Source organism: Macaca mulatta, chromosome 20 (genome assembly GCF_049350105.2).
Source record: "Macaca mulatta isolate MMU2019108-1 chromosome 20, T2T-MMU8v2.0, whole genome shotgun sequence".
In the NCBI taxonomy this organism is placed as follows: Eukaryota; Metazoa; Chordata; class Mammalia; order Primates; family Cercopithecidae; genus Macaca; species Macaca mulatta.
The window spans coordinates 26862952-26933771 of NC_133425.1; the positions used below are offsets into that span (position 1 = coordinate 26862952).

The window sequence follows — 70820 nt, forward strand, 5'->3', positions numbered from 1 at the left end:
GAACTCTAGGGTTCAAGTGATCCTCCTGCCTCGGCCTCCCAAAGTGCTGGGATTACAGGCATGAGCCACGTTGCCCAACCCGTTTTGAATTTCTTAAGTACTCTGTGCCTCAGTTTCCCGATTTGTAAAACCGGTGATAGTATCACTTTCTTATAGGGTAGCTGCCAGGACTGAACGAGTTAACATTTGTAGTGCCTTCGCACAGCGCCTGACAAGATTGTACTAGTTACTGATTGAAGGGGCTGTTTTACTATCCAAATGTGGCTAGAGTAGGAGCTGGGTAAACATTTATTGAAGAATGTGCAAACACTGGCACTTGGAAGCTGGGTTGTTAGGAAGGAGAGGAGGATTCCAGTCGCCCAGCCCTCCTACCCCAAACGCAACTGCCCCCAGCGCAGGGGAGGCCGCGGAGGCCAGGCAGGAGTAGGTCCTGGAGGCCTGGTCGGCGTGGGCGTTTTATTCCGAGACCAACGGGATCCATTGCAGAGTTCTCCGCTGAGCGTGACCTCGGGCTGCAGCGTGGGAGGAAGCGCGCCGCAAGACCCCCAGCGGGGTGCTGGGATCGCCCCCAGCAGAGGACGGCGGCTCGGACTGTCCAGCAGTGGCGGGGACAGCAACAGGGGCGCGAGGTAGCCTTGACCCGGGCCGGGCGCGCCGGGCGGGGCTGCGCATGCAAATCTGCTGGGCGCCGGGGCGGAGCGCAGGAAGCCGGGGCGGGCTGGGTCTCCGCGCCTAGGAAAGCCCCGCGCGGTGCCGGCCAGGGCAGGGCCGCCCAGGGGTCCCCCACTTCCCGCTCGGGCTCCCGGACGGCGAATGGAGCAGGGGCGCGCAGGTAGGACCCGGGGCCCGCGCGCCGATCGGGGTGCGAGGGTATCGTCCGGGCACGCAGGCTGAGGGGGTTCGGGAAGGGCTCGGCCGCCGGCGGGGACCCGGGCAGCGGGGACCGCGGGGACTACGGGGACCACCCCGACCCCGCGCGGGGCCCGAGCCCGCGACTCTCGGTGTGCGCTGAGCAGCACCCGGTTCCGTCCTTGCGGCCGAAGGGCAGAGGAGGCGCGAGGCCAGAGGTTCGTGGACACCCAGCGCTCCCCAAAGCGGGTGCTGGCCGTGAGACCTCCGCCGGGACGGCCTGCGGGGGTGGGGGTCTTGGGGTTAGGCTGTCGGAGGCCACGCAGCCCCTCTTCTCCGGGCAGTGGCACCCTGCCCCGCGCTCAGGAAGTCAGTGAGGACTTCGGAGAGACAAAGGGTGGGAAAAGTTCTGAGAACTGTAAATTTGAGTACTAGGTCAGTGAATCTGGGGAAACAAGGCCCTTTGGACCTGCGGTCTCCGCCTCCGAATATCAGAGGGACCCACTAATGGCGATCATTGACTAGGACTTGTTTTACTGAAAGGATGCCGAGTGAAACCTCCCACTAACCTCTCTGTGGCCGGTGCTGTGCGTCATGGCCATTGTACAGATGAGGTCACTGAGATCCTGCCCCTTTAATAACTTGCCCCAAGGTGCCGCCCACCTGGGAGTCCGTGGGGCATCAGGACTGGAACCCAGGCAATCCCACGCCAGAGCCAGCTGCTCTCCATCTCTCAATCACGTTTGAGGAGCCACCACAATAACCAGAATCTCCGGGAGATTTGCTTCAAATGCAGATTCCCAGTTCCTCGCCCTGAGATTCAGATTCAGTAATCTGATCTTTATTTTCTTTTTAAAAATTTATTTTATAGGGATGGGGTCTCACTATGTTGCCCAGGCTGGCCTCAAGTGATCCTCCCATCTTGGCCTCCCAAAATGCTGGGATTACAGGTGTGAGCCACTGAGCCCTGATTTTTTTTTTTTTTTAAACAAAATCTGGATTTCTTAGAATTAAGCAAGATAGGGGATTGCTATTTTGTCTGCTTATGGGGTTCAAGGAATGCCCCCAGGCCAGCGCTAACCCTGCTGCAGTTCTAGTCTCTGCCCTTCCCCAGCCCTCGGGGAGGCATGACCCACTGCACTTCTCTGCCCCCAGTGACCTTTGAGGAGCCCAAAGCATTTGCTGGGACCTCAGTGCCTTTATCAAAATCCCAAAGTCCAGTGGGGAAACAGGCTCTGGTGTATGTTTGGCCAGGGTGTCCTGCACATTAGGGCATTCCAGGGTCCTGCAGGGGTTTCTTAGAACTCAGCTAGCCCGGCCCATGAATGGGAGGTGACCCGCTAAGCCACTCATTCACTCACTAGCACTCATTCAACTCCTGCCGGGCCCTGGGTGGTGTTCTGGACACTGGTGCTTGCCTCAAGGAGGACCCCCTCTGCAGGAAGACACACGTGACAGTGTGGGGGCTGCGAGGGTACAGATGCGCCAGTGGCTGCAGGACCACAAGCCAGAGGGGATCAGCTCTTCACAGGGCACTGGGCCAGGCTTCCCAGCACCGGGGGACCCTGAGCTAGCCTTGTAAGTGGAGCAGGGGAGTCTGGCAGGCGGAGGATGGGAGGTAAAGGCGGGCACAGAGTGGGCGGAGGCTGGGAGGTGTGAAAGGGTACTGTGTATGGAACTTAGGGAGTAAGGAGAAGCCAGAGATGGATGGAAAGGTGGGCTGGGCTGCATTGTGGAAGGCCTTGAATGCTGTGCCGAGGAGCTTCGTTGGGCCAGTGTATTTTACCTTGGTTTGAGTTGTAAAAGCAACAATGCAGATTCCTGGGCCCCACCCTGGGCCTCTGGATCTGAACCTGGAGGAAGGTGTTGGGGAGGTAGTAGGGAGGAAAACCTGCCGTCAGTCACCCCGGCTACAACACATCCAGTTACCGGCAGGTCTGAGATAACCTAAGGGTTTCCAAATGCTGAGAAGTGACTCAGTGACTGATATGTTTAATACGATACAATCCCAGGGTTGCAAAAAGCCCAGGGCAAGGGTGGGGATGTTCAGTTTTCTAATGCTCCCAGTTCAAAAAGGAGCTGAAATGAATTGTCAAAGAAGTGAGAAGAAGCCAGGCGCAGTGACTTACACCTGTAATCCCAGCACTTTGGTAGGCCGAGGAGAGAGGATCGCTTGAACCCAGGAGTTTGAGATCAGCCTGGGCAACATAGCGAGACCCTGTTCCTAAAAAAAAAAAATTTAAAAACTCAGCCAGGCGTGGTAGCAGGTGCCTCTGGCCCCAGCTGTTTGGGAGGCTGAGGTGGGAGGATAGCTTGAGCCCAGGTGGTCAAGGCTGCAGTGAACTGTGATCGTGCCACTGCACTGTAGCCTGGGTGACAGAGCGAGACCCTGTCTCAAAATAAACGAATACATAAATACGTGAGAAGGGAGAACCTCTTCTGCCTCCCCCTTCTCCCTGCCCTTGTCCCCATCTGGGAGGATGGAGGAGAGCGTTTGGGATTAGATGCCCCACTGGTACCTGGGAGTGACTGAGGCCAGGACAGGAGCCCCCTAGGTACTGTGCTTCCTCACGTTTGTAAAAGTGAGCTTTTGTGAGGGTTGATGACATGTTTTATAAGCTACTTCACACAATGTCCAACACCCAATGGGTCCACAATCAATGTATACGTCTGTTGTTACCTGTCAAGACGTATAGCTGGGAAATGATAGTATGGACTCGAACCAGATCACCCACTGCAAATGCTGGCTTTGCTACTTACTGTGTAACTGACTTCCCAGAGCCTCAGTTTCTGCATTTGTGAGATTTTAGTGACTATGCCATTGTATTGATGACTAAATGAGTTAATGTATGTCAAGCATACAAAACAGTACCTGGCATGTAGTAAAAACTATGTATTTGTTAAATGAATACCCCTTTTTTTTTTTTTTTTTTTTTTTTTCAGAGCCGTGGTCTCTCTCTATTGCCCAGGCTGGAGCACAGTGGCACAATCATAGCTCACTGTACATCCAATACCTGGGTTCAAGTAATCCTTCCACCTCAGCCTCCTGAGTAGCCGGGACTACAGGTGTGTGCCACCACGCCTGGCTAATTGTTTTTACAGTTTTGGAGACAGGATCTTGCTATGTTGCCTAGGCTTGTCTTGAACTGTTGGTCTCAAGCAATCCTCCTGCCTCAGCCTCCTAAAATGTTGGGTTTATAGATGCGAGCAAGCGTGCCTGGCCTAAATGAATATATCTTTATTGTTGCCTCCTTTGAGCTTTATTGGTTGGGATTTAGTCCACCCATTTTGCAGGTGAGAACTGAGACCCGGAGATGAATGCGGTAGCCTTGCCTCAGGCGCACATCTGAGGGACAGACTGCATCCGACTTTTCTTCCCATGTATTCTTTCCTGCTTGCACCAGTTCGCTGGAGTGACCAAGAAAGACATTTCTGAGTATTCCTCCTGGCTGGCACAGTGGAATGCCCAGCCACGTTTAGCTAGACTTCCCATGGCTGGGCTAGAACAGAGGCCAGGAGCTTGCCTGGACGTTGCACAGACTTGCCCTTGGTGAGTGTGGATCAGAGCACCCCAGCAGAGGCTCGAGGTCCTACAGAGGCTGGGGAATCCACTGTCAGACCGGGTGCATCTCCATTGTTTTATGACATCCGGCAAATTGCTCTGCTTCTCTGAGCTTGAGGCAGAGAGAAGGGCCTGAGCTTGAAGAGGGGGTCCCGGGTGTAAATCGGAGCTGGCTACTTCCCAGCTCTCCAGTGTGTAACCGGAGGAAGTTGTTTAACCTCTCTGAGCCTCCCTTTGTCTGTCATGGGTATTTGCAGGGAGAGCGTTCATGAGATAGTTTGTGTAGACCTTTTGCTCTTGGAAAGGGTCTCAGTGATTGCTGTTTCTCTCTGCATTTTGGACCGAGTCCCTTCTGCATATCCAGCACCTGGCTTCCTCCTGCATTTCTTCCTCGGGAATTTATTGAGCACCTATATATGCCAGAGCATTGGACAAAGTCCTTTGCTCTCCTAGGGTTTAGATTCTAGTTGAGCAGACAGGCAATGTACAGCCAATACATATGTACAGATCGACAGCTTTATCTGTTATTCCGAAATCCACAACCTCCGAAAATCGAAAGTTTTTCTTAACTCATTTTGAAGCTAAACGTGAGGCTTTTTAGAGTCCGTTATCCTCTTTGGTGTGATGCTCAGATGTCTTTCTGCAGAGATATTAGTGCAATTGATCATTGGGTGCTTTCCCGCCCTGCATGGTGGGCACGTCGGGGGGTATTTTATACAAGGTGACCTTTCTACAGCCTGAGTCATTCTGAATTCTGAACAATGTCTGGCCCCCAGGGTTTTACAGGAGAGAACATGGGCCTGCAATATCCTATCAGGTGGAGACTGTGCTAGGAAGGAAAGCAAAGCTGGGTGGAGGTGGAATCAGGGAGGGCTTCCCTGAGGAGGTGACATTTGAGAGCGATGAGGGATGGAGGTCTGAGGAAGAGAGGGCCAGGTGGAGGGACTCACAGAGGACGGAAGACTCCACTTCCTGACTGGCCTATGCTTACCTCTCATTCTGCATGCACAGTTCTGTCTAAATGCGTCCGTTCTTGCCTTTCCAAGAAATGCTGATGTGTCTCAGGTTTCAGGTCTGTCTCTGACTGACTCATTCTCTCTTTAGAGGCCCCCGCAGGCCTCCTCACCTCCTCTCAGTTGCTTAAGAAATCTGAGGTCTGTGCTAAAGCCAGCCTGGGTGCTGTCTGTAACCTCTCGGCTGAGGATGGTCCCCAGCTGGGCTTGCATCTGGAGATGGAGGAAGTGGGTCCCGGGAGGGGAAGAGTAGCCATGGGGCCTTCCAAGGCTTTGGTGGAATTGAGTTCCTGGTGGGAGGGGCTGTGTTCTGGGTCTTAGAGCCTGTAGCCTGCAAAGCAAAGTTGAACATGACATGCGCTCACATGTCTCGAGTGCCAGCCTGGGGCTAGGCGCTTAATGCTTGCTTAGCCAATGTGCCAGGGGCTGGGGACACGGGAGTGAGTGACCCAGAAGTGAGGGCCCTCGTGGAGCTGAAAGCATTCTGGGCTTGGTGACTTTGAGGAAGTGGCTTTTGAGCTGAGACCTGAAGTACCAAGGCATGGGGCTGTCTGAGAAAGAGGGATCCTGGCAGTGAGAACAGAGAGTGCAAAGGCCTGGAGGCGCGAATGAGCTTGGTGTGTTTGACCCACAGCAAGGAAGCTGGTGTGGTTGGATGGAACCGAGCAAGAAGGAGGTCTAGGAACAGACATCAGGGAGGGAGCTGGGGCCGGATATCTGCATTGTCTCATTTAACTTGTGTAATAACCTTACCAGATAGGAGCTACTCTCGTGCAAATGTTGCAGATGAAGTAACAGAGGCACAGAGAGGTTCAGTAACTTGTCCAGGGTCACACATCACAGCAGAGCAGGGCTGTGAACCCAAAAGCTCCAGAGTCCTCAGTCCTCACCATGGTGTTGAAACACAATAAAATCTATGCCTGAGTGCTGAAGACACACCTGCCATTTAGATCGATCTACTTTTCTACATTGTCAGCGTACTCCCTGCCATCCATCTGCCCAGCAATACTGTGAATGTGGGCAGCGCAGGACTGGTTCCTCCAAGCCCCATTTGCCAGACAGTCCAATCATCTTACATATTGTTTTATGAATGAGCACTTTCCTCAGTGTCTCAGACCAGGGGTCCCCACACAGCAGGGCCACACAGCAGGAGGTGAGTGGCGGGTGAGCTGGTGAGCAAGCGAAGCTTTATCTGTATTTACAGCTGTTCCCCATCGCTCACATTACCACCCAAGCCCGGCCACCTGTCAGATCAGCTGAGGCATTAGATGATTCTCGCAGGGGCGTGAACCCTCTTGTGAACTGTACATGTGAAGGATCTGGGTTGCGTCCTTTTTTTTTTTTTTTTTTTTGAGACGGAGTTTCGCTCTTGTCACTCAGACTGGAGTGCAGTGGCACAATCTCGGCTCACTGCGATCTCTGCCTTCCCATGTTCAAGCGATTCTCCTGCCTCAGCCTAGTAGCTGGGATTACAGGCCTATGCCATCACACCCAGCTAATTTTTGTATTTTTAGTAGAGACAGTGTTTCACCATACTGGCCAGGCTGGTGTCGAACTCCTCCTGGCCTCAGGTGATCCACCTGCCTCAGTCTCCCAAAGTGCTGGGATTACAGGCATGAGCCACCGTGCCAGGCCCCAGATGCGGGCTTCCTATGAGAATCTAATACCTGATGATCTGTCACTGTCTCCCATCGCCCTCGGATGGAACCATTTAATTGCAGGAAAATAAGCTCAGGGCTCCCACTGATTCTGCATTATGGTGATCGTATAATTATTTCATTATATGTTACAATATAATAATAATAGAAATAAAGTACATAATACATGTAACGTGCTTGAATCATCTCGAAGCCACGGCCCCAACCACGGCCTCTGGCAGTGGAGGCTGGAGTCCACATCGCGCTCTGTGCTAGGTGCAGGAATGGAGATGAGTGGGTATCCTGCTCATTTCCTTGAGGAGGAACCTGAGGCTCAGGATAGAGACGTACCTGGGTGACACGGCTCCTAAGTGGCAGAGTCCAGATTCAATCCCAGGGCTGCAGCCCCAGAAGCCTGTGCATTTAACCATGGTTCTGAACTATCCAGCCCAAAGAAGAGAGTTTTAAAGGATTACATTTCGTGGTTGGAAATCAGCGAGCATAGTCACCCAGAACCATTTTTGAAAAACCCAGAGAAGGCCTTATGTTTTCCTGAAGCGGCCAGGGAAGGATTCTGCCTTTTTTCAAAAGAGAAGATAGGGAGGAGAGATACCAGCTTTCTGGGTTGGGCAGGTCTCCAAGCAGGCAGAGCCACAGCCTCCCGACAATCTTGCTTCTAGCGTATTTCTTCCAGAAGCCACATTTCCACAGGTGAGCAGCTCTAACTGGGAGAAAATCTTCCTGAGATTTAGCCAAATTAGCTTTCTTTTTTTTTTTGAGGTGGAGTCTCTGCTGCCTAGGCTGGAGTATAGTGGCGCGGTCTTGACTCACTGCAACCTCTGTCTCCTGGGTTCAAGTGATTCTCCTGCCTCAGCCTCCCGAGTAGCTGGGATTTCAGGCGTGCACCACCACGCCCGGCTAATTTTTGTATTTTTAGTAGCAATGGGGTTTCACCATGCTGGCCAGACTGGTCTCAAACTCCTGACCTAGGGTGATCCGCCCACCTCGGCCTCCCAAAGTGCTGGTTATTACAGGTGTGAGCCACCGTGCCCAGCCCAAATTAGCTTCCTAGGAGCTTCCACTTTCTGGGTCCGTTTCTGCCCCTTGGAGGTAGTGACCATCTCCCTCTAAACTTGGATATTTCTCTTATTCAGACTACACAACTGTAGTTATTTCAGGCATTCTCCCTGACTCAGGAAATTATAAGTTTGGCCTGGCTTTGGACATGATTCAGTTGGTTGGAGTCCCGCACAAAGACTGTTTGTTTGGTCAAAGAGGAAGGACACTATCACCTCCTTAGATCTGGAGCTTATACTTCTGTTGATGCAACCTGGAATCATACTGTGTAGCAGCCATATCCCACTTGGAGTGCATATTGGGCTTGTCAGCTAAAATCTCCATGTTTCTCTTCTGTGTGAGCTGCTGTTAATCCAAGTTTCTTCTATTCTGAGAGTCCTTGTCTGAAGCTAAGAGTTTCCAGTTTTTCATGCTCTCTAGTAAGTCTACTTCAGGCTAAAAGGCTATCATTTTTTCGTTGAGTACTGCTTTGGATTCATTCCACAAGTTGTTACACAATGTTATTCACCGCCCAGTTTAGAATTTTCCTTTTGGTTTGCATTTTAAGACTTACTTAATTATGTGCTTTTTAAATTTTTGAGACAGATGGAATTTTTAAAGTTATCTTTTTATTGTTTTTTTTTTTTTTTTTTTTTTTTGAGACAGAGTCTTGCTCTGTCACCCAGGCTGGAGTGCAGTGGCCCGATCTCGGCTCACTACAAGCTCCGCCTCCCGGGTTCACGCCATTCTCCTGCCTCAGCCTCCCGAGTAGCTGGGACTACAGGCGCCCGCCACCTCGCCCGGCTAGTTTTTTGTATTTTTTAGTAGAGACGGGGTTTCACCGTGTTAGCCAGGATGGTCTCAATCTCCTGACCTCATGATCCACCCGTCTCGGCCTCCCAAAGTGCTGGGATTACAGGCTTGAGCCACCGCGCCCGGCCGTCTTTTTATTGTTGATTTCTAAATTTGGTCATTATGGTTGTTGTGGTCAATATATGTGGTTTCTATAATATCAGTGGTGGAGAATTTGCTGAGATCTTTACAGGATTTTCTGGTCGTTTTTTTCCTCTTGTGTTTGAAAAGGATGTATATTTTCTGTTGGGTATAAGGTTCTAGAAATGTATCTATTTGATCAAGTTAGCTATTATATTATCTGTATTTGTTATGTCATTATGTGTTTTTTTCCACTGTAATACAATTACAATTCACCATAATAGAGGATTTGTTAATTTCTCCTTTTGAGTCTGTCAGTTTTTTGCTTTATTTTTGAAGCTATGTTGTTAAGTGCATAGCCATATGAATAGAATAAGGGTTCAGGACTTTTATACCTTTTTGGTGAATTGTTCCATTTTTTTGAGATAGGGTCTCACTCTGTTGCCCAGGCTGGAGTTTTGTGGTGTGATCATGGCTCACTGCAGCCTCAGCCTCCCCAGGCACAGGTGTTCCTCCCATCTCAGCTTCCCGAGTAGCTGGGACTACAGATGTGCACTACTACGCCCCGCTAAAAGTTTTGTATTTTTGGAAGAGACGGGGTTTTGTTATGTTTCCCGGGCCAATCTCAAACTCCTAGGTTTAAGCAGTCCGCCCGCCTCAGCCTCCCAAAGTGCTGGAATGACAGGCGTGAGCCACCGCGGCTGGCTGAATTGCTCCTTTAATCAGTATAAAAGAGCCAGCTTCCAGCCTGGGCAACATAGTGAGACCCCATCTCTACCAAAAAATAAAAATTAGCTGAGTGTGGTGGCGTGCGCCTGTAGTTCCAGCTACTCGGGAGACTGAGGTGGGAGAATCACTTCAGCCCAGGAATTCAAGGCTGCAGGGAGCTATGATTGCTCCACTGCACTCCAGTCTAGGTGACGCAGTGAGACATTCTCAAAACAACAAAAACAAAGAAGCCATCCACCTTCTCTCTTCTAATACTTACTCAAGACATCATTGTCATGAATTCCATTTTATGCGACGTCAGTACTCCTGTACTCATGAGCCAGATGAGTTTAAAAACAACAGCTGCAGCAAAGCTTGCGGTGGCGTCTCTGCTCTGTAACTATAATCTTGGGCAAGTAATTTTCTTGGTTTGGCTTCAGTTTCTTCATCCATAAAATAGGAATATGACCTGTCCTGCCTTTCCTTCTGTTTTTTTTTTTTTTTTTTTTTCCTTGGGCAGGGAGTGGGTTATAGGCACAGGATGGGGCCATGGCAGGCCGGGGTGGTCCTGGGAAATGCAATATTTGGGCAGGAAATGCCTGTCCTCAAATAGGTCCATGAGGATGGAACCCTAGCCAGGGACCACGCCCTCCTCCTTGCAGCACTTCCCTTCCACCCTTCTGTATTATTTAAAGGGACCACACTCTCCCTTCCCAGCACTACCCCCTTACCAGTCCCAGCAATTCGGGAGGCTGAGGCAGGAGGATCACTTGAGCCCAGGAGGTCGCAGCTGCAGTGAGCTATGATGGTGCCGTTGTACTCCAGCCTGGGCAGCAGAGAAGACTAACCATCTCAAAAAAAAAAAAAAAAAAAAAAAAAAAAAAAAAAATCAGGATAACACACATAAAAATATAAATTTCTAACTTCTTTTGAAAAATCAAAAGATCTAGCAACATGCAAGTCTTCATTTTCATGTGGCAAAAAAGTAGCTGTCCTTTATCACAGGGGGCTGTGTTTTCTACTTGTCCCATCTCTACTCCTTGAGGTCACGTGACTGTGTCCCTGTAGGTATCTGAGTCTACTGCAGAAGAGGTGGCTCAGTGGCCACAGGGGAGGTGGCTGTGGGCTGCGGGCCAGAGACAGAGAAGTAGAGAGTTGGTGGCCTCTGGAGAGGCCTGGGGACTGAGGTATCATCGGGAGTAGATTAAGGAGCCATTGGGATCCCACCTGCCCTGAGGGTTAGTGATTCTGAGATCTTTGCTGTCCACCCAACAGCCTAGATGGCAGCCTCTGCCCTCTCCCTTCCTTCTTGTTCTTGTCTGTTTTCTTTTCTTTTTCTTTTCTTTTTTTTTTTTTTTTTTTTTTTTTGAGATGGAGTCTTGCTCTGTTGCTCAGGCTGGAGTGCAGTGGCGCGATCTCGGCTCACTGCAACTTCTGTTCAAGTGATTCTTCTCCTGCTTCAGCCTCTTGTCTGTTTTCTTTGCCTTTTTTTTTTTTTTTGAGACAGAGTCTCGCTCTGTCATCCAGGCTGGAGTGCAGTGGCACAATCTCAGTTCACTGTAACCTCTGCCTCCTAGGTTCAACCAATTCTCCTGCTTCAGCCTCCTGAGTAGCTGGGATTACAGGCACGCGCCACCACACCTGGCTAATTTTTGTATCTTTAGTAGAGACAAGGTTTCACCATGTTGGTCAGGCTGGTCTCAAACTCCTGACCTCGTGATCCACCCGCCTCAGCCTCCCAAAGTGCTGGGATTACAGGCGTGAGCCACCACGCCTAGCTTTCTTTGCCTTTTTATCACAGCATACGTGCAGATATGCGCACAGACAAGTGTGAACCTTCATCCATTTTCACAAAATTAGCACATGCATATGACCTAATCAAGTAGCAATGCATGACAAGCCTTCCAGAAGGTTTCCTCCTGCCACTGCCAGGTCACAGCCCTGTCCTCCAAGGCCACTGTCCTGACTGCCAACTCCAAGATCAGTTTATCTCCTTTATCTAAACAGAACCAGGCAGTATTGCTGTTTTGAGCCCGGCTTCCTTCGCTCAGCTTGTGCCTGTGACATCCTGCGTGTGCTGTCGTGGCAGCTGTCATTTGCTCAAGGTCTCAAAGAGTTTTCTTGGTGCTCAGAGATGAGCCTTTGCCAACCACTCCACCAACACTATCCCAGGTCTCTCCCATCCAGCCACGGCCTCTTCACCGCCTTGCAACCAGCCATGAAGCAAGTGATCTTATTCTCATTTCACAGATGAGGAGACTGAGGGTCTGAGTAGACCCCAGCCCACCACAGTCTCCCACCCATTCACGTTGGAGCCTGCACTCAGGCCCAGAGTTATGCTTCTGTGTCTTAGATGCTCGGGGGTCCCTGCCCACAAGGGTGGCCCCCATGTCTGTGTGTCCTCACCCATCCAGGAATGGTATGGGGTGAGACAACAGGAAGAGCTCCATGGGGAGAACCCCACCCACTGCCTTCCATACACCAGTCTGCAAACAGAAAATGAACAGGAAGCTCTTACCTGTGCCCATGTGTTGTCCTGGCTTTGGGTTTGCCCAGGGGGCAAAGTCCTGGTCATTGTTGAGACAAGTTCACTGCTGCTGAGGGCCGAGCAAATGGTGACAAAGGCCAGATTCTAAATTCCTCCTGGTTACTTCCTGCTCCGTCACGGTCACCTTGGGCAACTTCTGAACCCCCCTCAGCCTCATTCCTCCCTCTGTGCTTGCAGGGAGGGTGTTGGACTGTGTCTTCCACAGACTGTGCTGTGGACTCCAGAACCAAAGGCCTGGGTTCAAATCCCAGCCCACTCACTAGCTGTGCATCCTTAGGCAGGTTCCTCACCCTCTCTGGGCCTCGGCTTCTCTATCTCTGCAGTGGAGACGATATTAATTGCATCTGCAATGCTCCTTGGATTGGGTTCATGGTTGATGAGTGAGGCTCAAGGGCTTCTTTTTTTTTTAGAGATACGGTCTCACTCTGTTGCCTAGGCTGGCTGGAGTGCAGTAGCATGATCACAGTTCACCGCAGCTGTGACCTCTTGGGCTCAAGCCATCCTCCTACCTCATCTCCCTTAATAGCTGAGACTACAGGCGTGTGCCACCATGCCTGGCATTTTTTTTGTATTTTTGGTAGAGACAGGGGTTTTGCCATGTTACCCAGGCTGGTCTCAAACTCCTGGACTCAAGTGATCTACCTGCCTCAGCCTCCTAAATTGCTCAGATTATAGGTAGGAGCCACCGCGCACAGCATTCAACTGCCTTTTTGTTAGTGAGACTGGTACAACCAACGCCAAGGCTGGTGAGCAAAGTTGCACCCAGTTGGAGAGGGGTGAAACCAAGGGCAGAAGGGCCCAGGGCATGGCCTCTCATGGCTGAAGGAAGTGGGGACACATGGCCAGTCGCAGTGACCTCTGCAGACCTCATGAAGGAGGCCAGCTGGGAGCCATAGCTGTCACTAAGACAGTCGAAATCTCATCAGCACCCTGGCGCCAGAGGCCATCGTCCGCTGCTCAGGACAATGAGTGATAGTCGATAACCAGCTCTCCAGAGGTCAGGGCCCTGAGGTGGCTGAGATCTGTGCCTGCATTAGGACATTTAAGGGGACTCCAAGCCAGGATTTGCCAGCGTTTGCCCAGCAGGGAGAGGTGGAAAATTGGGGATGACCAGCCAGGCCTCCCTGCACATGGCCGGGGGAATTCATCCGGTTGTTCTTCCATTTAGCAAATATTCATGGAATGCCTGTTGTGTGCCAGGCACACTAGGCTCTGGGGAGATGGCTGTGAGTGGGACCAACACTGGCCTTGTGCGAGCTGGCCTTGCAGTGGGGGATATGAACACCAAACACATAACGCCTGAGTGTGCAACATGCCACAGAGAATGCAGAGAAATAAAGCAAGATAACGGGTTGCAGAAAGATGGAGGCCAGGCTGGCTGCTGCTCCTGAGCAGGTGGCTTCTGGACACAGTGTCCTCAGGCCCTGTCTCCTCCCTTGGGCCTCAAGAATCTTCTGAAGACAGGCCTGGGTTCCAGGCTCCCGGATGGAGTTGCCTGTTGACTATGTGGACCCAAAGTGTCCGCAGTGCGCCGGAGCGCGTGGTCTTCCCCAGCAAATCTGCTTCTCTTTTCGGCTCTCCATCGTGGGAAGGGTCCCTGGGGTCCTCCCCACCACCCCAGCCCGAGGCCACTTTCCTTCTCTCCCTGCTCTCTCCACCCTGCTTTCCCCGCCAAGCACCACCAAGTCCCTGCTGCCTGCCCCTCCCAGACAGGCTCAAACCTGCCCCCTCTTTGCCAGCTCTCATCTCAGCCCTCTCCTCTCCTGCTTAATAGCCTTCACTGGCTCCCCACTGCCCTAGAGACAGAGTTTGAGTCTACTGCCATGGCCTGGCAGACGGTGTTGTCCTTGGCCTGCCAACCTTCCAGCTGCCATGCCAGCCACTCCTTCTCCCCCTTGCTCCAGCCAAGAGCCCGGCTCGTAGGGTGGGAAGTGGGCCATGTCCTCCCTCCTGCCTACCTATTCACTGGGTCTTTCCTCATTCCCTCCCATACCCCGCCCTCTCATAAGAACCCTCAGAGTCTGCCAGGCGCAGTGGCTCACACCTGTAATCCCAGCACTTTGGGAGGCTGAGGCAGGTGGATCACCTGAGGTCAGGAGTTCGAGACCAGCCTGGCCAACATGGCAAAACCCTGTCTCTACTAAAAATACAAAAATATTAGCTGGGCGTGGTCGTGGGCACCTGTAGTCCCAGCTACTTGGGAGGCTGAGACAGAAGAACTGCTTGAATCTGGGAGACAGAGGTTGCAGTGAACTGAGATCGCACCATGGCACCCAGCCTGGACTGCAGAGTGAGACTCTGTCTCAAAAAAACCAAACCAAAACAAAAAAAACCCTTCAGAATCTGTAAAATGGGTTTAATAATTATACTTATAGGGAGAGCTTAAAGCACCTAGGCTAGTGTCTGGCACCAAGGAAACACTGTATACCTGTTAAAATAAGAATAAAATAAAATACACATGATCACGTATTGAGTGCCTGCTGTAGGCAGGATGCCGGACCCCCTCCCCGGGAGAACTCTTGGGCATCCCCGCTAAAGAAACCTGACCCCCTAGGACGAGGGAGGGTCTTCCCTGAGGGCCTGCTAACAGCCTCCTCTACTAATCTGAAGTCCTGCAGCTTGCCCAGCAGGCTGGCCTCTCACACGGGCTCCCCCCACAGGCCGCCATCTTGGAAAAGGCCAGTGGCTCTGGAATCATTCTTGACTCCTATTAGCTCTCCTGTTCTCTCTCCCACCCCACAGCATCCATCCTGTCAGCAAATCCTGTGGGCTCTATCTTCAGTACAGCTCTAGAATTCAGCCCCTTCTCAACCTCCCCATCCCCGCAGCCTGGTGTAAGCCCTGGCACCTCTCTCTGGGGCCAGAGTGGCAACCTCCTCATTGGTACCCACTTCTACCCGTGCCCCCACCACCCGGGCAAGAGAGGTCGTTTTTAGTCTCACCATGTCACTTCTTTGCTCAAGACGCTCCAGTAACTTCTTCCTTGCTCAAATATTTGTTAAAAGAAGAAAGGAATGAATGAATGAATGAATGGCCTGTTTGCATCTGTAATAGCCAGCCTATAGGAAGTGCTTGGAAAACACCCACAGCAAGAATAAATGAGACGATGCCTGGACATGGCAGCTCATGCCTGTAGCACGTTGGAAGGCCAAGGCAGGAGGTTTGCTTGAGGCCAGGAGTTTGAGGCTGCAGTGAGCTGTGATTGTGCCACAGCACTCCAGCCTGGGCCATAGAAAGAGATCCCATCTCTACAAAAATTTAAAAATTATCCGAACATGGTGGCATGTGCCTGTAGTCCCAGATTCTTGGGAGGCTAAGGCGGGAGGATCCCTTGAGCCCAGGAGTTCAAGGCTGCAGTGAGCCTTGATGGTGCTACTGTATTCTAGCCACAGAGCAAGACCCTGTCTCTAAAACAAAAAAAGAGAAGGAGAATAAATGAGGTATTTGAGCTAGTGGGTGAGGACGGGTGAACCACAGCAGGCTGGTGGATGCTGTTTTTGGAGGGTGCTGATTTGTGTTCCTGGTGGCTACAGAGCCAGTCTGTTGCCTCCCCCTCCCTCCCACTGGCTGGGCTGGGGATGCAGCAAACCAGGCAGAGCCCAGGCCATTCTGGAGCCCTGGCCTGGCCTGCCTTACCATCCCCGTGGGGCTACTGACGTGGCTGCTGGTTCTGGAAACCTCAGTTCTGGGAAGGTTGCTGTCCCAGGAAGACGTGCATGCCTAGCTTCCTGCCAGCCCAGCCCAGCCCAGCCCAGCCGTCCCAGAAGCCAGAGGAAGCTCTGAGCTGGTTTCTTATAAGTAGCATGACTAACTGATTGCGCCACAGGAGGTGAGGTTTCAGGCCAGTTTCTATCGTGGAGTTTCAGGGGTCAGCGGCTCCAGAGCCCCCAGCCCCCACCTGAAACCCCTGCTGTCCCTGGATTCCTCTCCACATGCCGCCTGTCACAGAGCTGCTTGCATCCTGTCTGCAGAACCAGCCCCTCCTCCAAGCCAGGTTTGCTGCCCAGAGGGAAGAAGAGCAGAAGGCCTGTACCACCCGCTGCACGCCCCCACTCCTCTGCCCGTCCCCCCCTCCACCCGCCATGGGTTTGGAAAGAGCCCTGCTGGGTTGCTTCCAGGCTGCTGCTGGCTTCTGACATTTCAAGGCTTAATCACTTAATCTCCCCCGAGTTTTTTAAAAACGCGAGTTAAGTGTGTTCTCCTGCTGGCGGGCGTGTTTTCCCAGGCGGCTGCTTCTGCTCACTTCCTGGCTGGGGCCTTCACCGACGTTGCTACTTCCTAACTCTGTGACCTTGGCCTTGTCGCTTGCTCTCTCTGGGGCTCAGGCCAATGGGTCTCAGGCCAATGGGGCTCCCTGGACAAAGTTCCAGGGTTTTGGGGACTGCATTTCAAGGGTCAGCAAGCACAGTCCTTAAACACATGGATTCTGGAGTGACAATGCCTGGGTTATGGCTCTGCGACCACCAGCAAGTGCTCTAGCCTTTTTGTGCCTCAGTCTTCTCATCTGTAAAATGGGAATGTTAATGGCACCTACCTCATAGGGTCTTTGGGAGAACCAAATTGATTAATATATTGTAAGTACTTAGAACAGTGTCAGGCACAAAATAAGTACTTCTTATACAATTACTATGGACAAAAGCTTGGGACCTGGTTCATGTTTAAAAATGATTATTGAGGCCAGGCGCGGTGGCTCACACCTGTAATCACAGCACTTTGGGAGGCTGAGGCGGGCAGATCACGAAGTCAAGAGATCAAGACCATCCTGGCCAACATGGTGAAACCTCGTCTCTACTAAAAATACAAAAATTAGCCGGGCGTGGTGGTGTGCTCCTGTCTGTAGTCCCAGCTACTCAGGGGAGCTGAGGCAGGACAATCGCTTGAACCCAGGATGCAGAGGTTGCAGTGAGCTGATACCGCACCACTGCACTCCAGACTGGTGACAGAGTGAGACTCCATCTAAAAAAAAAAAAAAAAAGATTGAATTTATTATTGCTGAATTTGTTTTTTTTTGAGACAGAGCCTCGCTCTGTTGCCCAGGCTGGAGTGCAATGGTATGATCTCGACTCACTGCAACCTCTGCCTCCTGGGTTCAAGTGATTCTCCTGCTTCAGCCTCCCGAGTAGAGGCACCCACCATCATGTCCGGCTAAGTTTTGTATTTTTGTAGAGACGGGATTTCACCATGTTGGTGAACTCCTCACCTCAGGTGATCCACCTGCCTCAGCCTCCCAAAGTGCTGGGATTACAGGCGTGAGCCACCGTGCCCAGCCTATTATTGCTGAATTTTAACCATTCATTCATTTAATATATGTTTATTGAACACATACTATACCTATGTCAGGCACTGTTTTAGGCACTGGGGATAAAGCAGCGAGCAGAGCATGTATGCCTGCCCCCCTTTTGCCTTCCCTGTGAATAAAAGCTCCCTGAGCCCTCCCCAGAAGCCAAGTAGATAGGTGTGCTATGCTTCCTGTACAGCCTGCAGAGCCATAAGCCAATTAAACCTCTTTTCTTTGTAATTGTAAATTACTCAGTCTCAGATATTTCTTTATAGCAATGCAAAAATGGACTAACACACTTGCCGTCTGACTTTTTCTTATGGCATATTTTGATCTAGGCCAGACACAGTGGCTCACGCCTGTAATCCCAGCACTTTGGGAGGCCAAGGCAGGTCAATCACTTGAGGTCAGGAGTTCAAGACTAGCGCAGCCAACATGGGGAAACCCTGTTTATACTAAAAATACAAAAAATTAGCTGGGTGTGGTGGCACACACCTGTAATCCCACCTACTCAAGGGGCTGAGGCACAAGAATTGCTTGAACCTGGGAGGCAGAGGTTGCAGTGAGCCGATATCACGCCACTGCACTCCAGCCTGGGGAACAGAGTGAAACTCCGTCTCAAAAAAAAAAAAAAAAGAAATCTGGGGACGTTGAAAACATTTTTGCAGTCAAAGCTATCTATCTTTGCTATCTGCATCTTGAAATAAAATAAACATTCACACATGTAACCTCACTAATCTGATTAGAGGTAGTGATAAGTACTATGACAGAAATAAACAGGGTGTTGTGATAAGAAGTCACAGGGAGGGCCGGCATTAGATGAGGGGGTTCAGAGAAGGCTTTTGAAGTTTCTGGTACAAACACTTGGAGAGGGGAGAGCTGGGAGTGCATCCCAGGGCTCAGAGGCCAATGGAGGATTGCAGAAGAGGGAGAGGGGATAGGAGGGAAATGTTAGGGGGGTAAGCAGAAGCTAGTTTGTCAGGGGGCTTGGCTCTTTTCTTCATTTTCTTAAGTTAAACTTTTTATTTTCAGATAACTAAAGATTTATACACAGTTGGAAGAAATCATAGAGAGGTTGGGCGTGGTGGCTTACGCCTGTAATTACAGCACTTTGGGAGGCCGAGGCGGGCAGATCACTTGAGGTCAGGAGTCTGATACCAGCCTGGCCAATGTGATGAAATCCCATCTCTACTAAAAATACAAAAATTAGCCGGGCATGGTGGCACACCTGTAGTCCCAGCTACTGGGGAGGCTGAGGCCGGAGAATCACTTGAGCCCGGGAGGCAGAGGTTGCCATGAGCCAAGATCGCGCCACTGCACCCCAGCCTGGGCGACAGAGTGAGACTCCATCTCAAAAAGAAAAAGAAAAAGAAAAAGAAGTCGTAAAGAGACCCCCGCTTCTATGCTGTTCCCCCCAAGGGCAAGATTGTAGAAATCTGTAATACAGTATCACAGCTGGGATGTTGACACTGATACAATCGACCTTGTTCGGATTTCCCGATTTACTTGTACTAATTTTTGTATTTGCATACGCATGTGTGGTTTAGTGCTACACAATTTTATCACGGCATAGGTTTGTGTATGCAGCCAGGATCCCGGCATAGATTTGTGTATGCAGCCAGGATCCAGCACAGTTCTATCATCACAAGGATGGCTCCTGTTCTCCTTTTATAGCCACATCCAACTCCCTTCCTGACCCACCCCCTTAGCCCCTGGCAACCACTGATGTGTTTTCCATTTCCATAGTTCTGTGATTTCAAGTCTTACATAAATGCAGTCAGGGGGTGTGTACTCTGGCAACTGGCTTTTTTCTTGGATTTTATTCTAAGTCAGAGATGCTTCTCTGATGAGCTGTGTACCCCTTGGGGATCTGTGGCCCCTGTGAGGAAGCCCTTTAGGAGCCAGGGGGCGTTGGATGTGTGAGCTGGCCCTGGCCTCATTTCTGATTTTAAAATGGCTCTGGCTGTGATGTGGAGAAGAGGCAGGGTGAGCCTCATCCGCAGTAACTGCTAACTGTGCACATCCCCCCAGACTTCTCAAAAATTTGCCACTCCCCTGCTCAAAGAGCCTCAAAAGCTGCCCACTGCTTAGAGGACAGGCCTTTGACCTGAGGTCCTCCCTTGGGCTTTGGGGATTCTGTGAACCCTTAAAATGGAACGCAGAATGAAGTGTGTGCACATTGCCAGAAACAGGGTTTGGGGTTTGCATTAGATGCTCGGATGGGTCATTGACCCCCAAAACAGTAGGGACTCTGACTGCTAGACAGATAGTGGTTAAGAACCAAAGCTTTGGAACCCGAGTGCTGGATTTAAGACCCATGACTGTCACAGCTGTGCAACCTCAGACAAATCACTTTCTGTGCCTTGGTTTCCTCATCCGAAAATGGAGAAAGTAATATGACCTATTTCATAGAGTATTAAATGCATTCGTACATGTAAAAGGTGTAAAAGGAAACTTGGCATGTGGTAAACTCTGTGTGTTTGTTAAGTGAATGGTGAGGCTGCCCAGTATAGGAGGGCAGAGCTTTTTAGGTAAAGACTTTCTAGGCCTCCTGGGATTCTTAGGCCCTCTCTGTGTTGGTTGTTGTCATACATGACAGCAGTATTCCTTCCAAAGGGATGTCAAGCTGTGGCTGCACACTGCAGTTAGAGCCAGTTGATTGGCAGCACTGTTCAATTCAACTGTGTCCTTACTGATTTCTGCCTGCTGGATCTGTCGATTACCAAGAGAGGTGTTGAAGTCTCCAGCTTCCAATATTATCCAGTAATATTATTATTCAGAATAATCACAGATTTCTCTATTTCTCCTTGCTGCTCTCGGTGTTTGCCTTACATATTTTGACCCTCTGTTGTTAGTTGCGTACACATTAAGGATTGTTATTTACATCTTGGAGAATTAACTCCTGAATCATTATGTGGTGCCATTTTTTTAAATTTAGAAATCTTATTTTTTATTTTTTGAGACAGGGTCTTTCTCTGTTTCCCAGGCTGGAGTGCAGTGGCATGAACACAGCCCACTGCAGCCTTACCCTCCTGGGCTCAAGTGATCCTCCTGCCTCAGCCTTCCCAGTAGCTGGGGCTACAGGCATGTGCCACCTCTAATAACCTTTCTTTAATTTACAATAGTATTAGTTCATTCTCACGCTGCTCTAAGGACATGCCCAAGACTGGGTAATTTATAAAGGAAAGAAGTTTGACTCACAGTTCTGAAGGGCTGGGGAGGCTTCAGGAAACTTGTAATCATGGTGGAAAGGGAAGCAAAGACATCCTTTTTCACTTGACGGCAGGAAGGAGAGACAAGAAAAGTGGGGGAAAGCCCTTTATAAAACCATCAGATCTCATGAGAACTCACTCACTATCACAAAAACAGCGTGGGAGAACTGCCCCCATAATCTAATCACCTCCCATGAGGTCCCTCCACCAACACGTGGGGATTACAATTCATATTATAATTCAAGATGAGATTTGGGTGGGGACACAGAGCTAGACCTTATCACATTATTATTCATTTGTGCCTTCTCTCTTATTTTTTTGATTTGCCTAGGTGTAGGGATTTATCAATTTCATTGATCTTTTCAAAGAACCAATTTTTGATTTCATTGATTTCCTCAATTAATTTTCTATTTTTAATTTCATCAATGTATGCTCTAATTTTGTATTTTTTTGTTTGCTTGTTTTAGACATATATTGCTTTTCTGTTTCTAGTACGCTAGATGGAAACAGATTGTTGATTTTAGAACTTTCTAAGATATACATTCAATAATGTAAATTTCCCTCTAAGCACTTATTTTGCTACATCTCACAGATTTTTATAGGCTATATTTTCATTTTTATTTAGTTAAAAATATTTTTAATTTCTCTTGTGATTTCTTTGTGATTTTCATTTTTATTTAGTTAAAAATATTTTTAATTTCTCTTGTGATTTCTTCTTTGATCCATATGTTATTCAGAAATCTCCAAATACTTGGAAATTTTCTGGCTTTCTTCCTGCTAGTGACTTCTAATTTGAATCCACTGTGGCCTAAGAGCATACTTTGTATGATTTCTAATGTCTTAAATCTCTTAAGGTTGTTTTATGTCCCAGAATGTGGTCTGTCTTGGTGATTATTCCACATGAACTTGAGGAGAATGTGTATCCTGCTGTTGTGAGATGTAACATTCTATAAATGGATATACCTCTGTTAATACGACCTCAGGTGACTCTTTTTTTTGTTTTTTTAAGTTGCTCCTTCACCATTGGCTTTTGGAGATTTTGCAGATGATAAAATCCCCAGGACTTTTCTGCTGCTCAGTCAGATTTTCTTATCCTACACTTGCGGAACTGTTGTTTGAAATTGACAAGCAGGATGGCCAGCTCTGCCCGGCTCATTTTATTTCATCTTACTGGGTTCAGCCTGCAGTTTTAGGAGATGAGGTTGAAGGAACTGGTATACTGGAATCCACGGTGGGCTCAGAAGCAAACAAATGTGGGTTCTGATTCTAGCTCTGAGCTTTTACCAGCTGTGGGTCCTGATGGATGGGTTATTTCACCTCTCTGGCCTCGGTTTCCTTAGCTACACAGTTGGGCTAACAGCCTACCTTTCAGGATTCTTGTGTGGATTCGGTGAGGTAATACTTCTAAAGCAGCTAGCAAAGCGTCAAGTACAAGGTAAGTGCTGGGCAAGCAGGGATTTTGTTTACACAAAGCCTTGACTCAACATAAGGAGGCTGTTTCCAGCCTCTGTTTAACTGAGACCTAAGAGAGAATGTTCCGTCTGTGGCAGGGTATGGGCTGAAACTGCCTGGGGACATGTCAGAGGTGGGGTGTTCGCAGGACATCCTTGTCCAGGTTGGCAGTTGAGCTTGGCAGGTGACCCCTGAGACCCCTCCCAACTCCAGCACTTCAGGAATCTCTTGATTTAGAATGGGAGCTTGTCATCTCCTCTTGCCACGTACTTGACCGCGATAACGTGGCGCTTATCTTTTTAATTCTTTTACTCACCTGCATCTTTATTCTTTTTGCCTCTGATGTGCATGGAAGCCTCTTCTCCCACCACATCTGTGATTTCTCCTGAAATGTAGCACCCACGCATCCCTGAGAAGCTAGCTGCGGCCTGTGTGTGTGCACTTGGGCATGAGTAAGTGTGGGTGTGCCTTCCACAACAGAGTATCAGTCCTGACACCATGCTGGGATGTTTCAGTCAATCCTGACTGGGTTGTCAACTTCCCTGTTTCCCTTTGGAGGACTTTACCGTGAAAGTCTTCTACTGTGCGACCTTGGACAGGCGTCTTGGCTTCTCTGTTTCTCTTTATTCAAAATTGAGGCTAAAGTGACATCTTTGCCATCTCTGCCACAGGATAATGTGGGCATCTGTGTAGTTGTGAGAGTAAAAGTTACTGGGACTTGCAGAGGAAATCAGTGTCGGGAACCCACCACCCCATTTCCACCCCTCCTTTACTTGAGACTTTGCTTTTGTAACTCTCAGCAAGGACGACGAGTTCGGGCTTTGAGCAGATACGGAGCCTCCCCCTAAAGAGAGCTTTGCAGCCTCATGCTGAGCTGGTTAGGGGCCCCACGTCATGTCCTAAATGAATTTAATCAACAAACAGTTACTGAACACGTGCTATGTGCTATGTGCCATGTGCTATGAACACGTGCTATGTGCCAGGCGCCGTTGTAGGTACTGGGGACTCAGCGGTGAAAGGGACAGACCCTGGCTGTCAGGATGACAGACAATTTAAAAAGGGACAGTTGTCCCACACTGGCTTGTCCTTTGCACCCCCGGCACTTCATGAGGAGTAGTGGCCAGTTCCTGTATAGACTGACCCTCGGCGTACATTTGCCTGACGTTTCCAGATGATTTATGCATCCTTGGCAGGAACCCAGGAAAAGAAATGCTGTGCTCTTCTCAGGCATTGTTTCAGGGGGATGATGACGGGAATTTGTCCCATTGCTGATGGTTAGTTTAGATCACCTGGTGAAGGTGGTGTTTGCCAGGTTTCTGTATTGTAGTGTTCATTGATACGTATTTTCACTCATTAGTTAATATACAAGTTTTGCAGGGAGTTACTTTGAGCCTGTCATAGTAAAATAGAGCTTTCCCTTCTTCCCTATTTATTAGAGATGAAGTCTGGCTGTGTTGCCCAGGCTGGAGTGCGGTGGTGCGATCATAGCTCACTGCAGCCTCCAACTCCCAGGCTCAAGCCATCCTCCTGCCTCAGCCTCCCAAGAAGCTGGGATTACAGGCACACACCACTGCACCCGGCCTCCTCCATTTATTGATTTGTGTCAATACAGACTCCTGGACTTTAACTCTAAGGGTTACAAGTGGGTACCATAATATTCATTTTGATGCTCAAATTGTGCCCATTTTGTCCAGGTCAAGCTAGCTGCTGAGTAGTTCCTTACTGTCTGGCACAAGAATTCCAAGCCTATCTGGTACTTTTCCTTCTCCTGGAATCAGCCATTTCTCTAAGGAGCTCTGGTTCCTTTCAGTACAGAATAGTATTGAGAAGCCAAGACCTGGTCACCAGGAAGGCATGATAATCAAATGTGATGAACGATCTTGGATTGGATCCTGGATGTCTAAAGGGCATTATTGAGGCAATTAGCAAAACGTAAATGGGGGCAGTGGATGAGATAGTGGTGATGCATCACTGTAAATTTCCTGGTTTCAATGGTTGTATTGTGGTTATGCAGAGAATGTCCTTGTTTTTCTGACATGCACACTGAGGTATTGGGGTAATTTATTCATTACGGAGATACGTGAGTGTGTGTATGTGTCTCATGCACAGATGTTTCTTAATGATAGGGTTATGTCCCCATAAACTCATCATAAGTTGAAAATATTATTAAGTCAGAAATGCACTTCATACTCCTAACCTACTGAACATCATAGCTTAACCTAGCTTGGATCACTTACATTAGCCTATGGGTGCTCCAAGTACTGCTTCTACTGAACACACATTGATTTTGCACCATCATAAATTAGGGGAAGAGAGGAAAAGCACGAGTGAGGGAGGAAGGGCCGGGCGCAGCGGCTCACGCCTGTAATCCCAGTGCTTTGGGAAACCAAGACGGGCAGATCGCTTGAACTCAGGAGTTCGAGACCAGCCTGGGCAATATAATGAGACCCCATCTGTACCAAAAATAGAAACACTTAGCCGGGCCTCGTGGCGCACATCTGTGGGCCCAGCTACTCAGGAGGCTGAGGTGGGAGGATTGCTTGAGCCCAGGAGACAAATGTTGCAGGGGGTTGAGATTGTGCCACTACACTCCAGCTTGGGTGACACAGTAAGACTCCATCTCAAAAAAAAAAAAAAAAAAAAGAAAGGAAAGAAGAGAAGTTCCCTCCAGGTAGAGGGGACAGAGAAAGGAAGGACGTGGAGGTGGGACTGAGTTTGGTGTGTTTAAGAAGTGTAGGTGGCAGGCGTGGGATGCATGGGCACTGGGCCCAGGTGGAGAGGGAGGTGGACCCCTGCGGGGGAGGGCCCTGAAGTGTGCCCAAGTCACTGGGAGAGCATCCAGCAGGGTCCTAGGGCTCCTGAGGTGGCCTTAAATCCTTATGGTGCCCCAGACACGGCACACAGTACTTCAGAGGCAACGCCTCAGTTCCTGTTTGCTGCAAGCCTGTGAAGTTAGCCTTGGAACCAGTCCTGTGTCACAGAAACAGCCAGAGCGCCAAAAGAGAATGCTTTTGATGGCAAAGAGGTACTCACTACCAAAACAAAGCCTGGGAGCTGCTTTCTTGAACAAGACCCCAGGAGACAGACCCAAGCGGGAAGTGAAGGATGGGCGCTTGAAACGTTGCAGGGAATATAATCCAGTGCATGCTTTTTTTTCCTTTTGCGACAGGGTCTCACTGTGTCGCCCAGCCTAGAGTGCAGTGGTGCGATCTTGGCTCACCACAACCTCAGTCTCCCAGGCTCAAGCGATTCTCCTGCCTCAGCCTCCTGAGTAGCTGGGACTACAGGTGCGCACCACTACCACCCGGCTAATTTTTTTTGTATTTTTGGTAGAGATGGGGTTTCACCATGTTGGCCAGGCTGGTTGTGAACTCCCAAAGTGCTGGGATTACAGATGTGAGCCACCACGCCCAGCCCTAGTACACACTTTTTGGAGGGGATTTGACGTTATGTACCAGGAGTGCTGGGGAAAAGTACACACTTGACTCCGTGAGATTCTGCTTCTTTTTTCTTTTCCCTCCCCTCCCCTCCCCTCCCCTCCCTTTCCTTTCCTTTCCTTTTTTTTTTTTTTTTGAGACGGAGTCTCACTCTGTCACCCAGGCTGGAGTGCAATGGCATGGTCTCAGCTCACTGCAACCTCTGCCTCCTGGGTTCAAGCGATTCTTCCGCCTCAGCCTACCGAGTAGCTGGGACTACAGGTGTGTGCCACCACACCTGGCTAATTTTTGCATTTTTAGTAGAGACAGGACTTCACTATGTTCACCAGGCTGGTCTCGAACTCTTGACCTCGTGATCTGCCTGCCTCGGCCTCCCAAACTTTCTTTTTTTCTTTTTTTTTAATGACAGAATCTTGCTGGAGTGCAGTGGTACAATCGGCTTACTGCAGCCTTGACATCCCAGGCTCAAACGATCTTCCCACCTTAACCCCCCAAGTAACTGGGATTACAGGCATGCACCACCATGCCTGGCTGAGTTTGTTTAATTTTTATAGAGATGAGGTCTCACTCTGTTGCCCAGGCTGGTCTTGAATTCCTGGGCTCAAGCCATCCTCCCTCCTTGGCCTCCCAAAGTGCTGGGATTACAATTGTGAGCCATCACACCCGGCCTCTGAACACTTTTTCCAATGATAATAGCTGGTGCTATGGTCTGACTGTGTTCCCCCAAATTCATATGTTGAAACTTCATTGCCATTGTAGTCATATTAAGAGATGGGGCCTTTGGAGAAGTGATTAAGTCATGAGGGCTCTGCGGTTGGTCATGAATGGGGTTAGTGCCCTTATGAAAGGCCTGAAGGAAGTGTGTTTACCCCTTCTGTCATATGAGGACACAGCAGCATGGCATTGTCTGTGAGGAATGGGCTGTCACCAGATCCGGATCTCCTAGTGTCGTGATCTTGGACTTCCCAGCCTCCAGAACTATGAATTAGAAAATTTATTTATTTATTATTTGTCTATTTTGAGACTGAGTCTCACTCTTGTCGCCCAGACTGGAGTACGATGACGTGATCTTGGCTCACTGCAACCTCTGCCTACCCCAGTTCAAGCGATTCTCCTGCCTCAGCCTCCAGAGTAGCTGGAATTACAGGTGGCTGCCACCATACTCGGGTAGTTTTTGTATTTTTAGTAGAGATGGGGTTTCACCATGTTGGCCAGGCTGGTCTTGAACTCCTGACCTCAGGTGATCCTCCCACCTCGGCCCCCGAAAGTGCTGGAAATACAGGTGTGAGCCACTGTGTCTGTCCTGAATAATAACATTTTTAAAACAATTTTTCAAAAATTCACCATGAGGTCTCACTATGTTCCCTAGGCTGCTCTCAAACCCCTGGACTCAAGTGATCCACCCCACCTTCCCGAGTAGCTGGGACTAGAGATACACACCATTGTACCCAATAGAGCAATACATTTCTGTTCTTTGTAAATTACCTGCTTTAAGGTATTTTTGTTACACAGCCTGTATGGACTAAGCTGACTGGTAACGTTACTTGAGACTTTACTGTGTTCCTGTCACTGTTGGAGGGCTCTGTCTGTGTTAGCTCATTTAATCTCCACGACACTTCAATCAGATGGGGCTATTCTTAGTCCCACTTTATAGATAAGGAAACTGAGGCACTGAAGCACAACTTGCTCAAGGTTCACATCTAGTCAGTGACAGAGCAGGTATTTAAACCTCAGGAAATAATCAGAGAAACATGTGTAGAGGGTTCTCCAAGGAAGGCCACATCCAGAAGCATCTCCCGGGACAGTTGTTGTGTGGCTCACCCTCTGGACTTTGTGGGTCTGGGTGTTGTTTCATGATTATAGAGATTATCTGTGAACGTGGAGGACCTGTTGTCCGCAGAGACACAAATGGCCAGGGCATGGCTGGGCGTGGTGGCTCAGGCCTGTAATCCCAGCATTTTGGAAGCCCAGGGGGGCAGATCATGAGGTCAGAAGTTCGAGATCAGCCTGGCCAACATGGTGAAACCTTGTCTCTACAAAAAATACAAAAATTAGCCAAGTGTGGTGGCGGGCACATGTAATCCCAGCTACTCGGGAGGTTGAGGCAGGAGGATCACTTGAACCCGGGAGGTGGAGGTTGCAGTGAGCTGAGATCGCACCACTGCACTCCAGCCTTGGAGACAGAGGGAGACTCTGTCTCGGAAAAACAAACAAACAAATGGCCAGGGCAGGGGAGGGTTGCGTGTTGAGTAAGATGAGCTCTGCTGGAAGTACAGGTCAGCACTAACCTGCTTGCTCTCTCTCTGCAGGTGCCTTGGCATCTCCCAATGGGGTGGCTTTGCTCTGGGCTCCTGTTCCCTGTGAGCTGCCTGGTCCTGCTGCAGGTGGCAAGCTCTGGTAAGTCACCACCTCTCAATCATTCATTTGTTGACTATTAATGGTGTGCTAGGGTCCTGCGGTATATCACCTGGCCTTATGGAGATTACACTGCAGTGGGAGGGGACAGTCAATGACAGGTGGCCCTGATTATCAGTAAATTCTAAAGATTGTTAGAAAGTGATGGTGGCCGGGTGTAGTGGCTCACACCTGTAATCCCAACACTTTGGGAGGCCAAGGCGGGAGGATCGCTTGAGCCCAGGAGTTCAAGGTCAGCCTGGGCAACATAGGGAGACCTTGTCTCTACAAATAATAAAAATATTAGCCAGATGTGGAGGTGCACGCCTGTAGCCCCAGCTACTCAGGAGGCTGAGGTGGGAGGATCCCTTGAACTCAGGAGGTCAAGGCTGCAGTGTACTGTGATCGTGCCACTGCACTCCGGCCTGGGTGAGTGAGATCCTGTCTTAAAAAAAAAAAAAAAAAGAAACGGTGATGGGAAAAAAACACAACAGCATAAGAGGGGGTTGGGGAAGCTGGGTGGGGTGGGGAGATTGCAGTTTAAAGTAGGGAAGTCAGGGAAGGTGTCATCGAGCTGACTTGGAGGAAGCGGGAACCGTGCGGATATCTGGGGAAGGCTCATTCTTGGCAGAGAGGCCCTGCACTAAGCCTGGTGGGAGGCTTGAGCACAGAGTGAATGTGGTGGAGGAGAGTGAGCAGCAGGAGGAAGGAGTGAAGGTCAGCAAAGTGACAGGGTGGCTGAATCAAAAAGGACCTTGCAGTGTTTGAGCAGAGGATCCACATCATCCATTGTGTTCCAAAGGACCCCTCAGGATGCCGTGTGGAGAAAGGACGAGGGTGGAAGCCGGGAGGTCTCGAGGGAGGTCTGGAGTGGAGATGAGAGGCTCCAGATCCCTCTGGGAGGCAGATTTGAGGACAGATTGGAATTGGGGTGAGAGAGAGAGAGAGAAAGAGAAGTGGCCAGGATGTCTCCAAGATTTCTGACCCAAGCTACTGGGAAGGACGCGGTGGTTGTCATTTCTGAAATGCAGAAGGATGCCAGAAGAGAAGGTACTTTGGGGAGGGGTGGGAATCAGGAGTTAGTTCTGGACATGAGATAAGCTTGGAGTATTTATTTGCTATCTAAGACGGCTCCTTAACATGGTCAGCCCTTATGCAAGTTGTTGTCAGCTGAGATGGGCGTGGCACTGAGCATGGGAGCATGGAGGCACCTGAGGGTCAGGGGCTGGGTGGCCTCATGTTCAGGTGATTTAGCAAACTCAGCGTCCATCCTGCCGATTCCAGTCCTGCCGCAGCCACTGACAAGCTAGGAGGGCGCCAATGTTTCCTCCAGCCCATCCATCTCCTCTCTCCCATTGGCCAAACCCAACTGGAAACCAAAGACCAAGGGTACCTGGTGATGAAGACTGTGGTATCAGCCTCCTGAGCACAGAGAGGGCAGAAAGGGGTGGGAACTAAGAGGGGCACAGATAGTGGGCAAATGGGGAAGTGGCACTTCCCCTAGCTCGAGGGCACAGGCTTGGTGTGATGGATTGGCACTCCTTAAACTGCTACATATTTTCTCTTTAATTTGGCCAAGAACAAGTTGTCAAATTTGTGTAAGATAAAGGTGCACTTGGTTCATTCTTCTCTAATGGCCCCCGCACCCATGGGTATTTCTTCGGCTTCCACAGTCATCCAGACACTAGCTGGGAAGCTCCAGCAGCTCTGGTCCTGGCCCCAGCTCTGTGGGCGCTGGCCCTCAACTTTGCCTGCACTGTGGTTTTGTTCTGTTCCCCTTGATCCTGTTTGGGTGCAAGTCCCCCTCATGCGTTGCATTCCTGGCCGCTCAGGCTGCTCCTGTGTCTCCCCAGGGAGCATGAAGGTCCTGCAGGAGCCCACCTGCGTCTCCGACTACATGAGCATCTCTACCTGTGAGTGGAAGATGGGCGGTCCCACCAATTGCAGCGCCGAGCTCCGTCTGTTGTACCAGCTGGTTTTTCAGTCCTCTGAGTAAGCCTGTGCTGGAGCTGGAGGTTTGGGGAGGTTGTGCCCAAAGGGTTTGGCCCAAGAGTGAGCTGGGTCCAGGTGGTCCGGGAGTGCAGGATGCTGAGTATGGTTTGCTGCTGTTTATTGGGGATGGTGTTAGAGGGGAGGTCCCATCTCCGGGGACATGTTATGTAAGATACAGCGGAGCGCGTGCTGGGAGTGTTGGTCCAAGTGGCACATGGATACGGCTGGAATATTGGACTAGACCAGCAGTTCTCACACTCTTTGGTCTGAGGACCCTTTTTCACACTTAAAAATAAGTGAGGACCCAAAGGGCTTTGATCTAGGTAACACATCGTTCTATGTTTACCTAATTAGAACTTACAATGGAGAAATTTTGTAATTTTTTAAAAATTAAAACAATTAAAAATTTTTTTCTTATCAAGATGGAGGTCTCACCGTGTTACCCAGGCTGGTCTCAAACTCCTGGGCTCCAGTGATCCTCCTGCCTCAGCCTCCCAAAGTACTGGGATTATAGGCGTGAGCCACTGTACCTGGCCCAAAATGGAGAAATGTTAAGTCACAACAACATGCAAACCCCCATTCAACAAATCATCAGATCAATGACACGATCACAGGTCATGTAGCCTCTAGAAAATTCCACTGTACGCCAGTGAGAGAGAGTGACAAGGCAAATAATGTCCCTGTATTATGATGAAAAGAGTTTGACCTGGTGGATCCAGACCACACTTTGAGAACCACTGGACTAGACCCTTGATTGAGGAATAGTGTTGCGAGTGGAGTTCAGTGTGATGGTGGATGGACCAGGGGACCTGACATAGGAGTCAGGTGGTTCCCTGGGCTACTCCATGGTGCACAGGATGCTTTGTTACACTGGTGCCCAGGACATAATCACGTACACAAGACACACAGTTACGGGGCAGACTAGGGATATACGGCACACCAGCACGCAAGGTACACTGGTAGAGGTGGTATTCCATGATTATTCTAAGGTAGATGGGCTGTGCTTTGTGTCCATTGGTATAGTCCAGGAACTGGCAAACTATGGCCTGTGAGCCAAATCTGGCCCACTGCTTGTTTTTGTAAATAAAGTTTTATTGAAACACTTTTGCAGTACATCAGCAGAATTGAGTAGTTGTAACAGAAACTGCATGGCCCTCCTTTATCTTTTTTTTTGAGATGGAGTTTCGCTCTTGTTGCCCAGGCTGGAGTACAATGGCACAATCTTGGCTCACTGCAACCTCTGCCTCCTGGGTTCAAGCGATTCTCCTGTCTCAGCCTTCTGAGTAGCTGGGATTACTGGTGCCTGCCACCACACCCGGCTAATTTTTTGTATTTTTAGTAGAGACCGGCTTTCACCACGTTGGTGAAGCTGGTCTCGAACTCCTGAACTCAGGTGATCCACCTGCCTTGGCCTCCCAAAGTGCCGGGATTATAGGCATGAGCCACTGAGCCCAGTCTACTCCTTTATCTTAATTGAAATAATTCAGAAATGGAAAGTCAAATACTGCATGTTCTCACTTATAAGTAAGAGTTAAATAATGTGTACACATGGGCATTATTCCAGGTACAATGGAATAATAGACATTGAAGACTTAGGAGGGTGGGAGAGGGGGTGAGGGAAAAGAAATTACTTAGTGGGCATAGTGTAAACTATTTGGGTGACGGACCCACCAAAACCCCAGACTTCACCACTAGGCAGCATATCCAGTGAGAACAGATCTGGGGGTTGCCATCAAAATTGCACTTGTAAGGCCAGGCACCCCAGTGATTCACAGCTGTAATCCCAGCACTTTGGGAGGCCGACCTGGGCAGATCACTTGAGGCCAGGAGTTCGAGACCAGCCTGGCCAACATGGTGAAGCCGCGTCTCTACTAAAAATACAACAGTTAGCTGGGTGTGGTGGCGCACACCTGTAATCCCAGCTACTAGGGAGGCTGAGGCAGGAGAATTGCTTGAGCCCAGGAGGTGGAGGTTGCAGTGAGCTGAGATCACACCACCGCACTCTAGTCTGGGTGTCAAAGCGAGACTCTGTCTCGGAAAAAAAAGAAAAAGAAAAACAGCTCTTGTACCCCCTAAATTTATACAAATAACCAAAAACAAACAAACAAACAAAAAACAACAACAAGAAATTGTATGGTTTTTGAAGTCCAAAATATTAACTATCTGGCCTCTTACAGAAAACGTTTGCAGACCCCTGGCTTAGCCCATGAGATGTGGGTTGGCTGTTAAGGTGGAACACTGGAATTACCCTACGATGGCCAAATTTTGCGATGCACAGCTTATGTTGTTCTAAGTTAATTAGTGCCACCGGTTCTTCCCTTTCATGGGCTTTCCAGGACAAGCTAAGTCCCAGGACCAGGGCCAGCAGCTAGTCGGGTGTGGGAGCATCCCTGGTGCATGTGACCAGCAAGAGCGGCAACGCTGGTCAGCCGCCCCCAGCACACCCTGGCCGCTCCCAAGCCCCCAGATCTGTCCTCACATCAGTGATCGGGAAGCTGGAAGAGTATGATGCGGTTCCCGGAGGCGTGTCCCAGGCACAGCCGTGGGGCCCAACCAGCCTACAGGTGAGCAGCCTAACCGAGCCCCTGTATCTGCAGAACCCACACGTGTGTCCCCGAGAACAACGGCGGTGTGGGGTGCGTGTGCCACCTGCTCATGGATGATGTGGTCAGTATGGACAACTATACGCTGGACCTGTGGGCTGGACAGCAGCTGCTGTGGAAGGGCTCCTTCAAGCCCAGCGAGCATGGTGAGCAGGGCAGAGTGTGGCGGGCGTGGGTGGGTGTGTTCCCACAACCGCCTGGGCTGAGGGTGTGGTGGGCAGGGGAGGTGGGGGGGGTCACAGCAATAGCAGGAGGAAGCCACCTGTATTTTCCCAAATCTGATAGGATTCCTGCCCCTGCCTGGGCCTCAGTCCTCCCATTTTTTAAACAGAGCTGGGCACAGTAGACCACTAAGCCCCCTTCAGCTCAGCTGTTTCCAGCCCTGAACTTATGTGCCCAGGAAGGTGTATTGAGATGAGGCATGCTTGCTTGAAGGCATGCCTGCTGCTGATTGAAAACTGAACTGGGAACAGTCCTTCTGTTCTGTGTCCACTGGTCAGCTGCTGCGGCTTCAGATGGTCTAGACCATGGAAGGCTGACCTTCTCCTGGTACCTGGGGTCCCTGCAGGAGCCTCCCGTGAGCTTGCTGGGGTGTGGTGACAGGAGTTTAAAACATTGGTCATTGCTGTGTGACCTTGGGCAAGTCATGTTTCCTCTCTGAGCCCCAGTTTCCAGAAGACAGTTATTGTCCCCATTTTGCAGTTGAATGAACTGTAGTTCTGAGAAGGCAAGTAACCTGCCTCGGGTCACACAGCTTCTCAGCAGCAGAGGCAGTACTCAAGGCCACGGCCCTGCAGGGCTCAGTTCACCGCGCCATCAGCCGTTCCAGAAGGTCTGCTCAGGGCTGGTAGCTGGGAGGTTATTTAAACTGACCCATGAATGAACTTTAAGATAATTTTTACGTTTTTATTTTATTTTTATTTTTACGTGTTTCCTGTTTTTTCAGAGACAGGGTCTCTGTCAGCCAGGCTGCAGTGCAGTGATACGATCATAGCTCACTGCAGCTTCCAATTCCTGGGCTCAAGTGATCCTCCCGCCTCAGCGTCCCGAGTAGCTAGGACTAAAGTGTGAATCACCATACCCAGCTAACTTAAAAAAATTTGTTTTTTGTGGAGATGAGAGTCTCACTGTGTTGCTCAGGCTGGCTGGTCGCAAACTCCTGGCCTCAACTGATCCTCTTGCCTCAGCCTCCTAAAGTGCTGGGGTTACAGATGTGAGCCTACATACCCAGCCTACATTTGGGTTTTAATACAAATGAAATATATTTTTAGTATATTGATTTTAATGCATATTAAAATGCATTATATTCTATTCCCGTGATGCATAGTATAACCCGAGGTCTCAGGGATATGATTGCTTCAAAGGAGACCAAGTTTTAAAACAGATCAATCAAAATAAAGAAAAATACTCAGAAAATCATCATAAAGTACGGAGATGTGGCCAAAGGAGTGAAGGATGCAGCTGTAAAAGCTGAAGTTTGAGACTGGGCATGGTGGTTCCCTATAATCCCAGCAGTTTGGGAGGCCGAGGTGGGCGGATCACCTGAGGTCAGGAGTTTGAGACCAGCCTGGCCAACATGGTAAAACCCCGTCTCTACTAAAAATACAAAAAATTAGTCTGGCATGGTGGCAGGCGCCTGTAATCCCAGCTACTCGGGAGGGGAGGCTGAGGTAGGAGAATAGCTTGAACTCAGGAGGCGGAGGTTGCAGTGAGCCTAAATCACACTACTACACTCCAGCCTGGGTGACAGAGCGACATTACGTCCCAAGAAAAAAAAAAAAGGCTGAAGTTTGGGTTACTTTGGCTCATACATTTTGCCTTCACTGTAGAAAGGTGGTTAATAAAGACCAGGCGCGGTGGCTCATGCCTGGAATCCCAGCACTTTTGGAGCCCGAGGCAGACAGATCACTTGAGCCCTGAGCAACTGAGGCTGCAGTGAGCTGTGACTGTGCCACTGCACTCCAGCCTGGGCAACACAGTGGGACCCTGTCTCAAAAAGAAAAAAGGGTAATTAATAAACACTAAAATTCTATGTAGAATTTTAGCAACATTAAATTGTGGCTCTGAATCTGTGGTGCTCCAGAAGTATGCTACAGAGGTTTTTGTCCACCAAAAATCTGGGTGGTGGCTGTGGTTTGCAGTCTGGGGCTGGACTGGGTGATGGGGGTGTCACTGCATAGATCCTCACACAGATGCTGTTTCTCCTGCAGTGAAACCCAGGGCCCCAGGAAACCTCACGGTTCACACCAATGTCTCCGACACTGTGCTGCTGACCTGGAGCAACCCGTATCCCCCTGACAATTACCTGTATAATGATCTCACCTATGCAGTCAACATTTGGAGTGAAAACAACCCGGCAGATGTGAGTGGGCATGCTTTGACATTTTTCTGTGACCTCTGGGGAACAGGGTGGGTGACCAGCAGGGGCCCAGTCCCTGGAGCCAGGAGCCTAGGCGGCAAGCCCTGGGACTGGATAGCAAATCCCAGGAGCTAGAGACCTGGCTTCTCACCCGGCTCTGCCCTAGGCAAGTCCCTTCGCTTCCTGGCCCCCCACCCCGAACATGAGAGAAGGGGAGTTATTTCTGCTCCCCGCTCCTCATCTGTAAAGGTTAGGGCTATGGGCTGCGTCTGTGTTTCCCAGTTTGGGGGACACAAGCGATCGTAGGTGGCACATCCACAGCTCACTTGATTAACCCTATTATTGAAGAGAAGAATACTGATTCAAGAGACAGTGACCCATGTCAGTTCCCCTTTGAGGCCATCCGGGTAAGGAGGAAGTCTTTGTGAGCTAACTCCTCTTAATGACGTGAGCAGAGGCCACACCCCAGGCTTAGACTTTCCCAAGAAAACAAGGTCAGTTTGTTGCTTGGTCCACATGGCAGCTAGTCCTGACATTCCCTTCACGGTAGTGGTAGTGGAGTTTTTGTTGTTTGTTTGTTTGTTTGTTTTGAGACAGTGTCTCGCTCTGTCACCCAGGCTGGAGTGCAGTGGTGCCATCTCGGCTCACTGCAACCTCCACCTCCTGGGTTCTAGCGATTCTCCTGCCTCAGCCTCCTGAGCAGCCGGGACTACAGGCGGCTGTCACCATGCCCGGCTGATGTTTGTATTTTTAGTAGAGATGGGGTTTCACCGTGTTGGCCAGGCTAGTCTCGAACTCCTGACCTCAGGTGATCCACCCGCCTCAGCCTCCCAAAGTGCTGGGATTACAGGTGTGAGCCACCGCACCTGGCCAGTGGAGTTCCTCCTTAAATACATGTATTGACATCTTTAAAAAGAGCGAGAGGATTTACAGGAAACTGTCAGGTCAATAATGGCAGGGACCGTCCACAGGGGGTGGCTGAGTTCCCCTATTTTTGCTGCCGGTGTGCGGGGAGGTCATTTCCTGCCACCCATGTTTCCCTACCCTGAATCCACCTTCCTCACATTCCCATTGAAGGGATAATCTCTGGGTCTCGCCATGTTGTCTAGACTGGTCTGGATCTCCTGGCTTCATGTGATCCCCCTGGCTCGGCCTTCCAGGCTGCTGGGATTACAGGCTTGAGCCACTGCATCCAGCCCAGATCTGAGATTTGTGCCCAGTATTTGAACTCCCAAGCCTGTGAGCTCTTTTTCCTCCCATGGACATTTGTCTCAGAGATGGTCTCCTGAACACCTGACCTTCTTGTTAAGAAAACAGACAAACCACAAGTAGTTCCTTGGAAGCTCAGATTTCTCTTTTGTTTCTTAACAAAACATTTCGCAGTTCCCAGCTCCCTTCCAGGGTGTACAGTTTCTTCGGTAATCTAGCTATTGCTTCTTGTTTACTCTTGTTTAGAAAGAAAGATGAAAGGGAGTGAGAATTTTCCCTCCCTTCTCTAGTCTCCCCTCAACTCACACCCCACCCTCAGCTCCTCTGTAATAGGAAAATCTCTGAACTCTCTGCAATTGCTCCAGCAATCTGTTGGGACTTTGCTTCTTTCTTGTGAAAAACTCCCTTTGGCTCACTTTGCACCAGATTTCCCCAAATGTGCTTCCAACCACAAGCAGAAATGGAGCTGCCAGGAACCAGTAAGAAACTGCCGGGGGCTGAGGAGGAGGAGAGGGAGGTGCATAGCCCTGGATCTCGCAGGGAGAGGGGTGACAGGATGAGAACTCAGGTTGCTCACTTGCCATCGTGGTCAGCGTTCATTTATCACTTTTTAAAGCTTTTTTGGAGGGTAAGAGTAATAGTTACATGAAATAAAAATACAAATGGTACAAAAGGACTTAGAATGGAAATACGTTTCTCTCCCGACTGCAGCCTCCTGTTTTTCTTCCCAGGGACTGACGACTGCTATCTGTCTCTTGCCAGGAGGGAAAAGGAGGCAAGGTTAGGGCAGGCAGAGGGCATGTGCATCCTCTAGAGAGAGCTTATGTCTATACAAGCAAATTGTCTTAATTTTCTATTGCTGCATAATAATGGTACCACCAGCTTCAGAGCTTTAAACAACACCCATTTATTATCTCACAGTTTCTGTGGGTTGGGAGTCTGAACATAGCTTAGCCAGGTTCTCTGCTTTAGAGTCTCGGGAGGCTATAATCAAGTTGTGGGCTGGGGCTGCAGTTTCATCTGAGGCTCAACTGGGGAAGGGTCACTTCTAAGCTCATATAATATTGGTGACATTCAGGTCCTGGCAGGCTGTTGAACTGAGAGCCTCAGTTTCATGCTGGCTTTTGGTTGTAGTTAACCCCACATTCCTTCCCGTGTGCCCTTTGCAAAGCCATCAAGGCAGAGAGACTTGCAGTCTTCTGTAATATAATCACATCCATGAAATCCTCTATATATCTCATCACCTTTACCATATTCTATGGGTTAGAAACAAGTAGCAGGTCCTGCCTACACTTGAGAAGACCAGATGACACAAAGACATGATTCAAAGTGGGGATCCTGGGGGCCATCTTAGGTTTGTCTGCAATGATCCTTGTGCCATCTCTCTCTGTTTTTTTGAGACAGTCTCACTCTGTCACCCAGGCTGGAGTGCAGTGGCGTGATCTCAGCTCACTGCAATCTCCGCCTCCTGGGTTCAGATGATTCTTCTGCCTCAGCCTCCTGAGTAGCTGGGATTACAGGCACCTGCCACCACACTCAGCTAATTTTTGTATTTTTAGTAGAGACAAGGTTTCACCATGTTGGCCAGGCTGGTCTTGAACTCCTCACTCAAGTGATCCACCCACTTTGGCCTCCCAAAGTGCTGGGATTACAGGCGTGAACCATGCCTGGCCCTATCTCTCTTTAAAAAAACAAAACAAAACAAAACAAACAAACAAAAACATAAAAGGAAGCAGAGAACACATACACATCTGCATCTTACCTTGTTTACTTAACAACACATCTTGGAGGTCACTTCTCAGTGAAGGCTAGGTTGGGCAGAGCATTAGATTCTAGGCCAATGAGTTTGGACTTGACCATGGAGACACTAGGAAGCCCATGAAGGGACAGAGAGAGATGCTTTGACCCTGCCAGTCCTTCAGAAAGATCACCCTGTGCTTTTTGTATACCAAACCCTACTCAATATACTTACCTATGTTAACCCATTTCCTTATCACCACAACCCTGGGGGGAGGGAGATAGGCACTTTATTACCCTCATTTTGCAGATGAGGACATTGAGGTCCAGAGAGGTTATGTCACTTACATAAGGTCACACAGCCAGGAAGTGGTAGTGGGGACTCTTACCCTTGTTTTACAGATGATATTGAATTATCTCACGAAAACTCAGAAAGGTTAAACAACTTGCCTAAGTAACATAATACAGCTAATGAGTCGGGGAGCCTAACCTGTGTTGCTTTGGCCTGGTCACAGTTACAGAGGTGGCAAGCAAGGACCTAAACAGGATGAACAACCACATACCTAGGCTGATGGCTCTAAACATGGTGGGGTCAGCTAAGGACAGCAACCAGGGTGGGCACTGGTCGCCCTCATTCCCGGCTGGTGCACTAACATCTCCCTTTTCTCTACCAGTCCAGAATCCATAACGTGACCTACCTAAAACCCACCCTCCGCATCCCAGCCAGCACCCTGAAGTCTGGAATTTCCTACAAGGCACGGGTGAGGGCCTGGGCTCAGCACTATAACACCACCTGGAGTGAGTGGAGCCCCAGCACCAAGTGGTACAACTGTGAGTATCAAGAGGCCTTAGCAATGCTAATCTCCACTCTCCATTCTTCCCCTGTGGCTAGACGCATCCCCTGGCTGAGTCTCTGGGTTTTTATATCATAGGATGCCTCTAATGGCAAATAATGAAATTACCACCTGCCATGGTGTATCGGTCAGGTAGGCAGGCTAGGCTGCAGTAACAAGCAAGCCCGCAATTTCCATGGCTTAACACTATCGGAATATATTTCTTGCTCATGTAACAAGCTAATGTGAATGTTGCTGGTTTGTGGGTGGTTTCCCTACCTATAGAAATCTGGGGAGTGAGGTTCTGTCCATCTTGTGGTGCCATCATTCTCCAGGACAAAGATTCTTAACTGTTTTTGTGTCCTGTTTCCATTTGGCAGCCTGGTGAAGCCTATGGACCTCATCTCAGAATATTTTTAAATACATAAAATCCAAGCCTGGGCAACATAGTGAGACCCCCATCTGTACAAAAAATTAGTCAGGCATGGTGGCATGGACCTGCAGTCCCAGGTACTGGGAAGGCTGAGGTGGGAGGTTCACCTGAGCCCAGGAGTTTGAGGCTTCAGTGAGCCGTGATCGTACCACTGTACTCCCACCTGGGTGACAAAGCAAGAGCCCATCTTTAAAAATAAATAAATACAATGAAATAAAATAAAATAAATAGAATTACAGAGGAAAGTAATTGTATTGAAATGCAGTTATAAAATATTTAAACAAATTTTTAATCTAGGGATATATGTGCTTCTTTATTAAGATATAAATAAGTTCTAGGGGTAGATCTCATAACTACTGTAATTTCAAAGTAGATAAGCATAAATAATACCTTATGATACTGAAATTGTGATGTGATATGAGAGTAGCTGTGAGTTTTCCTGGGGACAGGATCACTGATGCTATCATTATTGGGGTCTCTTCCCTCCATTCTTTTTTTAAAATTTAATTTTAATTTTATTTTAAAAATTTTAAAATAAATAGAGAGAGGGTCTCACTATGTTGCCCAGGCTGCTCTTGACCTGGGCTCCAGTGATCCTCCCATCTTGGCTTCCCAAAGTGCTGGGATTGCAGGTGGGAGCCAGTGTTCCTGGCCCCTTCCTCCATCCTTAATGGAAGATGCCAGGTGTCAGAGGTTAGGGAAAACAAAGATGTAATTTCATTCCCATCCAAGTTCTCAGAGCCTTGAATTCTACCTGTAGCCATGTTGGTCCACCAACCCCAAGTGAAGAATCCCTGCTCTAGGGCCCCACCATTCTGCATCCAGCCAGCAGAAGAGGCGTGATGGTGTGGAGAGCACATCTGCTTCTTGAAAGCAGGCAGCCCGGAAGTGGGCCACATCACTTCCTCTCAAATTCTATTGGTGAAAATGGTCACATGACTACACATAGCCACAAAGGAGGCTGGGAACTTGCTCACTTGAAACCTACATCCCAGAAACAACTCTTTTCAGTGAGGTATCCCACAGGTCTTTTGCAGTAGAAATATTGATTGTCTCACATAAAATGAAATCTTACAAATGGACCTACTGGGTTTTGTACAGCAACCGAGTGATATCTCTTCCCTTCTGCCATCCTTCACACAGTGGCATTTTATCCTTAGACTTGCCACCCATGCCCTCAGGTTGGCCGTTGCACACTGCCTTACATAAAGCAGGAAGGAAAGGAAAGGCTGCTACGAGAGAGTGTACCTTGTGCATCTCTCTTTTTTCATCGGGAAGCAAACATCTTTCTAGAAGCTTCCCTAGCACAATTCCCCTTACTTCTCATTGGCCAGGACTGTTACATGTTACATGGTTACTGTTACTTGCTCATTGCAAGGAAGACTGGGAACTCCAATGCCTGGAAAAGGGAACAGGATAATCGTGATTGGCCCAAGCCTTAGGGTGGTCATGGCTCCCTGACGAGGGAGAGAGGAAAAAGCTGTGGAGTGAAGAAGACTGCTTCAGTTTCCCCATCTGTATAATGGGAGGAGTAAGGGCTGTTGTGAAAACTCGAGGAAAGAAGATTCTTCAACGTGGTGGGTGCAGTGGCGGCTGGCAGTACCCCGACCCTGCCACCGCACAGCCCTCTCAGCATTGCTCATCCTGCACTGTGGATATCAGTTGAGCCACGTGTCTCCCGCCCTGAGCTGTGAGCTCCGTAGGCAGGATCTCCATGGCTGTATCTCCAGAGCCCAGCACAGAACCAGGTGCTTGGGAAGGTTTTGAATTGATTCTTCTCTGCCATTGACCTGGGGAAGGGAATTAGCTTACATGAAACAGATACGATGTGTAGGACCCTCATTAATTATTTCAGCAAATAGTTAATGAGTTCATCCTACATGGCTAGCCCTGTGCTAGACACTGGGGAATCAGCGATGAACAAAGCAGACAGAAATCCCCACTCTTGTGGAGCTGACATTCTGGAGGGGAGAGACAAAAAGCAGACATATAAAGAAAGAAAGAAATCACACGGATCCGGATGACAGTGAGTGTTGGGAAGAAAATAAAAGCAGAGGAAGGTGATGGAGCGATGGGAGGGCAACCATAGGGAGGGTGTCAGGGAAGACTTTTCAGAGAATGTGACGATGAAAGTGAACAAGGAGGAGTCAACCATGTTGAGATGAAGGCAGCTAATGGTGTGGACAGGCCACTCTGTTTTGAGTGCATTATCTATTGATTCATCATGCAATCCTCGCAACAGCCCTGCATGATAAGTTCTGTCATTAGCCTCATAGTACAGATGAGGATGCTGAGGCACAGAGAAGGTAAGGGACTTGTCCTGCGTCACACAGCACGGAGCCATCTGGCTTCTAGGTCAGTGCATTTGACTTCTGTGCTTCCGGAAAGAAAGAGCAGCAAGTTCAAGATCTGGAGGTGGCACTGAGCTTTGGAGGAGCAGGGGACAATGAGGTGGCCGGTGTGACGAGGACTCAATGTGCAAGAGGGAGAGTGGGGGGAGATGAGGTGGAGGGTTGGTCGGCGGCCAGATCGTGGAGGGTCTCGGAGGAGGGTCTTGACCCTGGGTCTCCAGTTCTGAGAAGTGGAGCCCGGGCTGTACCATGGCTGACTCCAGCTCATGGCTTCCCTCCCAATTCCAGCCTACAGGGAGCCCTTCGAGCAGCGCCTCCTGTGGGGTGTCAGCGCCGCCTGCGTTTTCATCCTGTTCTTCTGCCTGTCGTGCTATTTCAGCGTCACCAAGTGAGTCCTGGGCCCAGTGCTGCCGAGCGGTCCCTCTGGAGTGCAGGGTGGCAGGGACTTGCCCCTCCAATCTGCCCCTTTGCAGTCCTCTCATTCAATAATACATATTTATTGAGCAGCTACTACACACCTTGAGAGTAGAGCTGAGAACGAGATCAACAAGGACCCTAGTTTTGTTTTGTTTTTTTTTTTTTTTGAGATGGGGTCTCGCTCTATTGCCCAGGCTGGTGCAGTGGTGCGATCTCAGCTAACAGCAACCTCCGCCTCCCGGGTTCAAGCGATTCTTCTGCCTCAGCCTCCTGAGTAGCTGGGATTACAGGTGCACGCCACCATGCCTGGCTAATTTTTTGTATTTTTAGTAGAGACTGGATTTCACCATGTTGGTCAGGCTGGTCTTGAACTCTTGACCTCATGATCTGCCCACCTCAGCCTCCCAAAGTGCTGGGATTACAGACCTGAGCCACTGCGCCCGGCCAGGACACCACATTTGTAAAACCGGCATCTTAGCGGGGAGACAGAATACATATCAATGATGAACAGATGGTTTTCCATAGTGACCCACGCTCTGAATGCACTAGACCAGGGTGCAGGTCAGAGATCTTCTGGGGTGCTCTTTGCAAGGGGGGACCAGGATAAGGCTCTCCAAGGAGGGAAAATCTGAGGGGGGCCCTGACTGGGGAGAATGAGCTGCCCAGGGACAAGCAAGATAGAGTCATCCCACGTCCCCTTATGACACTGGCTGCCTGGGCAATTGGGGGCATTTGGGGGTATGTGGTAGGAGCCAGAGGAATTTGCGACGATTGCCCTGATGGAGTCAGGAGACCTGGGTTTGAATCCTGGCCTTGGAGCTCAGTAGCTGGTGGCTGACAAGTTGCTGAAACCCCTGAGCCTGGGGTTCCTGCTTTGCAGATTGAGAGTGACGGTGAGAACGTATTTCATCAGCCAGAGGAGGCCGAATCACAGTAAAGGCTGAGGGATGAGATGAGGGGCGAGTGACTGGTAGGTGGTGGTGGAAGGAGCATTGTTTCCAGAGAGCTCTTGCCAGCCCTTGGAATCGTGGTGTTTCAGAGCCTCAGTCCTCCCATCTCTGAAATGGGACTAGCAAGCTCAACCTCACCAAGTCAGGATTAGAGGTGGCTGAGGATTATTCACATGATTGATGAAAGTGCCCGCTCTTGGCCCGGCACACACTAGGTAGGCAGGGAATGCAAATTCTCCTCCATATCTTGTCACTGATGCCTCCAGGCAACCTTGGGCTGATTGCCTTGCTCTGAGCCTCAGTTTCCCTATCACCTGTACCTCTTCCTACTCCCCATCACCATATCCCAACATGCCTGCCTCTTTGCTGTTCTTTGTCTTTGGTTTCTTGTTTTGTTCTGTTTTTTAGACAGGGTCTCACTCTGTTACCCAGGCTGGAGTGCAGTGGCATGGTTATGGCTCGCTGCAGCCTCCAATTCCTGGGCTAAAGTGATCCTCCCATTTCAACTTCCAGAGTAGCTGGGACAACAGGCGTGTGCCACCAGGCCTGGCTAATTTTCTTTTTTATTTTATTTTATTTTATTTTTTATTTATTTTATTTTATTATTTTATTTTATTTTTTGAGATGGAGTCTCAAAGACCAAGCTGGAGTGCAGCGGTGTGATCTCGACTCACCGCAACCTCCGCCTCCTGGGTTCAAGCAATTATCCTGCCTTAGCCTTCCGAGTAGGTGGGATTACAGGCGTGCGCTACCACACTACTATTTTTAGTAGAGATGGGGTTTTACCATGTTGGCCAGGATGGTCTTGAATTCCTGACCTCAAGTGATCCACCTGCCTCAGCCTCCCAAGGTGCTGGGATTACAGGCATGAGCCATTGTGCCTGGCCAATTTTCTTACGTTTTGTAGAGACTGGCTGTCACTTACGTAGCCCAGGCTGGTCTTGAACTTCTACCCCTTTATCTTTATTCATGGCACTTATTGCCATTAATCATTGACCTCATATAAGCATTTCTTTCTTTCTTTCTCTTTTTTTTGAGATGGAGTCTCACTCTGTCACCCAGGCTGTAGTGCAGTGGCGTGATCTCGGCTCACTGCAACCTCTGCCTCCTGGGTTCAAGGGATTCTCCTCCCTCAGCCTCCTGAGTAGCTGAGATTACAAGTGCGTGCCACCATGCCTGGCTAAGTTTTGTATTTTTAGTAGAGACGGGGTTTCACCATGTTGGCCAGGCTGGTGTCGAACTTCAGGTGATCCACCTGCCTCGGCCTCCCAAAATGCTGGGATTACAGGTGTGAGCCACCATGCCTGGCCTCATATAAGCATTTCTGCCTCCATTTATCATCCATCTGTCCCTCTTGAAGGTCAGTTTCACCAAGGCAGGCATCTTTGTTTCGTTCACTGTTGTGGCCTCAGGGCCGGGCACAGTGAGTCAAACATAGAAGGTGCTCAATAAATACGTGTTGACTGAAACCATGGGCAGAGGCTAATTCAGAAGCGGTCTGAGGATCTTACCTCGCAGTGATGATGCACCATGGCCCCAGGCAGGCCAGGAAAGAGAAGGGGGGGTGTTTCTGCGTAGATCCCCCAGCTTCCCAGCCCATCCCAGGCCACTCCCTGGTCATTTGCCCTCAGCTGTTCTGAAAAAGGGATTGTTGCCTAGAATCCTCTCTCTGCAGTTTGAGTCTTTCCTAATCCCCTGGGGTCTCATTCCCACTGAGGACACAGGTAGCCTCATCAGGAACTCTGCTCTGGGTAACAGAATGCGGGAGTGTGAACCTGGCTCTGCCACCTACCAGCTGTCACTCCACCTTCTTGGGCCTCACTCTCCTCATCTGTAGAACAAGGTTAGCAATAGAATCCATGTCACCAGGTTAGAGTAAGGAGTCAGTGGTTTGACCTCCAGAAACTAACCAGCCGAGATGTCTGATGCCAAATAAGTATTGGTGATAACGACCATTTTTATGGGAGGAGCATTCACCTATCAGTAATTCAGAGATCAACACTTTTTCCTTTTGTTTTTCAGGATTAAGAAAGAATGGTGGGACCAGATTCCCAACCCAGCCCGCAGCCACCTCGTGGCTATAATAATCCAGGATGCTCAGGTAGGAGCGGGCGTGGGTGAGGATATGTGGGACTGCGTGCAGGAAGAAGTGTGGTTCAGAACACCTGGGCTGTTAAGGACATTCATTGGCTTCTGGAATGGCAAATGGACAGTCAGGAGGGTTGCAGGGCAGACAGAGGCAGAAGCCGAAGGAGGTCATCAGGAGACCAGAGGCTTTCCCGCCCTTCCCCTTGGCAATCCCAGCCTGGGGTGGGCTCCTCTGGGGTTGGTTTTTTTCCCTCCCCTTGGGAGAATGACCCTTGGGTCATCATCACTGTGTCATTCCCTGGGGAGGTGCCAGTACCAGGGCTAGAGGCCAGAAGGAGAGGAGGACGGAGAGGGTGACAGGCTTTCTGTGTCTTCCTCTTAAGCATAGGAAACTGCCCCCGCAGCACCAGCAAATCCCTTCCGGGTTCTCATTGGCCTGAAATGTATCCCACCCCTGAGCCAGGGGTGGAGTCAGCTTCCCCAAGGCCATGGTCCTGTGGGTGAGTGGGTGGGGTTTGCCTGAGCAAGATTGGAGTTCTTTAGGAAGGAGAAACGGGGGATACAGGTCCTGTCTAGAAGAGAAGGTCTGAGGGTCCTTGCTTTCCCAGGGACTCTGGAATCTGGTGGTGTTGGCTTTGATTTCTGACTCTGCCACTCACTGGCAGTGTGGACTTGAGCAAGTTGCTTAATTCTCTGAGCCTCAGTTTCCTCTTGTGGGTTATAACAGTGTTTACCCGGTAGGGCAGATATTGGAATTTATTGAGGCAATACATATAAAGTGCATATTCCAGCCTCTTGCAAATACCAAGTGCCATTTATGTATTCATTAATGTTTGCTGTGTAACAAATGACCCTGAAATGTAGAGAGTTACAACACCAACTTTATTTAGCTCATGCTTCTGCAGGCTGGCATTTGGGGCTGGGCTCAGCAGTGAGGGTGGCGAGGGAGGCTGGGCTGGGCAGATCTGGATTAAGCTGGCCTCCCTCCGTGGCCTCCCTCCGTGTCTGACAGTTGGCTTTTTTTTTTTTTTTCTGTTTCTGAGACGGAGTTTTGCACTTATTGCCCAGGCAGGAGTGCAATGGCATGATCTTGGCTCACTGCAACCTCCGCCTCCCTGGTTCAAGCGATTCTCTTGCTTCGGCCTCCCGAGTAGCTGGGATTACAGGCATGCACCACCATGCCAGGCTAATTTTGTATTTTTAATAGAGACGGGATTTCTCCATGTTGGTCAGGCTGGTCTCGAACTCCTGATATCAGGTGATCCATCCGCCTCGGCCTCCCAAAGTGCTGGGATTACAGGCGTGAGCCACCGCACCCAGCCTAGTTGGCTGACTTTTACCTGGGACAGTGTAGGTGCGTGAGCCATGTGCCTCCCACCCTCCAGCAGGCCGGCCCAGGCTTGTTCACAGAGTGGCTCGGTTTTCAAGGGTGGGAAATCCCTTGGCTTCTTGAGGCCCAGGCGCAGAACTGGCACGATGTCACTTCCATCACATTCTATGGGTCCAAGCAAGTCCCAGGGCCAGGGTAGATTCAAGGGATGGGAGGAGATTCAGAGCACTCCTCTGTGGCCACTTTTGCCATCGACCACAGTCCCTGTGAATATTAGGACAATGTCATTAATTCCCAGGAATCTGAGGCTCAGAAAGCGTAAGTGACCTGTTGGACTTCCGACCTGTGTGATGTTGAGTCTTGCGCCCCTTCCTGAGCATTGCCGTCCTGCAGGCCGGGCTGCAAGGCCACTCTGCTCTTTCATTGGCTGTCTCTGTATTTTAGGAGTCACAGTGGGAGAAGCGATCCCGAGGCCAGGAAGCAGCCAAATGCCCGTATGTATCTGAACTTAGGTCACAGCCTGCATGCATTGGGAAGGTGATAGAATTGGCGAGGCAAGCCCCTAGCTCTATGTCTGCCTTCTCTCCCCCGGCATTCGGTAATTGCCCTGTGACATTAGGCTTCAGGGGATGGCAGGAGGAGGGGTGTTTTGGAAACGTGGAGTGCTGGCCAAGCCCCCTGAGTTTCACTGGTGTGTCAGGTACATGGTGAAGCCCCTTGGGAGTGCTGTTATAGTTAACAATCAGAGCAGACGTGCCTGTTGTTAAAATCCTGACCTAATTGTATACTTGTTGGCAAATAGCCACTATCCTGAACACTCCCCCACTTTTTATTTTTAAATATACAGGATCTCACTCTGTTGCCCAGGCTGGTGTGCAGTGGTGCAGTCATGGCTCACTGCAGCTTCAAACTCCTGGGCTCAAGTGATCCTCCCTCCTTAGCCTCCCGAGTAGCTGATACTACAGACGTACATTACCACGCCTGGCTATTTTAAAAGGTTTTTGCCTGTAATTGCAGCTACTCGGGAGGCTGAGGCATGAGAATCACTTGAATCTGGGAGGTGGAGGTTGCAGTGAGCGGAGATTGTGCCATTGCACTCCAGCCTGGGTGATAGAATGAGACTCTAGTCTCAAAAAAAATAATAATAATAAAAAAAGTTTTTGTAAAGACAAGCTCTCGCTGTGTTGCCCCGCCACTGTGGCCTCCTTAGCTTCCTCCCTGGGGCCTGCTGGACCTTTCCACACTCCAGACACTAAAGGGGGTCCAGGATGCTTCTTCAACCCTAGGACCCTGCATCTTTTTTTTTTTTTTTTTTTTTTTTTTTTTGTGACACAGGGTCTTGCTCTGTCCCTCAGGCTGGATGCAGTGATTCACTGCAGCCTCAAACTCCTGGGCTCAAGTAATTCTCTGGCCTCAGTCTCCTGAGTAGCTGGGACTAAAGTAATATACCAACATGCCCGGCTAATTTTTCTTTTTTTTTTTTTATTTTTGTAGAGATGTTTGAGACAGCCTGGGCTCTGTTGCCCAGGCTGTTCTCAAGCTCCTGAGCTCAAGTGATCCTCCCGCCTCAGCCTCCTAAAGTGCTGGGATTACAGGCGTGAGCCCCTGCATCCAGCTTCCATATCCATTCTAATTGGTCATGGCTTGGGATATGGTGTTGCTTTTAATTATAATCATCCATAAAGACTTTATCTTATTCAACAGATCTGAGCTTGTGTTTGGTGCCAGGACATGTGCTGGGTTCCTGAAATCCCAAAGACACAGGCCCTACCCTCATTTCCCATTCTAGCAATATAGACTGATCAATTACTGATTATAACATTAAAAGGCATGTCTGCAGTAGACGGCCATCGGGACATGGTGATTTCAGGCTGGGCTTTGAAGAATGAATAGGAGTTTTTCAAGTATCGAAACTGAACCCTGACCAAACTTTGCTTTTGCAGATACTGGAAGAATTGTCTTACCAAGCTCTTGCCCTGTTTTCTGGAGCACAACATGAAAAGGGATGAGGATCCCCACAAGGCTGTCAAAGATCTGCCATTCCGGGGCTCTGGAAAATCAGCATGGTGCCCGGTGGAGATCAGCAAGACAGTCCTCTGGCCAGAGAGCATCAGCGTGGTGCGATGCGTGGAGTTGTTTGAGGCTCCAGTGGAGTGTAAGGAGGAGGAGGAGGTAGAGGAAGAAAAAGGGAGCTTCTGTACATCATCTGAGAGCAATAGGGATGACTTCCAGGAGGGAAGGGAGGGTATTGTGGCCCGGCTAACAGAGAGCCTGTTCCTGGACCTGCTCGGAGGGGAGAATGGGGGCTTTTTCCAGCAGGACATGGGGGAGTCGTGCCTTCTTCCACCTTTGGGAAGCACGAGTGCTCACGTGCCCTGGGATGAGTTCCCAAGTGCAGGGCCCAAGGAGGTGCCTCCCTGGGGCAAGGAGCAGCCTCTCCACCAGGAGCCGAGTCCTCCTGCCAGCCCAACGCAGAGCCCAGACAACCCGACTTGCACAGAGATGCCCCTCGTCATCTCAAGCAACCCTGCTTACCGTAGCTTCAGCAACTCCCTGAGCCAGTCCCCATGTCCCAGAGAGCTGGGTCCAGACCCGCTGCTGGCCAGACATCTGGAGGAAGTGGACCCTGAGATGCCCTGTGCCCCCCAGCTCTCTGAGCCAACCACTGTGGCCCCAGCTGAGCCAGAAACCTGGGAGCAGATCCTCCGTCGGAATGTCCTCCAGCACGGGGCGGCTGCAGCCCCCGCCTCGGCCCCCACCAGTGGCTATCGCGAGTTTGTACATGCGGTGCAGCAGGGTGGCATCCAGGCCAGTGCGGTGGCGGGCTTGGGCCCCCCGGGAGAGGCTGGGTACAAGGCCTTCTCGAGCCTGCTTGCCAGCAGTGCCGTGTCCCTGGGGGAATGTGGATTTGGGGCTAGCAGTGGGGAAGAGGGGTATAAGCCTTTCCAAGACCTCACTCCTGGCTGCCCCGGGGACCCTGCCCCAGTCCCTGTCCCCTTGTTCACCTTTGGACTGGACAGGGAGCCACCTCACAGCCCGCAGAGCTCACACCTCCCAAGCAACTCCCCAGAGCACCTGGCTCTGGAACCAGGGGAAAAAGTAGAGGACATGCAAAAGCCCCCACTCCCCCCGGAGCAGGCCACAGACCCCCTTGGGGACAACCTGGGCAGTGGCATCGTCTACTCAGCCCTCACCTGCCACCTGTGCGGCCACCTGAAGCAGTGTCATGGCCAGGAGGATGGTGGCCAGGCCCCTGTCGTGGCCAGTCCCTGCTGTGGCTGCTGCTGTGGAGACAGGTCCTCGCCCCCTACAACCCCCCTGAGGGCCCCAGACCCCTCTCTAGGTGGGGTTCCACTGGAGGCCAGCCTCTGTCCGGCCTCCCTGGCACCCTCGGGCATCTCAGAGAAGAGTAAATCCTCACTGTCCTTCCATCCTGCCCCTGGCAGTGCTCAGAGCTCAAGCCAGACTCCCCAGATCGTGAACTTTGTCTCCGTGGGTCCCACATGCATGAGGGTCTCTTAGGTGCGTGCCCTCTTGTTGCTGAGGTCTGCAGATAAGGACTAGGGCTTATCCATGCCTGGGAAATGCCACCTCTTGGAAGGCAGCCAGGCTGGCAGATTTCCAAAAGACTTGAAGAAATGTGGTATGAAGGTGTTAGGTTCCACTGACATTGGCCTAACGCTGGGTTGCAGAGACTGGACTCTGCCCAGCATTGGGCTGGGCTCGCCACATCCAATGAGAGGAGAGGGCACTGGGTCGCTGTGCCCCACGGCAGGCCCCTGCAGGAAAACTGACATCCTTGGGCACCTCGACTTGTGAACAAGTTGTTGGCTGCTCCATCCACAACTTCTGTAGCAGACTGTCCCTGTTGTACCTGCCCAGGGCATGTTTTGCCCGCCAAATCACCATGGCCCACATAGAGGCCCACCTGCCTCTGTCTCACTGAACTAGAAGCTGAGCCTAGAAACTAACACAGCCATCAAGGGAATTACTTGGGCGGCCTTGGGAAATCGATGAGAAATTGCAGTTCAGGGAAGGTGGTCATTGCCTAGAGGTGCTCTTTCATTGAACAGAGCTTCCTTAGGTTGATGCTGGAGGCAGGATCCCGGCTGTCAAGGGGTGTTCAGTTAAGGGGAGCAGCAGAGGACATGAAAAATTGCGATGACTAGAGCAGGGACAATTTGCTGCCAAATACCCATGCACAGCTGTATGGCTGGGGGCTCCTCGCATGCTTGGGACCCCCAGAATGAATATGCTCAGCTACCCTGTGGGCCGAGCAATCCAGGCAGCAGGCATAAGGCACCGGTTACCCTGCACGTTGGCCCAGACCTCAGGTGCTAGGGAAGGCGGGGACCTTGGCTTGAGTAATGCTCATCTGTGTGTTTTAAAGAGTTTCATCACCTGTTGTCTGTGTTTGCTGAGGAGAGTGGAACAGAAGGGGTGGAGTTTTGTATAAATAAAGTTTCTTTGTCTCTTTATTTTGTATGTATTAACCAGACATACTGCCAGACACTGCTGTGGGTGTCGTGTCTCTAATAACTCCTGGAATTCACCCATGCAGAGGAACCAGGATGCAGGGGGTTAAAAAACTTGCCGTCTGTGTTTGGGTTCCCCAGACAAGGATTCAAATAGTTGATTTAGGAAGTAATCCCAGGAAACCCTGCAAAGGTAGTGGGAAACTGAGGCAGGGAAGGGCACGAACCAAGAAAGTGTTACCTGAAAGGAGTCCAGATGCAGACCCCAAAAGAGGGTTCTTGGGTCTCACGCAAGAAAGATTTCAGGGCGAGTCCATGGAGTCAGTGAAAGCAAGTTTATGAGAAAAGTAAAGGAATAAAAGAATGGCTACTCCATAGACAGAGCAGCCCCGAGGGTTACTGGCTGCCTATTTTTATGGTTATCTCTTAATTATATTCCAAACAAGGGGTGGATTATTCATGCCTCCCCTTTTTAGACCATGTAAGGTAAATTCCTGATGTTGCCATGGCATTTGTAAACTGTCATGGCGCTGGTGGGAGTGTAGCAGTGAGGATGACCAGAGGTCACTCTTGTTGCCATCTTGGTTTTGGTGGGTTAGAGCTGACTTCTTTACTGCAACCTGTTTTATCAGCAAGGTCTTTATGATCTGTATCTGTGATGACCTCCTGTCTCATTCTATGACTAAGAATGCCTTAACCTCCCAGGAATGCAGCCTAGTAGGTCTCAGCCTCATTTTACCCAGCCCCTATTCAAGATGGAGTTGCTCCGGTTTAAATAAACCTCTGACGAAAGGGTGAGTTATCCAACAGATTACCAGCATGGGCAACTGACACCTGCCGGGGATCTCTGGAAGACCATGCACGGCACATGCCCAGTTATGCCTGCAAAGGGGTGGGAGCTGGGGTATTTGTCCACCAGCTCCCATCTGTGTTTGGCTGAGAGCTGCTTCTAGGAGTGTTAATTCTCCAGCACTTCCAGCTACTCCAGAAAAAAAAAAAAATTATTGAACTGAGAGTTGGAGGTGTTGAGAGATTCTGGCACAGCAAGGAGACGTGGACAGGACACCGACAGTGGCTGATACACTTTGCCAAGGTCACACAGCTAGTTAGCAACAGACCTATAGGGGAATCCAGACAGTGTCTCCATCACCCAGGCTCTCTCAAGTGATCTGCACTTCACATACCAGGCAGGCAGAGTGATGGTGTGGGCCTTAGATGGGCAGACTGGGAACCTGAAGCTCCTATGTCTGTATCACTTTGTGTCTCTGAGTAGGTGCCCTGATTTCACACTTGAGAGGCTTGGCCATTTTAGATTCCTTCCTGCTCTAGGAGCCTACATAATACACTGGAAATGATGGGGAGCTCTCTACCTCACATGCAGCCTGATATTTGTTAGAAACACCCTGCACCAAGTATGATGGCTCACAACTGTAATCCCAGCACTTTGGGAGACTGAGGCGGGTGGATCACTTGAGGTCAGGAGTTCAAGACCAGCCTGGCCAACATGGTGAAACCTCATCTCTACCAAAAAATAAAAAAATTAGCCAGGTGTGGCAGGGCGCCTGTAATCTCAGCTACTTAGGAGGTTGAGTTGGTAGAATTGCTTCAACCCGGGACACGGAGGTTGCAGTGAGCTGAGATCGTGCCATTGCACTCCAGCTTGGATGACAGAGGGAGACCCTGTCTCAGAAGAAAAAAAAAAAAAAAAACACTTCCTTGTTCTAAGCCCAAATCTATCCCTTTAGCTGCCCAAATCACACAGTTTACAGATAGAGAAACCGTTTTAGAGAGGAAAAGGGATTTGCCCAAAGTCACCCAGAGAATAGCAGAGCCTGAATTAGCCTTCTAGACTTCTTGCCTCTGAAAGCTCTTTATAATAAAATATAATAATTTAAAATAAAAATAGGTATCTATTTAGGGCCAAGCAATATGCTAAGCACCGTCCAGCCACTGTCATTTACATCTCCAAACAGCTCTAGTTGGCAGGCTCAACGATTATCCCAATTTTACAGATAAGGAAACAAGTCCAGAGAGGTTGAGGATTAGTTTAGGAAATCCTGGAGCCAGGATTTGAACCCAGGTCTGACCTAAGAGCTCCCGGCCGCCATGATATGTCAGCTCATGTCATCCTGACACCTACTCAGATGTCGGCTCAAATCCACTTTGCCTGAGCATTGTCTCAGAAACATCTAATTTAAAAATTAGGCAGAAAATAGAAAATAGGCCGGGCGCGGTGGCTCACGCCTGTAATCCCAGCACTTTGGGAGGCTGAGGCGGGCAGATCACGAGGTCAGGAGATCAGGACCATCCTGGCTAACTAACACGGTGAAACCTCGTCTCTACTAAAAATACAAAAAATTAGCCGGGCGTGGTGGTGGACGCCTGTAGTCCCAGCTACTTGGGAGGCTGAGGCAGGAGACTGGCGTAAACCCGGGAGGCAGAGCTTGCAGGGAGCCGAGATCGCGCCACTGCACTCCAGCCTGGGCGACAGAGCGAGACTCCGTCTCAAAAAAAAAAAAAAAAGAAAAAAGAAAAAAGAAAAAGAAAATAGAAAATATATTTGAGTGCTAGAGATGCAATTGGACTGGGAGCCCAACACAGAAGAGAGGCCGGACTCATGGTTCCCTCCCCAGGATCTTACGCAAAAGAAATCCAAGTTGTTGGCCTTAGCTCCTATTACTGAACTGGCTGGGCTTTGGGAAGCCACAGAGGGGCGGGAAGACCTGGTGGATCAGGTGGGCCCAACTCAGGCCAGCCCCCGCCCTGCAGGAAGTAGGCAGGGTCCAGGGTCGTGGGCCCAAACTGCGGGAGTTTCCCCGGCAGCCCCCGGGGCTGGATCAGAGGGCAGGAGGGGCCCCCAGGGTAGCAGCACCAGAGTGGGCTGAGTGGCCTGGGCCCTTGAGGGGGGCGCTTCCAGAGATGTTGATTTTGGGATACTCCCTCAGCCCTGCCTTTACACAGAATTTGTGGGGAGGAGGAAGGAGTGGGGAGGAAGGCAGTGAGTGCGTCTGCATTAATTTTTTTTTTTTTTATTTTACAAAAAGCGGCTTATTGCATTTTTCTGATTACTCTATCAGCACGTGCAGACCTTTTCCTATTCAGAGAAAGCCTGAAGGTACAAAGAGGAAAGTGAAGAAAAACCACCGGAAATCCCATCCCCGCCCCAGCATCTGGCACTGTGTGGGCGATCACAAAATGAGTACTTGTTTTTGAAGGCGTAGTATCTCCATGAACATCCGGTTGAACAACCTTTCTGACTTTATTTTTCCCACGAAAGTTATTAATTATAAAACAAAAAGCAAAACACCAAAAAAACAAAAAACAAAAAACCCAGCAAGTGTTTGAGCTCCCACCACGAAGGAGGTCTGACGTCACTGGATCCTCCGAGGCAGCCGATGAGGCTGCGTGGGACTTGCCCAGGATGTGATGTGCCCTTACCCTGTGACATAGCCGGGCTTCGAACCTGAGTCCTAACTAACCGCCCTGTATAAAGCATGGGCTCATCGTTTTCCCTGGTTCCACTCAGAACAGAGACTCAGAGGAACAAGGGCTCTGCGCTCACCCTGCCTGGTTAGGTCCAGCCTTTGCCGATTCCAAGCTGTGTCACCATGGGAAGTGTTTGCCCACTCTTGGCCTAAATTTCCTCCTTGGTAAAAGGCACACAAGAGCAGTATTCTGCATGCCACAGTGGTGGGGTGAGCAGCAGATGACATGGTGAGTGGAGGCCAGATGACACCCGGCTGCTCTCAAGCTTAACTTGCCTGTGGTGATGGGAGGACCGTGTCATTTCTTCCGCCATATCCCACCTGTTTCCACCGGGACGCACAGGCCAAGGTGGAAGGGGTGCGAAGAGGAGATCATCTCGCTGGTCCCTGCTGCCCTCTGGTGACCACATCAGCATCCGCGCCTGCTCCATCCCAGCAGCTCCAGGTCCAGGCCGTGCCCAGAAAACTTGGCCTGGGAGATCCCCACCCACCCGCCATCCCACCTCTCTTCCATCTCTGCATTTTCCAGAAATTCCCCCAGCACCAAAGAGCCTAATGTCCGTTAGATATGCTGTGTGGCACCAGACCAGCGTGTAACCTCTCTGTGCTTGATTCATCCTCTGTAAAATGGGAATCATTATCGTATCTGCCTCATGTAGCTATTGTGAGAATTAAATATGTCAGTATCTGTGAGGCCCTTAGAACTATGCCTGCAGCTGGGAAGAACTATGCTTGCAGCTGGGCGCAGTGGCTCACGCCTGTAATCCCAGCACTGTGGGAGGCCAAGGCGGGCAGATCGCCTGAGGTAGGCATTCGAGACCAGCCGGGCCAACATGGTGAAACCCTGTCTCTATTAAAAATACAAAAATTAGCAGGGCATGATGGTGGGTGCCTGTAAATCCCAGCTACTCAGGAGGATGAGGCAGGAGAATCGTTTGAACCTGGGAGGTGGAGGTTGCAGCGAGCAGAGATCGTGCCACTGCACTCCAGCCTGGGCAACAAGTGGGACTTGTTAATGCCTTAAAAGTATTTGCTAACATTCTTCTTCTTCTTCCTCTTCCTCTTCTTCTTCTTTTTTTTTTTTGAGACAGAATCTTTCTCTGTCACCCAGGCTGGAGTACAGTGGCTCAATCCTGGCTCACTGTAGCCTTGAACACCTGGGCTCATGTGATTCTCCCACCTCAGGCTCTCAAGTAGCTGCGACCACAGGGGCACACACCATCATCAATCCTGTCTAATTTAAAAATTTTTTTTTTTGTAGAAACAGGGAATCACTATGTTGCCTAGGCTAGTCTCAAACCCCTAGGGTTCAAGTGATCCATCCACCTCAGCCTCCCAAAGTGCTAGGATTACAGATAAGGGCCACTGTGCCTGGTCTGCTAATATTATCCTTAATATTACACTGAATAGGTCTGTGGATTTTGTGGGAGGTGAGGGTATAAAACATAATTAGAGGAAAAATGACATTCTAAATTTAATTTGACTTTATTACAAAAAGGGCAGAATGGAGCAACTGTAATCTAGGACAAAAAATTGTCCCAGTCCCATCATTCAACCCACTTGTGTTTGTATCTGTTTGTGCCACTTCTGTATGTTGTTTACATGCAGAGTCGGTGTTTGCATAATTGTGGTTTTATATCATTCATTTCTCATCATATATATATCTATATCTATATGTATATATTTATATTTATATTCCTGACATTTTTCTAGAGACTTTTTCTCTTTTTCCCTTATGTTCTTCCATACCAGGACTTATAGGACCTTGCCCAGACTCAATTTCTCTCTTCTCCATGGACCCAAGTTGCTGAGCTTCCAACAGATCTTTACAGCAAAGGAGAATGAGACAGAGAGAAGCAGAGATGCAGAGAGAAAGACAGAGAGAGAAGACTAAACTGATTGATCCCAACTCCATTATGATATCTGACTCCAACCACAGAATGACCCCTGACCCAGCCACAGACTGACTTCTGATCCTGGCCACAGTCCACCTCCTGTCCTCCACCACAGAATAGCTCTGATTCAAGCCAGGAACTGAGTTCCGACCCATGTTACTGACTTACTCATGATCCTGGTTGCAGGCTGGCCCCAGCCACATGTTGATCCCTGACTCTCACCACAGACGGATCTTTGATCCCAGCCATAGACTGACCTCTGATTCTGGCCACCCTGACCCATCACTCCTATATACTGATGACCCACCTTAGCGTGATCCCACCCAGGAACTGGCATTTACTAGGACAGGATCTTGGCCACCTGCCGCTCTGCCCTGGGCACACGAGGCCCTACTCATCCTCCCCCTTCCACCATCATCCATGATTTCCTGATTTCTAGCAGCAAATTTAGCTTGAGTTGGTCAACATAGCTGGGCTGCCTGACCTTCCTCTCTGCCATGGAACCACAGAGCAAGCCAGCAATTCTCCTTCCTAATCAAAAAGAGCAGCATGGAGGAGAAGGCCCCTTTTCCACCTTCCTTTCTGCTTTGGATGGTGCTTTGGCAGCCACCTTGCAATCATGAGGAGACAAGCCTGGAGATGAGAGGAGGCATTTTGAATATGGCACAGTGGAAGAAGAAAAAGGCCTGCCTGGATCTTTGATTACATCACCAAGTGATCAAACCAACCTTAAATTCTTAAATAAACTGTAAGTGTGCTTTTCTTTAAACTACTGTGAGTTTTCTTTTGCAGTTGTAAAGCAACCTTAAAAATTGTAGTAGGTACAATAATGAACCCCTCAAGATGTCCATGTCCCAATCCCCACAACCTGTGAACATGTTACATTACATGGCAAGGGGGGATTAAGGTTGCAGATGGAAGCAAGATTGCTAATCAACTGATCCTGAGATGTAGAGGGAGATTATCCTAAATTATCCAGACAGACCCAAAATAATCTCAGGGATCTTCATAAGTGAGAGATGCAGGAGAAACCAAGTCAGAGGGAGATTTCAAGATATTATGCTTCTGGCCTTGAAGATGGAGGAAAGGGCCATGGGCCAAGGAATGCAGGTGGCCACTTGAAACTGGAAAAGTCAAGGAACAGACTTCCCTAGAGTTTCCTGAATGAACACGGCCTTGCTGAGACCCTGATTTTGAGCTCAGTGAGACCAGTTTCAGACTTCTGACCTCTGGAATTGCAAGATCATAAATTTCAGTTTTAGGCCACTAAACTTGTGGAAATTTGTCAGAGAAGCAATGGGAAATGAACGCGCAGGTGCATTCATGCATCCAACTTTAGGCTCTAGACTCTTCCTCAAGCTCCTTCCCCAATCCCCATCCTCTCCCTCTGTATTGACACTCAATCTTCACTTCCAGAGGATCCTGCCAAATTCCTGCCCATTCCGTATTGGCATCCACCCTCTCTTGTTACAGTGGACGCAGGGCAGGCCGGCTCCACAGCTGTGGACCAGACAGCAGCCCATACCCCCATGCTCAGAGGACCCCTACTCTTCAGTGTCATGCTCTGAAGTCCCCATTTTGAAATTCTTGGCCAGGCGCAGTGGCCCACACCTGTAATCCTAGTACTTTTGGAGGCCAAGGTGGGCAGATCACTCAAAGTCAAGAGTTTGAGTCTGGCCTGGCCAATATGGTGAAATCCCATGTCTACTGAAAATAACAAAAATTAGCCAAGCATGGTGGTACATGCCTGTAATCCCAGCTACTCAGGGAGGCTGAGGCAGGAGAATCACTTGAACCAGGGAGGTGGAGGTTGCAGTGAGCTGAGATTGTGCCACTGCACTCCAGCCTGGGCAACAGAGCGAGACTCTGTCTCAACAAAAAAAAAAAAAAAAAGAGAAAAGAAAGTCTTAAAAATTTTATCTCTGAAGTTGTATTTTGTAGGGGGGTTCGGTAGGACCAAGGACCACCCATTGAGGGCTTGGAGCCTTAGCTCACACATGGTCCCACCACCTGCCTGCTTCCCTGGGACAGGCTCCTGGCCACCTGCTGCTCTGTCCCCAGCACACCAGGCCCTACTCATCCTCTCCCTTCCACCACCATCCACGGCCACTGCTGCCTTCTGCCCCTGGAGGAGGCCTGGGCACAGGTGCAAAGGATGATCAAGGTCAGTAGCTCACCTCATGGGACCTTGGGTTGGAGCATGGTGACAGTCATTCCTACCCCAGGGATATCTGCTGGGCAGCCAGAGGGCACAACTCGGCCCACTCCTAATCCAGGAACCAAGAGTGACCATCTTGAATTCTCAGCCCTTTTGTTTTGTTTTGTTTTGTTTTTGAGACGGAGTCTCGCTCTTGTCCCCCAGCCTGGAGTGCAGTGGCTCAATCTCAGCTCACTGCAACCTCTGCCTCCCGGGTTCAAGTGATTCTCCTGTCTCAGTTGGGATTACAGGCACGAGCCACCAGGCCCGACTAATTTTTTATTTTTAGTAGAGACAGGATTTCGCCATGTTGGCCAGGCTGGTCTCAAACTCCTGGACTCAAGTGATCCGCACGCTTCGGCCTCCCAAAGTGCTGGGATTACAGGCGTGAGCTACCGTGCCCAGCCAAATTATCAGCCCTTTTTGAATAAGAAGATCTGCATTTTTATTTTGCACAGTGCCCCTCTAATGATGTAGCCATTCCTGATCCTGATGTGGGGTCATTCCCTCTCTCCCAGGCTGAGCTCTCTTCTCCCTCTGGACCCTAAAACACCATCACTCCCCTGTCTTCACCTGCCTCCCTCTGTGGCCTTTCCTCATCGCCATGCACATCTACTCAAGTCTTTCCATCTTCAAACAGCCCAAGCTTCCCTCCGCCCCCGCCTACTATTTCTCTCTCTCGCCTTCTCTCCCCCAGCCACAGTGCTTGTGTTCAAAAGCTGTCTCCTCTCTTGGGCTCCACTTCCTTCCTCTGCACCCACTCCTCAACCCTCTCTGTGCAGAGTCGGCCCGACTCTGCTATGAAACTACTTGTACTGAAGCCAGCTCCACCATCCAAGCCAAGTCTCAGTTTCAATCCGTACCGCTCTGTGGCACTAGCCTCTCCCTCACTCCTGAAACTCGGCCCCTCTTGGTTCTCTGACACTGGCTGTTTGCTCCTGTCCAGTCTCTTTTTCTTTTTCTTTTTCTTTCTTTCTTTTTTTTTTTTGAGGCAGAGTCTTGCCCTGTCACCCAGGCTGGAGTGCAGTGGCGCGATCTCAGCTCACTGCAACCTCCGCCTCCCAGGTTCAAGCGATTCACCTGCCTCAGCCTCCCGAGTGGGTGGGATTACAGGCACCTGGCACCAGGCCTGGGTAATTTTTTTTGTATTTTTAGTAGAGACAGGGTTTCACCACGTTGGTCACGCTGGTCTTGAGCTCCTGATCTTGTGATTCACCTGCCTCGGCCTCCCAAAGTGCTGGGATTACAAACATGAGCCACCGCACCTGGCCCCGGTCTCTTTTTCCAAGGTCTTCTCCTCTGCCCTCTCTTACACATTAGGGGTCAGCAGGGCCCATTTTGGGCCCTCCCCATCTCCTCTCCTCTTTCCATGGAGCTAATTACAACCTTTGCTAAATCTGAACTGGAGTTGCATGGAGCAGAAACTGTGTAGTCTACAGCCCAGCACAGTGCTTGGCACATAGAGCATGCTCAATAAACATTTACTAAGTGAATGAATGAATGAATGAATGAATGAATGAATGAATGAACGAGTGAATGAGTGAACGAATGAGTGAATGATGTCTTCTAAACATATCTCCCCAGCCGAGATCTTTTGCCTGAACTCCAGAGTCATACATTCAACTGCAATTGGGTTATGTCTCAGTTTCCACATTCCCCACCTAAACATTTCACATGTCCTAGCCAGTAGCCATTCCTATCTCATGTAACATATGTTATTATATATTGTATATATTATTAAGTCTTTTATTTCTTATTTCTTGCCAGGTCTCCCACATCTCCCCTGTAGAAAGTAGACTCATGGTGAACAGAGATTTCAGTTTGGTTGGCTCACTGCTTTATTCCAGGGCCTACAACAGTGTCTGGCACATAGCAGGTGCTCAATAAATACTTCTTGGTTGGTGTACCGTGGCTCACACCTGTCATCCCAGCACTTTGGGAGGCCAAGGCAGGTGGACTGCTTGAGCCCAGGAGTTTGAGACCAGCCTGGGCAACATGGCAAAACCTCATCTCTACAAAAAATACAAAAACTAGCCATGCATGGCGGTGCATAATTGTAGTCTCAGCTACTGGGGAGTCTAAGGCGAGAGGATCGTTTGAGCCCAGGAGGTCAAGGTTGCAGTGAGCGATGATCACGCCACTGCACTCCAGCCTGGGCAACAGAGACCCTGTCTCTAAATAAATATATAAAAATAAGTAAATAAATAAATACTTCTTGAACAGATGAATGGATCTCCACAGAGACATTCCCACATCTCAGATTCAGTATATCCAAACAAGCTCTTTATCATCCTCGCCAAACCTCCTCCTTCTGGTTCCTGGTTTTGATTGCTAAAGCAAGAGAGCGGGTGCCCCCCAATTGCCTACCTCCTTCCTCCCTGCAGAACTTCCGGTGCTGTGAGTCTGTCCCTGGGACCCTGCTCTCTTCTCCTCTCTGTTCAGCCATGTCAGCCTCCCTATTGTATCCCCTGGGTTTACGCCAGTAGTGTCTTTCTCAAACACTCCCCCGCGCCAGGACCAGGACCATCTTTGTGACTGCGTCCCTTCCTTGCTCCCTGGGGTCCCTAAGATGATTTTAGGTGACATGTGGGCATGGTGAGCTGAGAAAACAAACAATTCCTTTTTCAGTTCTCTTTCTCTTCTCCTCATCAGCCTGCCACAGGCTGCAGCATCTAGCTGGAAGTTAATAACTCGGTTTTGGTTTCATTGGGCTTGTTTTTACAGTTCCCTTCTATTTACAGTAAAGGATCCTGATCTTTCATGTGTGATGGTGACAATGTTTCATTTGACAATAAAGTGATTTAAACAAAACGAGGAAGCCCATATGAAGAAAATGTGATGATGGAGAAAAAATATAAATACGGCAGAAATCACTTGTGTGCATAGGGATGAGAGTTTGGGCAACACTGGCGTACAGGCCCTGTCCAAACCTCTTTGCAAGTTGGCCCTGGTTCCCTCAGTTCTCATGTCTTCAGACACATGACCTGACCCCTCTAGACACCATTATCTGACTACACGCCACCACCCAGCCACAGTTCCCAGCCTACACCACGCAATTTCAACCTCCGAGCCTTTACTCAAGCCTTTCCCTCTGGCAGGCACGCCCCTCCCTACCACTCTTCGGGAGGAACCCTGCCGTCCTGCCTGCCCTGTATCTACTCTCCCTTCTTCTGACATCACCACCTGGTGGTCCTTGCCGGGACAGCGTCTTCCCACTCTCAGTTCACACAGCTTCCAGAGAACTGATCTAACTCCTAGCTTTCCAACAGGGCACATGACTCAGGCTTGGCCAATCAGAGCATTCCTTTCCCAGTCTAAAGACTGGGTCAGGGACAGGCATATGATTCAAACTGACCAATGAGAGCGTTTCCTCGTAGCATCATTGGAACCATTAGGAAAACATGCCTTCTTTCCTTTGGGCTTTGAAAGCTATAAGTCTTGGCTTCTGAGAGTCCTGCTTTTCTTTGGCCACCATCGAGGCTTACTCAGCTTGCTTGGGAATGAGACTAAAGCCAATACAAAAGAAAGCAGATCCCAGAGTACAGCCTTCCAACCTGAAGAAATTATTTGAGAACCTTGATCCATCCATGCCTGAAACTATATTCCTAAATGTCATTTTTTACTTTTAAAATGTATTACTATTATTTTAGACACAAGGTCTTGCTCTGTTGCCGAGGCTGGAGTGCAGTGGCACGATTATGGCTTACTGCAGCCTCAAACTCCTGGGCTTAAGGGATCCTCCTGCCTCCTGAGTAGCTGAGACTACAGGCACAAGTGACCATGTCTGGCTAATATTTGTATTTTTTTGTAGAAACGGTGTCTCGCTATGTTGCCCAGGCTGAACGTTGCCTAGGCTGATTTTAAACTCCTAGTCTCAAGTGATTCTCCTGCCTCAGTCTTCCAAAGCTCTGGGATTACAGGCATGAGCCAACATGCCCCACCTAAACTTCCTTTTTAAACAGCCATTTCTGTCACTTACAACCAAAAAACTCCCTGTGGTTGAAACATAAGCTTGCTTATTTATTTATTTATTTAAGATGGAGTTTCACTCTTGTCAACCAGGCTGGAGTGCAATGGCACAATCTTGGCTCACTGCAACCTCTGCCTCCCAGGTTCAAGGAATTCTCCTGCCACAGCTTCCCAAGTAGCTGGGATTACTGGCACCCACCAACACGCTCAGCTAAGTTTTGTGTGTTTTAGTAGAGATGAGGTTTCGCCATGTTGTCCAGGCTGATCTCAAACTCCTGGCCTCAGGTGACCCACGCACCTTGGCCTCCCAAAGTGCTGGGATTATAGGCGTGAACCACTGCGCCCAGTCATAAGCTTATTTTTTATTGAGATAACATTTATATGACTTAAAATTCACTATTTCAACCACTTAAAAATATATAACTCAGTGGGTTTTAGTGTATTCATGATGTTGTAGTACACACATCCTCACTATGTAATTCTAGAACATTTTCACCATTGCCTCTTCTCTTAAAAAAAAAAAAAAAAATCCTTATCCGTATCTGTCAGTCCAAATCGCCTTCCCCTGATTCCCTGGCAACCACTGTAAAACATCATCTTCTCAGTTACAGTGGCAGCAGGCCTTTCCCTGTGAGGCCTCCCCCCGAGGGAAGGCAGCATTGTTTTCTCCTTTGTCCTCAGGCCTCTTTGATCACGAATTGTAATCGTCACTTACTGCAATCGACTACTTGCACCTGTAGTCCCAGCTACTTAGGAGGATGAGGCAGGAGGATCGTTTAAGCCCAGGAGTTTGTGGCTGCAGTGAGCCATCATCGTGCCACTGCACTCCAGCCTGGGCAACTGAGCAAGACCTTGTGTCTAAAATTTAATATAAATAAATTTTTTTAATATTAAATCATGGAATATTTCAAACACACAGAAAATCATGTCTCTTGTATGTCTCCTATCATGCTCCCTGATAACAGGGATACAGATTCATTACTTCTTCTGTGCCCCAATCCTCAGCCTAGAGCCCAGTCCAGATTAAGTGTTCAGTAGAAAAACGAAACAAGGCCAGACACGGTGGCTCACGCCTGTAATCCCAGCACTTTGGAAGGCTGAGGTGGGCGGATCACAAGGTCAGGAGTTCAAGACCAGCCTGGTTAACATGGTGAAACCCCGTGTCTACTAAAGATACAAAAAATTAGCCGAGCGTGGTGGCATGCACCTATAATCCCAGCTACATAGGAGGCTGAGGCAGGAGAATCACTTGAACCTAGGAGGCGGAGGTTGCAGTTAACAAATATCGTGCCATTGCACTCCAGCCTGGGTGACAGGGCAAGACTCCGTCTCAAAAAAAGAAAAAAAGAAAAGAAAAGAAAGAAAAACAAAACAAAATGTGAGCAGAGGCTCACTGTAAACATCCCAGTCCTAGACCAGATGAAGACATAAAGATTCGGACAAATCTCTGTTGACTGGCTGACCGACAGCCTTGGTCAACGTGTCCAAGATGGACAATACTCTGTCTTTGTGTGTAAAGGGCTGGCAGGGAGCAGGGGAGGCACTGAACCATCACTTCCCACACTCTGACATTTCATTAAACCCAGAACTAAATTTACAGTTGTTTCCCATATCTGGGTACCCCCTAAAATTTCCCCAAGCCGCACCTACTTCAGATGCTTCAAGGTAGCATCGCGGGGAGGAAGGGCAGACCAGTGATCTTGGGCATATTGACTTATTAATAACTTCCGTCTGTCTCAGTGATCTCATCTGTGCAGTGGAGCTAAGAATATTAAATACCCCATAGGATCATCTGAGGATTAAATGAGTGAATACTTGTAAAGCACTCAGGATGGTGCTGGTTCATTTACGAAATCTGCTCAACAGGATGCTTTTGCTAGGGGAACCCAGTGAGATCGCTAAGCTGTTGCAGATCCTATTTCCTCTGCTTGCAAATAACTCTTTCTACCCCTCACTTGCTGCTTTACTCCCTTCCATTTCAGCTTAGATACTACCTCCTCCAGGAAGTCCTCCAGCTCCCCAGGCACTTGATTAGTGCCTCTCTTCTGGGCTCCTTATCACCAATACTTCCCCATCAGCATAGGCAGCAATGGTCTCAGCACCTTCAGGTGCACAGTACCTGGCACAGGGTAAGTGCTGAGGGAATGAAAGAACAGATCAGAATATGCCTCAAAAGATGAACAAGAGGTTTGGTTCTTGTCCCTGGCGCTTCTAACTGAGACTCCTTACTCTGTTCCAGGTACCAAAGCTCTGGCCGTGTCCTCCTTGTGTCTATGGGAAGAAAAAGTGTGCTGAGTCCAGCTTGCACCAGCTCCCAGGAGCCACCTGTGGCCATCTTTGCTTCTGCAACCCCTGACATCACCTTGGTAGTCTGAAATGGGCCACAGTGAGAATATCTACACCATGCAAAGCAGCAAACACCGTGTTTCAGGATTTTGCAGCAATCACCACATATTGGGTTTTTGGTTTGTTTTCTGTTGTTTTTGTTGGCTTACCAGCACACTACTGGTTGTGATTTGAGGGGCCATGAAAAATGGTTGTTTTGGTCTCACCAGGGCACACTCTCTTGATGCCAGGTTTTAGACAAACAGTTCCCTCTTCCTGGCCACTGTGTCCCTTGCTGGGCCAGTGACAGCTCCCTCATGGCCCCTGAGCTTTTATGTAGGACAAGGCCTGTGCTTATTCATCCCCGCGCTCTCCCCAGCGTGTGAGCAGCAGCTGTCCGTAAATGCTTGTTGACTGACTGACAGACAGTTCTTGGTAAATATTTTTGTGAGAGTTTGACCTTTCCCCCATGTGAATGCGGGGAAACCACGGCAGCCTGAACTTTCAGTAAAGCAGAGCCTCTTTGAGGAAGGGAGTCTTTGCAGAAACTCACCACAGCTGCCTGGAAGCCGAGTCATTGCAACCCATCCTCCGCCTGTGTGTGCAGCCTCTTGGAAGATCCAAATGTCTCTGTCCCACAGGTCCCTACGGGGCAAGATGAGGGTAGGGGAGGAGGTTGGTGACTTAGGGACAGGGGCTCTTGATAGGGCGGGAGGCCCTGAGGAGAGTGGGGGACTGCTGAGGGACTTGCACACCTACAAGCACGTGGAGAGGTGTACACATGTCTGCAAATTGCATGTGCATTTAGTCCCACAGGCCATGGTCTCATCTCAGGGAAGTTGCTGGAGGCTTGAGGTCCTTGGGCCACAAGGGGGGCTGAAAATAATGCTGATCCCTGTCCCCTGCACGCCATCCACTCCTGTCAAGGGCCCAGGTTGTGCCACGTGGCTTCTGCAGGGAGGGAGGTTTAATATTCATACGTGTACATGTAAGCATGGGGGCTGTGGTGTTTACGGACCCCTAATGCATGAGGCAGATTCAGCTCTGCAACTGTATGCATAATAAGCACTCCATAACTATGAGCTTTCCATTTCTTTTTGAGATGGAGTCCTGCTCCGTCGCCCAGGCTTGAGTGCGATGGTGCGATCTCGGCTCACTGCAACCTCTTCTGCCTCCCGGGCTTAGACAGCTCTCCTGCCTCAGCCTCCCAAGTAGCTGAGATTACAACATGCGCCACCATGCCCAGCTAATTTTTGTACTTTTAGTAGAGACGGGGTTTCACCATGTTGGCCAGGCTGGTCTTGAACTCCTGACCTCAGGTGATTCGCCCGCCTCAGCCTCCCAAAGTGCTGGGATTACAGGCTGCACTTTCTATCTGATTTGGTCACGCATGCCTCCCCTTGCCCTGGATTATACACTCTGGGAGAGTAGAAACTCGGTTTTCTTTACTTTTATATTCCCAGCAACCAGCACAGTGCCTGGCACATAGTAGGTGCTCAAGAAATGTTTATATGCAAGTGTGCACACATATATATGCCTGTGCTTACATGACAATGTGTGGGTACTTGCGCATGTGTGAACTTGTGAGTGGGGGTTCTGCATGCTTTTCACGTAGGCATGTATTAACAGGGACGTGCACACTTGTATGTAAATGTGTGTGAGTGGGGTGAATTCTCGCTGCCTGTTGACCATGTATGATGAATCTCATGCTAGAGGGGAATCTATATCTTTGTGCTTGGGTTGTGTGGGCCCGTGAGTGCATGAGCAAGAGTGGGATTTTGTATGCTGATTTGCACATGTATGTATGTGAGATATGTTCATATGTACACAAGGAGACTTGTGTGTGGGCATTTGTGAAAAAGATGACAGTGTCATGGTTAACAGCTCAGGCTCTGCAGCCAAACTGTCCAGGTTTGAATCCCAGGTTCATGTCTTCTTATCTGTGTGACCATGAACAAGTTATTTAAATTCCCTGTGACTTGGTTTCCCCATCTGTGATATGCGCTGGTAATAATGCCTGCCTCCTGTTGTTGGGGGGTGATATGGTTTGGCTGCGTCCCCACCCAAATCTCATCTTGCAGCTCCCATAATTCCCATGTGTTGTGGGAGGGACCCAGTGGGAGATAATTGAATTGGGGGGGTGGATCTTTCCTGTGCTGTTCTCATGATAAAGAATAAGTCTCATGACATCTGAGGGCTTTAAAAACGGGAGTTTGCCTGCACAAGCTCTCTGCCTACCCCCATTTGCATAAGATGTAACTTGCTCCTCCTTGCCTTTGGCCATGATTATGAGGCCTCCCCAGCCACATGGAACTGTTAAGTCCAGTTACACTTTTCTTTTGTAAATTGCCCAGTCTCACGTATATCTTTATCAGCAGCGTGAAAACAGACTAATACAGGAATACAGGGAGACAACAGAAGGCAGACATTACTATTATTACTAGCTCTTATCACGGACAGACAGAGATCAGGATTATTTTTAGTCCCACTTGTGGCCCAAGGACCCTAAGCCTCCAGCAACAACATAGACTTGGAGGTGTTTAGTGGAATAAATAAGATACTAGCATCTGGCACTGAGTAAGTACTCGGCACCTGCTACTGCTGCTGTTTTCATTTGTGTGTTGTGCACACCTGTGTGTGCACATCTGTGTCCTCCAGCATGTCCCCCATCCCAGCCCTAGAGAGATAAGGACAGTCTCTGATGGGTACCGAGATTAGCATGTGGGTTCCAAGAAAATAACCAAGTCATGGTCTCAGATGACAGGAGGATGGGGAAGGGGTCTCTACTCTGAGCATCACACCCTCTTCTTGAGGGACCTCACTGCCTACTCATCAAAGAGAACGTAGTCACCTGACTCCATCCTCCCCACCTGGAGAGGCCAGACCTTTCCAGGCAAGCTCACTGTTTCGGGGAGGCAGAAATGATAGAATGGGTGGGGAGCTCTCTCCAAGGTAGAAGGTGGCCCCAGAGTGTGCCATGGTGAATCCATTTGGAGGTGGTTCTAGGTGTGCCCATCAGAGGTCTGTTGGGCTGAGTTCTTTCACAAATGCCCGTAAAACTGAAAGAGCCAGGTGCCTTTGAGGGGCCTAAAAAGAACTGCAGTACTCAGGAAGAAAATATAGTGCTTCTAAAGGCAGCCAAGGAGATTGGCACCCACAAGAGTGATTAAGGAGAATGCCCTAGGTCCTTTGAGGCGGAGTCATTCAGAGCATTCATTCATTCGCTGATTCACTCAAATCAGGTTTTGTGAGTCCGAGCACTGTCCTAGGCCCTGGGGGCATACAAGGCTGGCCCCTACCTGGGATTAGGGTCAGGTACATAAACAACAACGCACTGTGTTCATTACATGACTCGGGAAGCTTGGGCTCAGAGGAGGGACAATTGACCCAGACTTGGGCAATCAGGGAAAGCTTCCTGGAGATGACATCTAAGTTAAAATCTGAAGGACGGGAACTAGTTTTCCAGGAGATGGCAGTGGAAAGAATGCACCAGGTGGAGGACATGGTCTATGCGGGAGCCCGGAGGAAACAGCCCATCCCGGCTGGAGCACATCATGCGAGAACGGAGGGTGAAGTGAGAGGTGAATTTAGCCAGAGGGAAAGGCAGAGCTGTGTGAGCCACACGTGAGATTTGAGACTGAAGGGGCCTTGCCATTTGTAGGCCAACCTGACTCGGGGGCAGGGGTGATCCTCTTTCCTGGGGTGAATCCTAAGGGGGACTGAAGTAGGCCTGACTTTTTGACTTTATGGTGTGCCAGGCACTGCCCTAAAGGGACTGAGGAAGGTTCTGCAGTGGGCAGAACAAGGTCCCTGCTCTCCTGAAGTGACAGCTAGTGAGGACAGCGAGCCAAAAGATGTGCAGGTGAGCCCACGGTGTGACGTCAGAGGGGCTTGAGTGCTATGCAGAACAGGCAGGCAGGGGAGGGGTCAGGGGAAATTAGCAGGTGGAGAGCTGCTTAGGAGGTGCCAGGAAAGACCTCACCGAGGAGGTCTGAATACAGGCTTGAGTGAACTAGGGGAATGAGCCACGCAGATATCTGGAGGGACAGGGAGAAAGAGATTGTTCTAGGAGGAGGGAGCAGGCTGTGCAAAGGCCCTGGGAAGTGAATGGCACGATGGGGGTGCAACCAGGAGGCCAGAGTCAGAAAACCGGGGTAGAGGAAAGAGACAAATTCAGAGGCAATGGGGATCAGCCACAGAGGGCCTTACTGGCCACTCACAGGACTTAGGGTTTGTTCGACCAACCATAGGAAGGCTTCGGATGTGGAAGTGACATGATCAGATGATTGTCTCAAAATGGTCATTCTGGCTGCGGTTAGAAGAAGGGGATGTTTTTGGTAGAGGAGGCCCTAATTTTCCAATGCCTAGAGCAGGTGGCAGCCACAGCTGTGGATTCTGGGCATGTTTTGAAAGTGGAACCAACAGGAATTCCGGACGGGTGGGATTGGGGTGGTGAGAGAAAGCAAGGAGGCAAGGATGATCATGCTATTGTCACCATGGGGACTCCGCCCCACATGCAGTTCACCTCTTTAGCCTCGCCCCAGGTGCAGGGAGAACGATTCCCACCTAACCTGTGCTGTTTGTGCAGCCTGCTCGTCCAGGCACAGCATCCTCCTAATAATCCTGGGGGTGAGTATTCTCACCCCAATTGGCAGGTAGGGGTGAAGAGGCTCAAAGAGAGGAAGGACTTTGCCTGGGGTCTTAGTTTGGCACTGCGGACATCTTCTGTAGGACTCTGGATCCAGTGCTCCTCCCCTACAACATGAAATCAGAGGTTCGCAACCTGGGAGCAATTTTTGCTCTCCAGGGGACACCTTTGGTGGTCACAACTGGGGGAAAGGCATCTAGTTGGAAGTGGCCAGGGCTGCTGGTCACCATCCCACCACACACAGGATGGCCCCCACCATAAATGATCCAGCCCGAATGTCAACACTGCCAAGGTGGAGAAACCCTGCCAAATATTCTATCGAAGGGCTGGAGATGCCGTAGCTTGGCAGCCTCCCCCCAGCCCTCCAGGGCCTTCTCAGACACCACTTAATGTGTCTGGGTGCCCCTCTGTGAAAGGGAAGCCAGCCTGTGCCAAAGTTGCAGTGGACAGCCAGCAGCTGCGGTGGCAGTTTCCCCAGCGACAGAGGCCGGTTCCTGGAAAACTAAACTTGGCATCCTCTGTGGCTTATCTTCTCCTTTCCAATCAGACCCAGGCACGTGGGCCACATTCCCTCATCTGCAGATGGTCTCCCAGGGCCCTACAAGGCCCCAGCCCAGTTGGATGGGGACCAAGGGTAGCTTGCTCTCATCACTCCCCTTCTGAGAGCCTCCCGTGGTTCTGGCCATCGATGGGGTGGGGTTCTGCTCCTGCTGCTGTGCAGGGAAGCTTCTCCAGGCTCTGGCACTGTCTTTGCCAGCAGGCTACGGCCTCAACACTTCCTCCTTGTTCTGGTGGCCCCCTCTGCCCTCCCCACCCACACCAGGGCCCTCATCATTCCCCGAACAGGCGGGGCAGTCACGCCCTCACGTCTTTGGCTTACCAGAGAACCAACTCCAGGCTTGGTTGGTCCTCTGCTGTGCTTCCTTCCTCTTTCAGCCAATTCTGATCTTTATAATTTTCCTTTTCTTTCTTTTGGGTTTATTTCACTGCCATTTTCTAATTTCTCGAGAGAGACGTTTGGAACATTAATTTTTAGCTTTTCTTCTTTGCTAATTTGTGAATGTTAAGGCTACAAATTTCCCTCTAAGTATTTTTTTAGCTGCAACCCACATGTTTGCATGTGGTTTTTTTTTAAAACCATTCCGTTCAAATATTTTCTAATTTTCCACTGCAATTTTTCTCATTGACTCTTGGGTGATTTAGAAATGTGTTTCTTGGTTTCCTGTCCACATTTGTGGACTGCTTTGAAATGCACTGTCCTATCTTTTCAAGGCCAGAACAAGTGACCCCTCCTCCATGCAGCCTTCCCTGACACTCCCTCCACACCATGGCCGGTATCATCAGGGGTCACTCGCATCTGCTGTCATTGCACTTTGTACCGACCACCATTCTAGCACTTTGAGGTCACACAGTAATGTATCTGTCAAGATTCTTTCAGTTTCAAG

At 49.7% G+C, this 70820-nt stretch overlaps 1 protein-coding gene across 34 annotated transcripts; it reads left to right on the forward strand.

Annotated features, from left to right (window-relative positions):
• The first annotated feature begins 214 nt into the window (after nucleotides 1-214).
• Nucleotides 215-50859, forward strand: IL4R (interleukin 4 receptor). Of its 34 annotated transcripts, none has more exons than XM_077985673.1 (12): nucleotides 653-832; nucleotides 2291-2427; nucleotides 25418-25535; nucleotides 27995-28082; nucleotides 29933-30071; nucleotides 32669-32820; nucleotides 34885-35036; nucleotides 38654-38810; nucleotides 41885-41984; nucleotides 44986-45064; nucleotides 46826-46875; nucleotides 48325-50859. In XM_077985673.1, the coding sequence occupies exons 4-12, from the start codon at nucleotides 28013-28015 to the stop codon at nucleotides 49901-49903; spliced, it is 2478 nt and encodes an 825-aa protein (XP_077841799.1). In that variant the 5' UTR covers nucleotides 653-832; nucleotides 2291-2427; nucleotides 25418-25535; nucleotides 27995-28012; the 3' UTR covers nucleotides 49904-50859. The 34 variants fall into 34 exon arrangements, with proteins under 34 accessions (XP_077841789.1, XP_014981319.3, XP_077841811.1 ...); XM_077985687.1 differs by having other exon boundaries at nucleotides 731-832; nucleotides 38659-38810; XM_077985686.1 differs by lacking the exon at nucleotides 2291-2427 and having other exon boundaries at nucleotides 224-832; nucleotides 38659-38810.
• Nucleotides 50860-70820: the final 19961 nt, after the last annotated feature.

Coding starts and splice junctions, on each gene's coding strand:
- IL4R (XM_077985662.1), top strand. CDS start 28,013: ATGGGGTGGCTTTGCTCTGGGCTCCTGTTCCCTGTGAGCTGCCTGGTC. Junction 38,864..41,859: donor CCACTCTCCATTCTTCCCCT/GTGGCTAGACGC, acceptor GGCTGACTCCAG/CTCATGGCTTCCCTCCCAAT. Junction 41,985..44,985: donor TGCTATTTCAGCGTCACCAA/GTGAGTCCTGGG, acceptor TTTGTTTTTCAG/GATTAAGAAAGAATGGTGGG.